The sequence below is a fragment of the Electrona antarctica genome (genome assembly GCF_951216825.1).
Source record: "Electrona antarctica genome assembly, contig: scaffold_151, whole genome shotgun sequence".
NCBI lineage: Eukaryota > Metazoa > Chordata > Actinopteri > Myctophiformes > Myctophidae > Electrona > Electrona antarctica.
This window is the reverse complement of record NW_027637735.1, coordinates 8,094-80,182: the sequence shown is the minus strand read 5'-3', so window position 1 is coordinate 80,182 and position 72,089 is coordinate 8,094. Positions and strand designations below refer to the sequence as shown.

Sequence of the window (72,089 nt, the reverse complement as noted above, 5' to 3'; positions counted from 1 at the left end):
CCAGATGCAGGCAGGAGGAGGGAACTTTGTGAACTCAATACTGCCGCAATCTGGCAGAGTCAGGTTAGAGTCCACAGAAGTGAACCTTTCAAGCCTGTTTTCTCAACTCGCTGTTTCTCTGCAAGACATGAATTACTCTATAAGCCATATCTTCAAAACTGGTGGGTCAGACTGAACAACCAATATGTCAATTTGAAGCTACTCTATGATTCCCTGCTTTCATATGACATGAAAAAACTAAAATTAAAAAAAAATAATCCAATGGCAGTCCCTCAGTCAAATCTGGTCACATATCACTCACCAGGAAGAGCCGATGCTGTGCTTTCATTTTTAGTCTGCCAATGAAAGCAGAGCATTGCAGAGCAAAGTGCAGAGCTGCCAATCTCCTCGTATTCAGCATCTCCATTCTCCTGGTGCTCAGCATCTCCATTCTCCTCGTGCTCAGCGTCTCCATTCTCCTGGTGCTCAGCATCTCCATTCTCCTGGTGCTCAACATCTCCATTCTCGGGCTCTTCCTCATCCTCATTCACTTGGTATTTCTGTGAAGGTCTGTTTACTGCATAAGAACACTCTTAGAGTTAGTAAAGTTATACTGGTGAAGGTCTGTTTACTTTGATTGATTGATTGATTGAAGAATTTATTAACAGTTTGCAGAATTACAGTACATTTCAAGCACAAACTCAATACAAAGGCTGTTAACTGTGAGTGGACGACCCAATTAAGCATTACACTTGTTTCCAATAGGGTCCACCATGTTCAAATCATCAAAACATTTAGAGACGTACAAATAGACACTTCTATAGACAGAACAGGAATTCATCAAAAAGGAGGTAAAAAGGGAAAAGAAATATATACAGTGAGGGGAAAAAAGGGGTGGGGGGTGGGGGGGATTCAGATTTTACGGGGGCCAGTTTCGAATTGCAGCCATCCGTAGGTGCCCTTTGAGAGCGGTTTTGAAGGAGTCAAGGGATTCGCATGTCTTAATGACAGTTGGTAGGGCGTTCCACATTTTGGTGGCATAGGAGCGAAAAGAATTTAGTCCCTTGTTTGTGCCGAATCTGGGTTGTACTGCATAAGAACACTCTTAGAGTTAGTAAAGTTATACTGGTGAAGGTCTGTTTACTGCATAAGAACACTCTTAGAGTTAGTAAAGTTATACTGGTGAAGGTCTGTTTACTGCATAAGAACACTCTTAGAGTTAGTAAAGTTATACTGGTGCAAGAATGTAAAATAAAAATACAAATAAAGCAGGTTATGTTACAGGTTACAAGTGGAACAATCACTGTGAACATTTCACTTGATAGTGAAATAATGTTTCTGTCTTTTCACCGTTGTGTTCAAATTGTGTTCATTAAATATGTAAATTAATTAAATATGTAAATGAAATGTTAATGTTGGTTTCTATTGGAGGACTAACTTAACACTAAGGCCTCACTCAGACCTTTACTGCATTGCTGTATGCTTGTTGGATGAATGTTGTGTAGTGTCATGGCCGCCCCAATGCATTTCCAATGGGAGTCACATGGTTTGACACAACATTTGTGTTGTATGAGGGGGAGGGGCGCAGTCGAAACACAGCCGAAAGCCATACAACAGCTTGTAGTCCAAAATGTGGACTACAAACCATGTGACTTCCATTGGAAATGCATTGGGGCGGCCATGACACTACACAACATTCATCCAACAAGCATACAGCAATGCAGTAAAGGTCTGAGTGAGGCCTTAGGCTGACTATGGGCCGACATGGTGATACTAGAATGTCCAAATACTGCCCTCTTGTGACCAGACAGCAGCACTGATGCATCTACATTAAAATGACTGGTTAAAGAACTTGTGCAAAATGCTGCTTTCTTTCGTTTTAGCTATTTTTGACAAGGGAGGCATTCGAACAAGTGGCTAAATATATATATATATAAGTTACTCACAGTAAACACTGAAGAGTTTTCCCAGAGACTATTATAATATGAAGTTACTCACAGTAAACACTGAAGAGTTTTCCCAGAGACTCTATTATAATATGAAGTACAGTAAACAGTGAACAGTTTTCCCATAGACTCTATTATAATATGAAGTTACTCACAGTAAACAGTGAACAGTTTTCCCAGAGACTCTATTATAATATGAAGTTACTCACAGTAAACAGTGAACAGTTTTCCCAGAGACTCTATTATAATATGAAGTTACTCACAGTAAACACTGAACAGTTTTCCCAGAGACTCTATTATAATGTGAAGTTACTCACAGTAAACACTGAAGAGTTTTCCCAGAGACTCTATTATAATATGAAGTTACTCACAGTAAACACTGAAGAGTTTTCCCAAAGACTCTATTAATTTATAATATGAAGTTACTCACAGTAAACACTGAAGAGTTTTCCCAGAGACTCTATTATAATATGAAGTTACTCACAGTAAACAGTACTGAAGAGTTTTCCCAGAGACTCTATTATAATATGAAGTTACTCACAGTAAACACTGAAGAGTTTTCCCAGGAAGAGGCAGATGACAACCATGGTTAGAACCACAAGCACAGTGGCGGTCCAGGTCCTACTAATGGGAGGAGGACTGGGAGGAGCTGAAATCAGGTGATCAACCACATGGAACTCAGAGTCTGGATTTTAGCCAACATTCAACGATAGATTATAAAGCGCAAGATCTTATCGACTTCCAGCCTTATATAAATATGACACATAGCAGGGAAAACAGCCGATCTACAAGCCTTAAGGCTTCATTCGTGTAATAAATGAATTCAAGGCTTCATGGGGTGTGTAATTTGTAGGAAATAAGTATTTTTTTGGGTGAACTAATCCTAGTTAGATAAAATAGCAATTGAATATCAAGGGAAAATTACAAATGTAGTTTGATATGATTAATATTGTTTGTGTTCTATTTATATGAAAGCAGGTTTGGTATGAGGTATATTTTAACCAGGAGAGTGCATTCTCACCACCGCAACTTGGCATAGAACGACCAAGCTATCATTCACTATTAAATACTAGACACCACCATAGGTACCGTCACAATAGATTTCAGCTGGTGTGACATTCTTGCAGGACTGCACGCTGACACAATCTCTGATGTCCAACTGATTGTCCGTACAATCCAGGGTCGTTTCCAGGTCCTAAAATCGAAATCAAAACTTGTCTAAAAGTGTCCAAAAGACAAGTGAAGCGACTTTGAGTACTTAATAAAAGCATTATATACATAACTCTGAGGAATTCCTCCCCTTCTTAATAAAACAAAGAGTGAACAGTGTTCTACCTCCTCTGTGTGATTCAGGTCTGTCTTAAAGTCCTCCCTGGCGTCTCCACATCCGAGCTGCTTGCACACCAGGTTCTTGAAATGCTTCGTTAGGTTTAGGGGACACACATGATGCTCCGACTGATCTCCATGCTGGACCTGAAGTGTTCCTCCGCACTTCTCTGTGGTGTTTAACTCAATGCCACCTGTAGAACAAGTTACAATAAACACCTGCTTTAGTCACCTGTACAACAAGTTACAATAAACACCTGCTTTAGTCACATGTAGAACAAGTTACAATAAACACCTGCTTTAGTCACATGTAGAACAAGTTACAATAAACACCTGCTTTAGTCACCTGTACAACAAGTTACAATAAACACCTGCTTTAGTCACATGTAGAACAAGTTACAATAAACACCTGCTTTAGTCACCTGTAGAACAAGTTACAATAAACACCTGCTTTAGTCACATGTAGAACAAGTTACAATAAACACCTGCTTTAGTCACCTGTAGAACAAGTTACAATAAACACCTGCTTTAGTCACCTGTAGAACAAGTTACAATAAACACCTGCTTTATTCACCTGTACAACAAGTTACAATTAAACATCGTTTAGAAACGGTTTGAGTGGAGGGTACAGCGAAACAAGGCAGATTATCCACGCCCTGAAATCCACTGATGTGTCAAATGAAAATAAATACAACTAAAACAAAGAGTAATTCCTCGATACAGTTTTTGTAGAAAATGCAAACGTACAGACTCAAAGCGCCTAAAAGAATCATACAGTATCTACTCTACTCAAACAGACGCTTGTTCCTCTGCAGATCTTTATCTAAGCTGTCAGAACAGTGACAGTCATCACACACATTCACCTGTACAGTAGACAGACACCAGGTCACCATCACAGCGGCCCCTGACCGTCTCACAGTGTCCAAGGTTGGACTCAAAGCCGAGGCAACGGACGTGGTAAACATCCGAGCCACTTCCTCCATGCGTGTTGAAGTGGAAGGCGTTGCTACAGCCCAGCTCCTGGCAGACTACCTGTGAGTGTCTGTTGTCCCAGTGGTCGCTGCACACGCCCACGCCGTCCATCTTCACCTCGCCAGAGCAATTCCCCGACAGCGCAGCCACGGGGGATTCTGGGAAAACATGCATCAAATCTCAACAAATCCACCAAAATGTAAATGAAAAAAGCAAACACATGCAGGACTGTGACTGATAAGAGCTAAGTAACCCTCATCCAATAATGTTCAACTCGTTCATATGAAGACAATAGAAAGAGGAGACTGTTATTTTCCTCATTTCAACATTGATCAGTCTTCTTTATATTCAATGGTTGTACAATCCTGTGTGAATTTAGAATGTGAATGTATGATAATAATAATAATAATAATAATAATAATAGCCAGAGAAAACCTTGTCACTGTACATTGTGCACACATTTGTAATCCCCTCAAAATGTTGCACTTGAACATGCCTATAAATGCAGACCATGCTGAGGCCAATCCTCGCTTTAATTTGGAATACTAACCAATCCTAAACCTAAACCCAATCCTAAAATTAACCTTAAACCTAACCATAAACCTAAATGTTGTAATGCAACGTTATAACATTTTGGGGTCTAATGGTAAATGTTTCTGTAAAATTGTACAGTGACAGGTTTTCCTCTGGCGATTGGGTTGTAATAACTGGTATTACCTTTGCATTGGAGATGGAGTCCTTGGCTCCCGGAGGGTCTCTTGTCACGCTTACAGTCCCAGATGGTCTTTGGTTTCATAACACCAGTACAGTTGAAGCTCTTCTCCCACACATCAGAAGAACCTGCTGATGCTGTATGGTTTTTATATCCTCCGAGGTTGAGATCAGCACACAGCTTGTTTCCCTCCGTCTCTGTCCAGCCGTGGTTAGAGAGCATCCTGGAGCTATTCTCACTGTGAACGAACACATCTCCTCCAGAGGCTCTTCCAGGATCTTCTGAACGTTGTAGTCGCATCTTCTGCCAGTCTGAGAAGAGAAGTAGCAGAAGTAGCAGGGACAGAGCAGAGCTCATGAAAAACAAGAAATATTCAAGAAAAGATCATAAAATCACAACAACATGTTTTACATAAATGTACATAAATTGGAATCAGAACAGCATATTTTAGACATACCAGAACACTGGAGGCCACCAAGAGAACAATGTCCTTCTTCCTGCAAAGTAATATTATGGTCTGTCAGTCCTGACACGACTTTACTTTGTGGCAACGGTCCAAAGAATTCAAGAGTCTCTCCAGTCTCTCCACATTGCAGATCCTTACAGATGGTGTTTCTGACATCAGAGTTGTTCAGGTATTCTTTACAGACAGGATAACGTTTGCCTCGATAGTGTATCTTCAGATTCCCAGAACAATGATCTCTGGAATCCTGGAAATCAGCCTTGACACTGGCTGCATGGAGACAGTATTGATTATGAAATTATTTAAAGAAATAATCATAAACAACATAATATGTTTTTATGCAGTGTTAGGGTTAAAGGACCACTTCACCACTAGGTGGGCTGTGGGCCGTTCAGAAACCCGTCTACCAGTGACAAAAAAATATATATATATATATATATATATATATATATATATATATATATATATATATATATTTAGATTTGTATTATCGTGAGAACGATGGCTTCCATTATCGCATTGCAACTTTTCAGGAATAGAAAAAATGGTTTATCATGATCATTAGTGAGGATCAATTATATGAAGGTAGATTGAAAAGTGGTGAAGTGGTCCTTTAAGTACAGTGGTAACGGTCATTATGAAGGTGTGAAGTACAAGTGGATAAAAATAAAAACATAGCTTTAAACAATCTGCTAAATAAAAATCAGACTGAAGTGAGTGGTGCAACAGCACCCCCTGTTGGTACTCTAAACATAGGGACGGACATAGGGACATAGATGGAGGACATTGCTGTTCCTTGGAGTGGTTGCACCACTCAAAAACTCTGTACATATTCTAAATGTAGTGTGGGTATTTCTTCATAGAATACTTTACCCGAGCAAACCACGACGGCCGGTTTGTTGGAGCAGGGCGTGGAATGTCTATAATCGATCAATACAGCTTTATTTTCCAAAATGGAAACAACGCCTCCAGTCAGGTTGGTGCTGTGTTTGGTCGGGTACATCGCCAGGATGGTCACTTTCCCCTCGCTGTCCTGGGTGATGCCGGTGAAGCCACGCCCACAGCCCAGGTCTTTACACAGCATGTCAGAATTGGCATCCGTCCAGGTGTGTGCACACACCCCCCCACAGCCTGCATGGGTGCACACCTGCACTGTCCCCCGACACTGCTCTGTCAGGGTTGCATTTATTGTACCTGTTGAAATGCAACATGTTGGAATGGAATCACAAGTAGCAAGGACATCATGACAGACAGTGTTACCAAACCATGTTCTGTGGATTACTGGATGGCATTGTGGATGTTTTGGCACGATGACAAACAGGAACATCTAATGCAGGGGTAGACGTTAAAGGGATATTTCACTTTAAAAAAAAAACTTTTGGTTGTTTTTTCATCTACGCAGGCTCATGTGAATACCCCAGACGGTTTTTAAGTTGTAACTTCAAACTCTATTTTAACCATTAATCGAAAATACCCAACGTTGTTTCTGTTGACTGATACCGTCCTTCTAGTACGTGAGGGGGCCACGGTTTTTCATTTACTGTTTTCATTTATTTTTTCTTTATTCTTTAGTCTCCTCCGTTGCGCAGCAGAGTCTGCCACATTTTCCAAAACAATTATTAAAAATACATGCCCCCTCATGTATTAGAAAGGTAATATCAGTCACCATGGTCTATCATGGTTAAGATGGAGTTTGACGTTATAATGGGTTTGTTATAGGAAGGGGGCGGGGCAGCTAAAATGAATATCAAATATCAAATTACTGAATCAAGCAACTTAAAAACTGTCCGGGGTGTTCACATAAGCCTGAGTAGATGATAAAATGACCAAAAGTGTTTCTCACATCACTTCAATCAAACCAAAAGTGTTTTTTAAAGTGAAATATCCCTTTAACCCATTTAGACCTGAGGACGATTCTACAAATGTCTTCTAAATCCTGACAGTTTTCTGAAAAACCCATGTTTCTATGTCAGTGGTGCTCAAACATTTTCATGTCAAAGACCCCCAAAATCATGGGCCACCGACCCCTATCTGAAAATATGTAGTTCCAAGGCCCCCCCCCCCCCCCCACAGAAGCAAAGATTTGAGTTTAAAACGTTCACTCTGAAAGAATATATATTCGAAGATTTGCGCCACATTTTCACGATTTTTCAAAAAATAGCAGATCTACAAGCTCATAGTGCGGCACTCGGCGCCACGCTATGAGCTTGTAGATCTGCTATTTTTCAATAGCTAAAGTAAAACATAATGCTTAAAACACCAAAAGGGTTAAGAGAAATGTACCACTTTTTAAGATCACTGGCCCAGAACATTATTTTTGAATGGGCAAATAACAGATTTGACCCCCATAATGATGGGCTCACATACGAACATTAACCAAAACATCAGGGAAATGATGTGACAACTTAATTAGGTGTTGGGGTTAGGGCTTGCTTTCCTTAATCCATTGAGACACAATGGGGCGGGAACCCCTTTTGGTGTTTTAAACATTGTTATAATTTAGCTATTGAAAAATAGCAGATCTACAAGCTCATAGCGCGCCACCGAGTGGCGCGCTATGAACTTGTAGATCTGCTATTTTTGAAAAATCGTTAAAATGTGCCTCAAATCTTTCCGAAAATTGTCATGATTTAGAAAACTTTTTTTTTCGACCGTCCGTCCGTGCCGCGTTGTGAGCTCGTAGATCGGCTATTATTATACTACATTTATTTATGGAAATTATAGATTTTTCGCGGGCAAACGTCTAATCTGACTTTTGGGTCTTGAGAAGAAAGGTTTGTGACCCACACTGGTCTAAATATGGTCTAAAGAGTACTTATGGGCCAGCGGGCCATTTATAATGTCTATCCCTGTCATGTGATCTAAACATGATGAGAGAGATATAAGAGCTCACATCACTTCAATCAGAAACAAACGTTTTTCTTCTTTTTTAGCTTTTTTTTTAAGGTTATTTTCGTTAAACAACAAACCCAGCCGCAGCATTTAAACCACATTACCTGAACACTCCACCAACGCAATGCTCTGATTGGATGGCGCTGTGTTGACCTTTGGGCAGTCAAACAGTGACCTCTCTGTGGAGGAGCAGTTGTAGGACTCACTCCAAGTTTCATTCTCCATTCCTTCTGCAGGTTCTCCAGAAGGAACATGAGGGAACGGGGTGACGGCAGTGGCCTTCCCACAATGCATCTGGCGACACACCACGTCAGCAGTGTGATTCCACGTCTCATTGGCTCCTGAGAGCCAGTAGTCCTTCCCAGCATGCTCCACTGCTACCAGGCCAGAACAGGACGTTCCATTCTTCAGGAACACTACCTTGGGTTCTGAAAAGGGTCAGATGGAAATCAGGATGATGTCACAATATCAGCACATTATGTCTGGGAACTAGGAAATAACTTTTGATTGATTGATTGACTGACTCACTGATTGATCCATTAATTAGGTGTAAGTAATATGCTTTGGTTAAAAAAAGTGTTAAAATGTTAAAACATTTGGAGGAAGTAGTAACAATTGCTATAAAGTGTTTGTTCAGTAACACGTGTAGGGAAACTCTGACATTAATTTCATTTAACCCCTCACTGCTCTCTGAGACGCTGCCCTCAGCGCTCACTGTTCCTGATAGTTAGGATGGTTAAATGTGTTGATATCACTGTTACTATGCTTACATGTATTAATACCTGCACTGTTACTATGGATGGTTAAATGCAGACATCATTTAATTGCAAATATACAGTGATAAACACCAGTAAGGAGTGTGTACTATATTATTATATTATTATATCTACCAGAAGAGTGACTGTAATCAACAACATTCACCTCTACAGTAGACAACCACCACCCGGCCACCATCATCACACTGGCCCTCCTCTGACGTCTCACAGTGTCCCAGTGTGGAGTCAGAGCCGCTGCAACGGACGTGGTGCCCATATGTAAACCCAATGAAAGGTGTGTTGAAGTGGATGGCATCACCACAGCCCACCTCTTGGCAAACTATCTGTGAGTGTTTGAGGTCCCAGTGGTTGCTGCACACCCAGTCGTTATTGATTAACACCACACCATAGCATCTCTCTGATGAGGGGCCGCCCAGTCTAACCACACGGTTTGCTGGGAAAACAGAAATAAAATATACACACATCAACAAAGAAAAAAACAAACAGACAAAACCCCATATCCAACAACAAATATCTGATGCGTCTGAAATAATGTGTTATCTGGAGTCACATTGAGATGTCGATCAAATCAGGGACTACAGATGTAAATTAGCTTATGGCTAACTCTGGCCCATTTACATGGATGTGAAAACATCCATGTAAATGTTGATTAATGAGCATTGTCCCTGTCAAATAAATACATAAAATACTTTAAATATCTTTGAGGCTGATGGGGCCTAAATAACCATCAACCCTCAACTAGTTAAAGGGACACTTCACCCTTTTTGCAAAACAAATATGTTAATGACGTTTAGATGATTTAGAACACTTTATGTGTGTAATATGTGGTTTTAGATATTTTAGATTTCAGCAGTGAGCCCATGCAGTATCTCTGATGTCATGGACACTGGGCTCACTTCCTTCCTGGACTACAGTTCCCATAATGCTTTGACATCAGACACTGCATGGGCTCACTGCTAAAATCTAAAATATCTAAAACCACATATTACACACATAAAGACCCCCATGTCTTCTACATGTCATTAACATATATTGTTTTGCAAAATGTGTGTGTGTGTGTGTGTGTGTGTGTGTGTGTGTGTGTGTGTGTGTGTGTGTGTGTGTGTGTGTGTGTGTGTGTGTGTGTGTGTGTGTGTGTGCGTGCGTGCGTGCGTTCATATCTGAATGTGTAAAAATTAATAGACTAATTCAGGTGTATTTTTGTATTTGACTGTGTAGTAATAACTGGTATTACCTTTGCATTGGAGATGGAGTCCTTGGCTCCCGGGGGGTCTCTTGTCACGCTTACAGTCCCAGATGGTCTTTGGTTTCTTAACACCAGTACAGTTGAAGCTCTTCTCCCACACATCAGAAGAACCTGCTGATGCTGTATGGTTTTTATATCCTCCGAGGTTGAGATCAGCACACAGCTTGTCTCCCTCTGTCTCTGTCCAGCCGTGGTTAGAGAGCATCCTGGAGCTATTCTCACTGTGAACGAACACATCTCCTCCAGAGGCTCTTCCAGGATCTTCTGAACGTTGTAGTCGCATCTTCTGCCAGTCTGAGAAGAGAAGTAGCAGAAGTAGCATGGACAGAGCAGAGCTCATGAAAAACAAGAAACAATACTTTATAATATTGACAAGAATACATTTGAATCAAAAATCTATTTTATTGTCACGTCACAGGTTACAGGTGTAAATCAGAGGGTGATTATTTTTGTGCAAGCTCCATCATTTGTTGTTTTCAGGAAAGTAAGGGGGGGGGCAGAGAGAGAGAGAGAGAGAGAGAGAGAGAGAGAGAGAGAGAGAGAGAGAGAGAGAGGAGGGAGGGAGGGAGAGAGAGAGAGAGAGAGAGAGAGAGAGAGAGAGAGAGAGAGGAGGGAGGGAGGGAGATGAAGTAGAAAACAGAAAGGACACATGAAAGAAACAGGTACAGTAGTTTAGACATAATAAAGCAACAGGTACTGTAGTTTAGACATAATAAAGCAACAGGTTAGACATAAGGTGCACTGTGTTTGGTCCGACGTACTAGCAGTCTGACAGGTATTAGACTGACACCCTATACCCCAAAACCCAAACCCTAAACCTAACCTCACAGGAAGGCACGGGTGAGTTTTAACCTGCCGCGCATGTCTGGAGCCACGGGTCAGTTTTAACCTGCCGTGCATGTCTGGAGCCACGGGTCAGTTTTAACCTGCCGCGCATGTCTGGAGCCACGGGTCAGTTTTAACCTGCCGTGCATGTCTGGAGCCACGGGTCACTTTTAACCTGCCGTGTATGTCTGGAGCCACAGGTCAGTTTTAACCTGCCGCACATGTCGGGAGCCACGGGTGAGTTTTAACCTGCCGTGCATGTCTGGAGCCACAGGTCAGTTTTAACCTGCCGCACATGTCGGGAGCCACGGGTGAGTTTTAACCTGCCGTGCATGTCTGGAGCCACAGGTCAGTTTTAACCTGCCGTGCATGACTGGAGCCACGGGTGAGTTTTAACCTGCCGTGCATGTCTGGAGCCACGGGTGAGTTTTAACCTGCCACGCATGTCGGGAGTGAAGGTGTTGTCGGACTAATGCCTGTCGGACTGTCAGTATGTCTAACCAACATGTCCAACATATCTCTGCTGTCGGGAGGAAACCTCATAACTCCAAAATATTCATTTTCCAGGAAATGAAAAATATACATTTTTCAGGAATTTTTTAAAACAAAGCAATACAGCCTCATCAAAGTTCGTGTGGTGACTTTATATATTGTCAATTACTTCCATGAGAGGGGGAGAGGTGGTGGAGTTAGTTGCTTTAGCAGACATTTTGAGGGTCCAATGGAGTTAAGAGGTTTTGTCCAAATCACTTTTTACTGACTTTCCATTGGTTCAATATTTTCGAAACAACACACAGACGTAAAGGGTGTTCAATAGCACTGATTTATGCCAAAATATCAAAAACCTAAAAAATGGAGTTATGAGGTTTCCTCCCGACAGCAACGATATGCATAAGGAGATCTGCATGAGGCAAACCTTCACAGGTAAAACAGTTCAAGAGATCAAAACCTACAACACTCCACATTCACAAATTGGTTACTTGGTTAAATATTGCATACTTGGTTAAATAAATTGGAATCAGAACAGCATATTTTAGACATACCAGAACACTGGAGGCCACCAAGAGAACAATGTACTTTGTCCTGCAAAGTAATGTTATGGTCTGTCAGTCCCGACACCCACCGTTGCCTTCTTTGTGGCAACGGTCCAAAGAATTCAAGAGTCTCTCCAGTCTCTCCACATTGCAGATCCTTACAGATGGTGTTTCTGACATCAGAGTTGTTCAGGTATTCTTTACAGACAGGATAACGTTTGCCTCGATAGTGTATCTTCAGATTCCCAGAACAATGATCTCTGGAATCCTGGAAATCAGCCTTGACACTGGCTGCATGGAGACAGTATCAAACTGTAAAAATCTGAAACTATTTCCTATGCATGTGCAGGACATTGTTAACATAATGTCACAACTACCATTGAAATTAAGATTATTATAGACAATTCTGTGAATTTAACAAAGAAATGCATCCAAATTAAGTACAAGTGGACAAAAACAACATAGCTTTTAATAAGCTGCAAACAGATACATCTGTACATAATATTCTAAATGTAGTATGGATGTTTGTTATCTTTTACCTGAGCAAACAATACCGGTCGTTTTGCCATTGCAGTAAATGTCTCTGTCATTTTCCACAATGACGCTTCCAGTCAGGTTGGTGCTGTGTTTGGTCGGGTACATCGCCAGGATGGTCACTTTCCCCTCGCTGTCCTGGGCGATGCCGGTGAAGCCACGCCCACAGCCCAGGTCTTTACACAGCATGTCAGAATTGGCATCCGTCCAGGTGTGTGCACACACCCCCCCACAGCCTGCATGGGTGCACACCTGCACTGTCCCCCGACACTGCTCTGTCAGGGTTGCATTTATAGTACCTGTTGAAATACATGTTGGAATGGAATCACAAGTAGCAAGGACATCAAACTATGTTCTGTGGATTCATGGATATGTAATTTGGAACATTTTGGGAGAGAAATAAAACTACAATGATAAACAGGACAAGCAAATGTTATCTAAACATGAAGGAAGAGCTAAGAGCTCACATACAGTTTTTTATTTGCTTTGTTTTCGGTAGTCTGTACTACAGACTCTGTAGTCTCGGTACAAATACTCAGCAGTAGCATTTAAACCACATTACCTGAACACTCCACCAACGCAATGCTCTGATTGGATGACGTTGTGTTGACCTTTGGACAGTCAAACAGTGACCTCTCTGTGGAGGAGCAGTTGTAGGACTCACTCCAAGTTTCATTCTCCATTCCTTCTGCAGGTTCTCCAGAAGGAACATGAGGGAACGGGGTGACGGCAGTGGCCTTCCCACAATGCATCTGGCGACACACCACGTCAGCAGTGTGATTCCACGTCTCATTGGCTCCTGAGAGCCAGTAGTCCTTCCCAGCATGCTCCACTGCTACCAGGCCAGAACAGGACGTTCCATTCTTCAGGAACACTACCTTGGGTTCTGAAAGGGGGGGGTAATAACAAAATTAGTAATGCTCCTTATAAGATGGCACGATGTCCTTGTGTCAAATGAGCATTATATTATTATATTTATCTGCTTGACCTATGCATGTCATTGTATACTAGTGATGCACCGAATATTCGGCCGCAGAAAATATTCGGCAGAAAATGGCTAAAATACATTTTCGGCCTATTCGGTTTCGGCCCAAATAGGCAGAAAATATATCACCGAATAGTGTATGCAATTAATGCATTCAAAAGAGCTGAATAAATGTTTTATGGACCCATAATAGTGATTATTATTTAAGTACATTTTTGCCATAATCATGTCTTTTGCCATAAATCAGGTAGCTTTAAGGTATACGGCCATGACAGCAATGGTAGGAAAAAAGATATATAATATGAATCATATTCGGATATTCGGTATTCGGTTTCGGAAAAGAATTTCCCTTTCGGTGCATCCCTATTGTATCCACATGTGGATGCATAACATCCCAAATTGCCTGTTTTCCTTGGCTTTCGACTGCTTTCATATCCCATTGCAACAACACAACCTTTCATATCCCATTGCAACAACACAACCTTTCATATCCCATGGCAACAACACAACCTTTCATATCCCATGGCAACAACACAACCTTTCATATCCCATTGCAACAACACAACCTTTCATATCCCATTGCAACAACACAACCTTTCATATCCCATTGCAACAACACAACCTTTCATATCCCATTGCAACAACACAACCTTTCATATCCCATTGCAACAACACAACCTTTCATATCCCATTGCAACAACACAACACAGACTGCTTTCATATCCCATTGCAACAACACAACCTTTCATATCCCATTGCAACAACACAACACAGACTGCTTTCATATCCCATGGCAACAACAACACAACACAGAACACACACGTTTTGCACCACAGTGAAAGTAAACACACAGCCAGGTTGCCACATCCACGGAATACCATCAACTGGGTCTATGAAACGCACCGTGTCCACTGCACATATCAAACATGGTCACTAGGGGGAGCCAGGGCACAGTGTACATGCAACATCTACACTGCTCATAGTGCACAGTACAACCCAGTCACACTAAATCTTTCACACATGAAGCTTAAACACAAATAATCACAACAATCACAATAACAATAATAATAATAATAAATATTCATACAAAGAACACTACAGTACAGTACAGTACAGAGGAGAGCAGCACAGTACAGCACACGTGCGGTGCTAGGATGAGCGGGCCAAAGGCCCGCGAAATTCTAGTTGTATACGTGTGATATATGTACATGTGGATAACTGTGAAGTGACTTTGAAGTCAATATGAACATTTCCAGTTCATGTGAGGGGAAATTAATGGGTCTGATTGCCAGGTTGATTGAGTGTTCGATACCACACGCTACTTTACAAATAGAGCGTGTGGTGCAGAGGAGAGGGGGGACAAACAAACATGTAGTGAACAGGTGAGAGAATCTCCCAGGCACCAGTTCAGTATTACTGTAGTGACATCTAGTGGTTATACTGTTTAGCTTGGACCGAAGGAACTATACCTACTGAAATACCACTGTTTAGCTTGGACCGAAGGAACTATACCTACTGAAATACCACTGTTTAGCTTGGACCGAAGGAACTATACCTACTGAAATACCACTGTTTAGCTTGGACCGAAGGAACTATACCTACTGAAATACCATTGAGATGGAGCTGTATACTGAAATACCATTGAGATGGAGCTGTATACTGAAATACCATTGAGATGGAGCTGTATACTGAAATACCATTGAGATGGAGCTGTATACTGAAATATCATTGAGATGGAGCTGTATACTGAAATACCATTGAGATGGAGCTGTAGCCTATACTGAAATACCATTGAGATGGAGCTGTATACTGAAATGCCATTGAGATGGAGCTGTAGCCTATACTGAAATACCATTGAGATGGAGCTGTATACTGAAATACCATTGAGATGGAGCTGTATATTGAAATACCATTGAGATGGAGCTGTATACTGAAATACCATTGAGATGGAGCTGTATACTGAAATACCATTGAGATGGAGCTGTATACTGAAATACCATTGAATTATACCTGAAACTTGATTTGGTTGGGAGGGGCTTGTGAAATAATTGATTCTTAATTTGCGTGTTTGTTTATTTATTTTGTTTGTAGGGAGAGAGATAGGGACAGTAGCCTGTTTAAATCTCAAGTGTATTTAATTTGCCATTTGTCCTAACAATTGTTGTTTGTGTGGCTTGAGTATAATAAGCAACCTGTCGATTATGTTCTCTTTTCCTTTCAAGGCAAAGGCTGATTGTTACATCCTAATATACAATAATGACATAATGCATTAAAATCTTACTTTTACAGGTGACATGAGCAGTGGAAGTGCATGGGACAGAGTCATTGTACTTGGCCATGCAGTGCCACAGTGACTTCTCAGTGCCATTGCAGTTCACGTTGTCCAGAATTCCATGTTGTTGAGTGCTGGTGGTGCTGGTGTCAATCACCTGCAAGAATGCATTTGAGAAGGACATGCCTTTACACAATAATACTAGTGGGCTTAAAGAGTACACAGTTGTCCTGTTAGGTCTGTGTACCACAGATAAAGTATCAGTCATATAGTGTATTAACTGTTAAATAAAGAATGATATCTCACCGTGCCACAGCCCAACTCTCTACAAACCACTTCTCCATCCTTTCTGTCCCAATCTGAGCCACACACAGGCCGCAGAGCCTTAGAACTACCGACATGAACTGTACCAGAGCAATCACTGACACTTCCATTGTCCATGAGAGTTATGTTGATCCTCTCTGTTAAAAGATACGTTAAAAGATCATTTAAAGATCTAATACATATGCTCAGTTTTATCTGTTTCAAATAATCTTTGAAACTAATTATGTAATACGCACCATTTTATATTCCAAAAAAAGACTGCCATCAATAGATCTTATGGCATTTATATGACTAGAGGTCGGGGTCAACAAGCAGGTCATGATAAATGAATATGATCCTACCTGAACATGTCAGTGTGGATGGAAGTGATTGATTCCTGTCACAGTTAAAGTGCTGTGTGACACTGCTTCCACATCTCAGCTGTTTGCACATCATATCAGCACTTATTGTGCTGCTTCCATTACAGCTGATGTCCCACATGTCACCATCCTCCACCTCCAGGTTTCCAGAACAGACGTTATCCCCGTCTACCAGCCGGAAGATGGGATGATCTGTTTAACACAAATACACTTGAACATGTCATCATCCACTGACCTGTGTGTGTGTGTGTGTGTGTGTGTGTGTGCATGCGTGCGTGCGTGCGTGCGTGCGTGCGTTTGTATGACTGCCTACCAAATAAACATTATGTTGAAAGTTGAAATTGAGTGCATTATGCACAATGTGTTGGTGATGACAGTAATATTCATTTAGATAAATTGCAAGGTAAAACTAAATTGCAAGGTAAAACCCCTTGCAAATGAAGGTTTCACCTCTAAATCACCATATATTGCAAACATATTTTGTAAGTTCTAACAAAATGAATTGGAATACTGAAAAAGAGAAAGAAAAAAAAGGAACAGAAGGTTCCAAATGCATATGTTGATGCACCCTAGTGTAAGTGTTACTGACACAGCTGATACGAATATTGCTGAAGACCACATATATAGGTAACCAATCGTACCTGAACATGTGATGAAAGCAGGTTTAGACCACAGAGGTAACCAATCGTACCTGAACATGTGATGAAAGCAGGTTTAGAACAGTTGGCAGGCTGAGGGTCACACTGCCACAGATGATCCTCATTCCCGGCTCCTGTACAATGAATTCTCTTGCCGTTGGATTTAAATCCCTCTGGTGAGGTCATTTTTCCAGGGTCAGGAACATCTTTAGCGGTGCCACATTTGAGATCTTTGCACACGAGGTCAGCTTGTTCCTTTCCTTTATGCCAGAGGAAACCAACAATACTGATTATTAGATTTTAATTTATATTTGGAATCATTTGAAGTGAATTATCAATATGTATTCAACTAAGAACAGAGATCAGACAGGTGGGAGAGTGAATCATTAATGCTGTTCAAACTACAGCTAAATACCTTATATTATGAGAGCATAACAGGAATGTATGATGACAAATGGGAACATTTAAGTTCAAGGACATATTGTACAGTAGAAACAAATCAGTGCATAAAGGCAGTGTCTTACCAAAGTTGTCAGAACAAACATAGTATTTTGAATTGCTTCCATTTGAGGTCGTGTTGAATTGGACAGCTCCGGCACATTTAAAACCATCCAAACTCATTTCAATCTTATCTAAAAACAAAAAATACAAATACAGTTTTAACAGTGAAATTAAACAATTAATGTGTCAGTCAATAACCTCAGCTACATCACATGCATATACAGTATGTCTAAGTGTAAAACCATATGAAATGCAATAAAATAAATAAAGATTAAATGAAATGTAGGAAACCATGCAGTTCTTGTGGGGAAATGGCTCGTTTTCCAACACTGAGTGTGTTTGAGACCAGGAAATAAAACACCCCCGAGTGTGTTTGAGACCAGGAAATAAAACACCCCCGAGTGTGTTTGAGACCAGGAAATAAAACACCCCCGAGTGTGTTTGAGACCAGGAAATAAAACACCCCCGAGTGTGTTTGAGACCAGGAAATAAAACACCCCCGAGTGTGTTTGAGACCAGGAAATAAAACACCCCCGAGTGTGTTTGAGACCAGGCCCCTCAAAGGAAATAAAACATGTTCTCTTACTGATATTTGGCACTGAAAGGCCCATTGATTTGAGAGACAGCTCAGGATAGACACAGACAACAGAGACCTCGTTCAGAGCTATATGACCTAATGACTTCCTCCAACGCCTGCAAAAATATACCAAACATAATGCATGATTATCTTACCTCCACAGGTGACATGAGCAGTGGAAGTGCATGGGACAGAGTCATTGTACTTGGACATGCAGTGCCACAGTGACTTCTCAGTGCCATTGCAGTTCACGTTGTCCAGAATTCCATGTTGTTGAGTGTGTGTGGTCACTGTGGTGCTGGTTTCAAACACCTGCAAGAATGCATTAGACAGACAGACAGACAGACAGACAGACAGACAGACAGACAGACAGACAGACAGACAGACAGACAGACAGACAGACAGACAGACGAAGGAAATCCCGAAGGAAATCAGTATGTTACTTTTATTTTTAACATTGTTTCCCTTTGCAATATAAAGTATAACATTGGTATGTAAATAGAACTAAGGCAAAGACATAATAGTTACTGGAAACACCATTACACAATATAATTCATCTAATTGTGGGCTTAAAGCTTAAAAAGAGCCTGTAAGGCCTGTCTTACACAGATAAGTGATTGGTCAGATATTAACCATAAAGAATGATATCTCACCATGCCACAGCCCAACTCTCTACAAACCACTTCTCCATCCTTTCTGTCCCAATCTGAGCCACACACAGGCCGCAGAGCCTTAGAACTACCGACATGAACTGTACCAGAGCAATCACTGACACTTCCATTGTCCATGAGAGTTATGTTGATCCTCTCTGTTAAAAGATACGTTAAAAGATCATTTAAAGATCTAATACATATGCTCAGTTTTATCTGTTTCAAATTATCGTTGGAAATATTTCTTTAATATGGACCATTTTATATTCCAAAAAAAGACTGCCATCAATAGATCTTATGGCATTTATATGACTAGAGGTCGGGGTCAACAAGCAGGTCATGATAAATGAATATGATCCTACCTGAACATGTCAGTGTGGATGGAAGTGATTGATTCCTGTCACAGTTAAAGTGCTGTGTGACACTGCTTCCACATCTCAGCTGTTTGCACATCATATCAGCACTTATTGTGCTGCTTCCATTACAGCTGATGTTCCACATGTCACCATCCTCCACCTCCAGGTTTCCAGAACAGACGTTATCCCCGTCTACCAGCCGGAAGATGGGATGATCTGTTTAACACAAATACGTGCGTCGCTGGTTAAGACTCATCCGTGGCTCCCGACATGCGTTGCCGGCTAAGACACATGGTAAATGGTAAATGGTGCATTTATATATAGCGCCTTTATCCAAGGAGCTTTACATATATTACATTCACCCATTCACACACACATTCACACACCGATGGCGGCGGAGACCATGCAAGGCACCAACCTGCACATCGGGAGCAATTAGGGGTTCAGAGTCTTGCTCAAGGACACTATCTAATTAGGGGTTCAGAGTCTTGCTCAAGGACACTATCTAATTAGGGGTTCAGAGTCTTGCTCAAGGACACTTCGACACTAACCCTGGGGGAGCCCGGTTTACCATCCGGCCACTCTACCCCTGAGCCACCGCCGCCCCACATGTGTGGCTTCCCTGTGAGGTTAGGTTTCTGGTAGGTTAGGTTAGGGATTGGGGTAGGGTAGGGTGTCGGAATAATGCCTGTCCAGTAAATAAGGTAAAAAGATCCTCTCAGGTTGGACAAAATTGGATAATTTTATTTCTCAACTGATTCTGACAGGACATTAGGTCTACTACCCAGGATAAAAAACATACCCTAATCTGCTCAAAGCTAATACCCTAAATTTGCCTTAATCCAAGATGGCCCTATTGATAACCTATTATAAGGCAATATTTTCTAAATTTCATTATGCTTTAAGTAGCATGTGACGTGTCAAACTAGGGGGTTTTCATGATTCTGAATCCATTCCAGGCATTAGTTTTGCATGAAAAACACTCCTTGGACTAAATTTGGCCATAGCCGACCTCATCACATTTGTGATGACGGCTATGGCCGTTTTTAGCCCAAGGAGTGTTTTTTGTGCAAAACTAATGCTTGGAATGGATTTGGAAAAACCCCTAGTTTGACACGTCACATGCTACTTAAAGTATAATGAAATTTAGAAAATATTGCCTTATAATAGGTTGTCAATGGTGGCATCTTGGATTAAGGCAAATTTAGGGTATTTGCAGTGAGCAGATTAGGGTATATTCTTTATCCTGGCTAGTAGACCTAATGTCCTGTCAGAATCAGGTGAGAAACAAAATAATCCAATTTTGTCCAACCTCTGCCATTTAATTATTGGACTGAGCAAGAACCCCTAATTGCCTTGCATGGTTCCCCCCACCATCAGTGTGTGTGTGTGACGTGTGTGTGTGTGTGTGTGTGTGTGTGTGTGTGTGTGTGTGTGTGTGTGTGTGCGTGCGTGCGTGCGTGCGTGCGTGCGTGCGTGCGTGCGTGCGTGCATGCGTGTATACTGACACAGCTGATAAGAATATTGCTGAAGACCACAGAGGTAACCAATCGTACCTGAACATGTCAATTTAAATTGCTTTGGATAGTGCTACATAACATAAATGCACCATTTACCATTATTTGCATGGATCTGCGTGCGTGTGCGTGTGCATGCGTGCATGTATACTGACACAGCTGATAAGAATATTGCTGAAGACCACAGAGGTAACCAATCGTACCTGAACATGTGATGAAAGCAGGTTTAGACCACAGAGGTAACCAATCGTACCTGAACATGTGATGAAAGCAGGTTTAGAACAGTTGGCAGGCTGAGGGTCACACTGCCACAGATGATCCTCATTCCTGGTTCCTGTACAATGAATTCTCTTGCCGTTGGATTTAAATCCCTCTGGTGAGGTCATTTTTCCAGGGTCAGGAACATCTTTAGCGGTGCCACATTTGAGATCTTTGCACACAAGGTCAGCTTGTTCCTTTCCTTTATGCCAGAGGAAACCAACAATACTGATTATTAGATTTAAATTTATATTTGGAATCATTTGAAGTGAATTATCAATATGTATTCAACTAAGAACAGAGATCAGACAGGTGGGAGAGTGAATCATTAATGCTGTTCAAACTACAGCTAAAGACCTTATATTATGAGAGCATAACAGGAATGTATGATGACAAATGGGAACATTTAAGTTCAAGGACATAATGTACAGTAGAAACAAATCGGTGCATGCAGGCAGTGTCTTACCAAAGTTGTCAGAACAAACATAGTATTTTGAATTGGTTCCATTTGAGGTCGTGTTGAATTGGACAGCTCCGGCACATTTAAAACCATCCAAACTCATTTCAATCGTATCTACAAAAATAAAAATAAAAATATGAAAACAAATTGAAAGATACAAATACAAATGTAAATAGAACCAGTCAGTCAATAATGCATACATATACAGTGTGTTACAGTTCTTGAGGGAAAAGAGGAACGAGGAGTGCTGTTTCTTTCGCACGGGAGACCGGGGTCGGGTCGTAGTCGAGTGTCTTTTAAGAGAAGGAAATAAAACAGTGTCTTTGAGACACACAGTGTGCGTGTGCACGTGTGCGAGCGTGCGTGCGTGCGTGCGTGCGTGCGTGCGTATGCTCTTACCTGAACATGTAGTCCATCTCATAGAGTCCTGGGTTGAGACATTGCCTCCCCAACCGCTGAAGTTCTGACATTTCCACAGCTGATCCTCAGTACCGTCACAGCTCACCTCATTGATCCAGACCTGATCAGTTATATTAGGTTTATCAGGTTTCGTTTGGTGGGACGGTCTGCTCACAGACTGTCCACAGCCGATGCTCCTACACACCACATCTTCATTGTTCTTGTTCCAGTTGTCGTCTCCAACGATGCCCCATTCATTGTTATGAAATATGTGAATGTAGCCTTCACATGGGTTGGTACCACCTTTAAGGATCACCCTGTCACCTGCATGATTACACTTTATGTTAATATAGATACTTAACTCAATGCTCTTCAAAGTGAAACACACACACACACACACACACACACACACACACACACACACACACACACACACACTGACACACAGCATCTCCCTTGTGTAATCCGCATATCTCAAGAACTGTCTTTGACTTGATTGATAGACTTAAAACTTGTTGTGCATATCCAAAGGGACTCTTGAACTATCTACTGTATGAAACTGCAAATCTCAATTATAGACTAGATTAATCTACAAGCACACAACATGTCACGCTACGTGTAAACTAGCTATAAACCTATATTTTCAAATAAGAAACAAACAAACAAACAAAACAGTGCAAATACAAAAGAATATAATGTGTGCAGATGATGTGACATGTTGACCCACTGTAGACCATTATTTGTCATCATCTCACCTATCACTTCCATCCAGCTCTCTGGTGACTGTCCACGGCCAGAGATGTGACACTTGTACAATCCTTCATTAGATTTGTGAACACTGTGGATGGTCATGTTTCCTGTAGGCTCGGTGCTGATGAGGGATCCGTCTTTATAGAAATCAGCTGAATGGACGTCAGAGGATGGAAGAGATGTGCTCCTGTCTTTGGACAGACAGCGGAGTGTGACATCACTTCCCTCCTTCACAGGAAGTACAGGACTCTCCAGGATCACATGTTCATCTAGAGAAAAAGAGAGAAAGAAAAAAAGAGAAACGTTTCGCTAATACACGTTTCGCTAATACACAATCCCCACAATACCTATGGACCTTTGAGTACTAAACAGTTTCCTGTAGCCTAATGATGGCCTCTAGTTTAGGAGTAATCTTACCACTAATTACATTAAACTATCTTACACACATTGTCTAACCCTCAGAACATAGATATAGACACTTTATTTGTCAATGTTGCATGGTAAATGTTTTGCATAGTAAGGTAGATAGGAGGGGCATAGGAGGGGCTAGCGCCCCTCAAAAACTAAATATTGTGCTTGGGTATCATGTTAAGATTCAGCACCATTGAATATATTGGCTATGTGTGTACTATATATGTCTATAGATGTAGTCAATATGTTGGCTATATGTGTACTATATGTCTATAGATGTATAGTCAATATGTTGGCTATATGTCTTATATGTCTATAGATGTAGTCAATATGTTGGCTATGTGTGTACTATATGTATAGATGTAGTTATACATTGTCTATAAATAATACATTGATGTAGTTATTCTATAGATTGTACCTGAGAATGTAATGCTGATGGATCTGCTGACTTCTCCTGACTCAGACTCACACCAATAACGTCCACTGGCCTCAGGAGAGGACTCCGGTGACAACATGATACAGTATGGTCCTCCTACACAGAGTCACAATGAAAAGAAAGAGATTCAGTTAAAATCCATCCCTCCCTCCCTCCCTCCCTCCCTCCCTCCATCCATCCATCCCTCCCTCCCTCCCTCCCTCCATCCATCCATCCATCCATCCATCCCTCCCTCCCTCCCTCCATCCATCCATCCATCCATCCATCCATCCATCCCTCCCTCCCTCCCTCCATCCCTCCCTACGTACCAAAGGTTGTTCCCCAGGTCTCTCCACAGGTTCCACTAGGGGGCTTAGGGTCCAAGGGGTTTTTTCTCTCTCTGGTGAGTCTTCTCACAGTCCACTGCAGCACAGAGCTCCCTGCTTCATCACAGCTCAGTTTGATGAACTCATTCTGAAAGAACTGAGATCTATCAGGACCACCTCTATCAGAACCAAAGCTATAAGGACGGACCCTCAGAGACACTGGGGGGGGGGGAGAGAGAGAGAGAGAGAGAGAGAGAGAGAGAGAGAGAGAGAGAGAGAGAGAGAGATGTTAAATGGAAAACCAACACATTGTGACAGCTGTCATCAAACAGGTGATGAGTGACAGCTGTCATCAAACAGGTGATGAGTGACAGCTGTCATCAAACAGATGTCGTCGGCACAGATCTGACTTGAAGACGTACTCTGTACTTGGTCTGCTCTTTTTTTCCTCCCTCTGTGCTGAAAATAAGCGATCTACAAGCTCAGTAGAAATAAGCGATCTACAAGCTCAGTAGAGCTGCTATTTTCGGCTAATGTTCCCCTCAGAGATGGGATGCTCTGGTTCAAGTTGTTATAATGTTCCCCTCAGAGATGGGATGCTCTGGTTCAAGTTGTTATAATGTTAATCCTAGAACCACCACTTTAACACTGTAAATGTAACCCTAACACCACCACTTTAACACTGTAAACGTAACCCTAACACCAACACTTTAACACTGTAAACTTAACCCTAACACCACCACTTTAACACTGTAAACTTAACCCTAACGTGCAGATGTTTAACAATAACTTATCTCTAGAGAGAGTTAATTATGGCCAGTATGAGGGTCCATTTGGTTACCAACTCTCCATCATTTAGCCGGGGACCACCTGGAACCCCCTGAAGGACAGTATAAGGGTCCATTTGGTTACCATCTCTCCATCATTTAGCCGGGGACCACCTGGAACCCCCTCAAGGACAGTATAAGGGTCCATTTGGTTACAATCTCTCCATCATTTAGCCGGGGACCACCTGGAACCCCCTCAAGGACAGTATAAGGGTCCATTTGGTTACCATCTCTCCATCATTTAGCCGGAGAGCACCTGGAACCCCCTCAAGGACAGTATAAGGGTCCATTTGGTTACCATCTCTCCATCATTTAGGCGGGGACCACCTGGAACCCCCTCAAGGACCACTGGTTGAGAACCACTGCTCTAAATTGATGTGCACGAGGAAATGATCACCAGCAATAAAACTTTGACACAGACACGTCTCCTCATGGCGAACAACTTTCGTGTTCTGACTTTTGACCTCTGACCTTTAGATAATACATGGGCAACTGGCAGCCCGGGGGCCACATGCGGCCCCCGCCTTCACTTAATGTAGCCCTCAGGTTAATATCACAATAGTGATATATTATTGATTTCAGCTGTTACAATTCCAAACATGCAAACATGACCCGTTTTAATTAGTTCAGTCTATATATGTAGCTTAATGAGTAGTATTAAAATGTATGTATTGTCTTAATGTCCAATGTATTTGTATTTAGTGCACAACGTTAACATAACTATAATTAAAGGCATTTGAAATTAAATAAAAAAATTACTTTTCAGGGATTTCAATTCAAAAATAGCAAAAACATTTTCAAGTTGGGGTACCATTAACATTGCAGGCAACATTTACAAAATTATGTTTAAGTAGCATGATGTGACGGGTCAAACTAGGGGGTTTTCATGATTCTGAATCCATTGCAAGCATTTGTTTTACACAAAGAAACACTTCTTGGGCTAAATACGGCCATATTTGGAATAGTACTTTTACTTTGGTACTACATTATCCCTGATCTTCCTTTTCCAGGAAATAGAAGAGAGGAAGACAATAATAAATACATAATAAATAATGTGCGTTCCAATTAATCCAATAATAGTTATTATTTAATCACAAGCTTCTTGTTAATATGTTTCATTGGTTGAATATTTATAAAACCCACAAACACACTTAACCACTTTTCACCGTTCAATATAAAAAAGTCCCAAAATAGCTGATCTACAAGCTTGTGATGTGCCGTGTTATAAAGGTTGTGCAATCTTTTGCTGCTTGTACAATTAACCAGCTCAGTGACCTTGTGGTTCGAGTGTCCGCCCTGAGACTGGGAGGTTGGGGTTCGATACCCGGCCGGGTCATACCAAAGACCCAGTGCCTCCCTGCTTGGCACTCAGCATCAAGGGTTGGATTGGGGGGTCAGTCCCTGCTTGGGACTCAGCATCAAGGGTTGGATTGGGGGGTCAGTCCCTGCTTGGGACTCAGCATCAAGGGTTGGATTGGGGGGTCAGTCCCTGCTTGGGACTCAGCATCAAGGGTTGGATTGGGGGGTCAGTCCCTGCTTGGGACTCAGCATCAAGGGTTGGATTGGGGGGTCAGTCCCTGCTTGGGACTCAGCATCAAGGGTTGGATTGGGGGGTCAGTCCCTGCTTGGGACTCAGCATCAAGGGTTGGATTGGGGGGTCAGTCCCTGCTTGGGACTCAGCATCAAGGGTTGGATTGGGGGTAAATCCCTGCGACATACTAGCGTCATGTCCAGGGGGTGTACTTTTACATCAAGCTGCTTCACGCTACAGAAACAGGAGACAGGCACCTGCGCTGTGGGCCTCATGGCTCGGCAAAGCTACTTACTACTTACCCTGTGACGTACCGGGGGATCAGCGGTTACGGAGTACCTGAAACCAACCTGTGGTTTATCTGTTGAAGTCCATTTATCAGAAACACAGCCCACGTCATGACCACACGCTCCATCTAGTCAGGAAATGTTTATATCACCCCGTTGGCTTTTAGATCATGTGAGATAATAAACTGCTGACTGCACACGTTGCTCCTTTACTCTAAGAACATTATAAACTCAATTAAGTGAACTGTGGCTAACTATAGCTTATTATCTACACAATTACTCTTAGTCATAAAGGGATTTACAAACCCATTCCACTAGATTTCACAGACCCAATTCATTCAACAAATTATAAAATCAGACCCGTCTGAACTGACTGGTGCTGTGTGTGTGTGTGTGTGTGTGTGTGTGTGTGCGTGCGTGCGTGCGTGCGTGCGTGCGTGCGTGCGTGCGTGCGTGCGTGCGTGTGTGCGCGTGCGTGCGTCTGTGTGTGTGTGTGTGTGTGTAATCAGGAGTCAATCAGCAGCTTCTGGCAGGGGTCAATAAGTCATCGATGATGGGGAATCCAAGCTAATAGAAACTGCAGGCTTTATATTCCTGAAAAGTTTTTTCATGGCAAGCATTGATAGGCTACTGTTACTGTACATTCACAACTTCACATCAGGCTCAGCACTGTCATGATTTATGACCTTATCGGCTTGACTCTTTGGCGAAACACAGGTTAAGACACATGCATGGCCGGTTTAACACTCACCCGTGGCTCCCGACATGCGTTGCCGGTTAAGACAGTGACAGGAAAGTGAACATTGCACACACACACACACACACACACACACACACACACACACACACACACACACACACACACACACACACACACACACACACACACACACACACACACACACACACACACACACACACACACACACACAGTTTAAAGGAGGACATTTCATAGACATCAGAGTCACAAAGCACTTCACAGCAATGAAAGCATGATAGGTCTTAGTGTGGTGGCATTGAATGCGGGAGTGGCCAGCATGGAGACACAGTCTGTGTGTGGAGACACAGGCTGTGACAGTGACAGGGATCCCCCAGGAGGAAGTCACTAATGTTGCTCTGGAGCAAGGACTGTCTAAAGAGGACGAGAGGCGAAGACCGTACGGGCGACGCCATGTTGCTCCATGTGCTCCATGGAAGGAAAGAAACATGCGCAGTTGAGACCAGGAAGTTGTGCATGCACAATTTTGGGTATCACACAGAACTATGCTTTTTGTGTCCATATCACTACGCCCAAAACATAGTTCCATGTGATTAGAGGGGTCAAAGTTGAACGAATGTTGCGATAATATTTTTGAAATTGGTCAACAATACAAATGACGCTGGTTTTGTGGATTAATTTACTTTTAAATGCGTGGCCCCAGTTTCCCCCCAGTTTAAAGTTAACCCTAACACCACCACTTTAACACTGTAAACCAGTGGTTTTCAACCCTTTTCACATCAAGGTCCATTATTTATTCTGCATTTCAGCCACGTCACTGACGTCACACACCATGTGATGACATTTAGCCTCTCACACCCAAACATTGTGGACACAGATTTTGGCCACAATTCCAAGCTGTATGTTGGTACCATTAGGAGAGATAACAGGCAAACGTTGAACAATTCTTCCACAATTCCAGCAATTCTTCCACATTCCACTAATTGTATAGACTTCTTGTAAATTAAGTAATGCAGATGTTTAACAATAATGTATCTCTAGAGAGAGTTAATTATCTATAAGGGTTCATTTGGTTACCAACTCTCCATCATTTAGACGGGCACTATACCTGGAACCCCCTCAAGGACAAAGAATGTCTTTGAGGGCACACAAAATGTGTAACTGATACAAATACTGTGTAAAATCTATAAATAAATAAAATGTAGGCCTACTAAGGCTAGTACGGTACGATTCTCAACTCTGAGCTGGTTGAGAATCCCTGCTCGCCAGCTCAAGAAATCCGGCATTCAGACATATGCTTTAGTCATTTAGGGCTGGACTGAGACAAAAATTCGGCCCGGATATTTTCGCGGAATTTGGCCCAGACTGGCCCACCACAACAACCAGTGTGCAGACTGCAGATATTCTACTGACTTTTCGGGGTCGAGGCCCATACAAATACTTGTAATACAAGCCCTTAACACCACCACATTTACAGTACAACATAAATGACACACAACGAACAGACTACTTTAAAGGACAACTTTAGTTTTTTCAACCAAGGTTCAAGTTTTAAGTTGTTATTAGAGAAAGTAAAAGATGAGTGTTCATTTTTTTTCATTTGCTGCTTTCTTTTGTTTTAGCGATTTTAGCTATTTTTGACAGGGGGGCGGGGGCATTCGAACATGGGGCTAAATACGTCTTTATTAACAAAATATTATGGTGATTTCTTTTTTTTATTATTTACTATAGTCCTACTAGACCAGAAGAAATTACATCTGGCCACAAAAGATCACGGGATCTACTGAATGTGAAGGTAGCCTACTGGGGCGAAGCCACACTGTGTGTCATAGGCTCAGTTTGACACATTCAGTAGATCCTGTGATCTTTTGTCAAATATAATTTATTGGGGTCTAGTAGGACTATAGTAAATAAAAAAATAAAAAATCGCTATAAAATCTTGCAAAAAAAATACATATTTAGCCCCATGTTCGAATGCCCCCGCCCCCCTGTCAAAAACAGCTAAAATCCCTAAAACGAAAGAAAGCAGCAAATGAAAAATAATTAACACTCATCTTTTACTTTCTCTAATAACAACCTTAAACGTGAACCTTGGTTGAAAAAAACAAAAGTTGTCCTTTAACATTTGGCCCCAGACCGACCGGCCCACCAGAGGGTCAGCCCACCTACCCCCTAACTAATTTTTTTTTTTAATATCTGCAGTGAAGTAAAAAGTATCAAAGTTGCGTCTGAGATGTACTGTAGTGGAGTAGAAGGTATAGTGAACAATAGAGATAGTGAAGCAGCAAGTGAAAATAGCTCCACATTGTAGTTAAATGTGACCAGATTTGACTGAGAGCCTGCTATCGCGCAAATTCCAGCTTTTCACCAGAGGCGAAAAACGTTTTATTTTTTCCAAAATGAGTTAATATCACAGGCAGACTCTTCACATACTAGAGCATGTCTGAAATAAGTGTCAGAGTTGAAATCGACATGTAAATATGAAATAAATGCTTAAACATGTAGCTAGGTGTAATGTTAGAGATCACAGAAGTGAACCTTTCAAGCCTGTTTTCTCAACTTGCTGTTTTCTGCAAGACATTTACTCTATAAGTCATATCTCCAAAACTGGTGGGTCAAACTGAACAACCAATGTCAATTTGAAGCTATGATTCCCTGCTTAAAAAAAAAAAACGAAAATTCAAAAAAATGGCAGTCCCTCAGTCAAATGTGTTCACAAATGTTAAATAAAGTGTGTCACTCACCCTCTGATGTCACCAGGGCGGCTCCGTAGAGAAGCAACAGGAAGCGGAGGGGCCACATGCTCGCCGTGGGTGCTGACTTCACAATGACACACAAGTCTATGCTCTGCTTATATGATGGGTTGGCTCAACCCACTGATCATCTGATTGGTTCATTCTGATCATCTGATTGGTTCATTTAGATCACTGCTTCTCAGCGTCAGGTCCGGGGACCTGACCTAGAATTAGTATATACCGTTATTGTGAATGAGAGACATGCAGCAAAGGTTGTCATGAAGGTTGTCATGGACTCGAACACGCAATCCACAGCGTGACGGTCCTTTTCCATTGAAATAAAGGAATGAGGGGGACATGTTGCTGCTTGTACAACATACAATTAACCAGCTCAGTGGCCTTGTGGTTCGAGTGTCCGCCCTGAGACTGGGAGGTCGGGGTTCATACCAAAGACCCAGTGCCTCCCTGCTTGGCACTCAGCATCAAGGGTTGGATTGGGGGGTCAGTCCCTGCTTGGCACTCAGCATCAAGGGTTGGATTGGGGGGTCAGTCCCTGCTTGGCACTCAGCATCAAGGGTTGGATTGGGGGGTCAGTCCCTGCTTGACACTCAGCATCAAGGGTTGGATTGGGGGGTCAGTCCCTGCTTGACACTCAGCATCAAGGCTACCGAAACAGGAGACAGGCTCCTGCCCTAAAATCACACTAACAGTGAGGGGCACTCTTATCATCATACATTACATTCTGTGCTCAGCCAATCAAATCATCACAAAAGTCATTAACGGCCAATCACTTTTGGCATTTTCACTTTTCTGCCCGCACTTTTATCTTCGATATGTACTTTGCTCGGCCAATAAAGTCGTCGCTATGGGGTGATCAGCCAATCACAAGCCAATGTTTGTGTTCACACAAACCTGGAAAGCTGGGCATAGGAGGGGCTGGTGACCCTCAAAAGATGCTACAGAAACAGAAGACAGGCTCCTGCCCTATGGGCCTCATGGCTACAGAAACAGGAGACAGGCTCCTGCCCTATGGGCCTCATGGCTACAGAAACAGGAGACAGGCTCCTGCCCTATGGGCCTCATGGCTACAGAAACAGGAGTCAGGTTCCTGCCCTATGGGCCTCATGGCTACCAAAACAGGAGACAGGCTCCTGCCCTATGGGCCTCATGGCTACAGAAACAGGAGACAGGTTCCTGCCCTATGGGCCTCATGGCTACCAAAACAGGAGACAGGCTTCTGCCCTATGGGCCTCATGGCTACAGAAACAGGAGTCAGGTTCCTGCCCTATGGGCCTCATGGCTACCAAAACAGGAGACAGGCTTCTGCCCTATGGGCCTCATGGCTACCAAAACAGGAGTCAGGTTCCTGCCCTATGGGCCTCATGGCTACAGAAACAGGAGTCAGGTTCCTGCCCTATGGGCCTCATGGCTACCAAAACAGGAGTCAGGTTCCTGCCCTATGGGCCTCATGGCTACAGAAACAGGAGACAGGCTCCTGCCCTATGGGCCTCATGGCTACAGAAACAGGAGACAGGCTCCTGCCCTATGGGCCTCATGGCTACCAAAACAGGAGACAGGATCCTGCCCTATGGGCCTCATGGCTACCAAAACAGGAGACAGGATCCTGCCCTATGGGCCTCATGGCTACCAAAGCAGGAGACAGGATCCTGCCCTATGGGCCTCATGGCTACCAAAGCAGGAGACAGGATCCTGCCCTATGGGCCTCATGGCTACCAAAACAGGAGACAGGCTCCTGCCCTATGGGCCTCATGGCTACAGAAACAGGAGACAGGCTCCTGCCCTATGGGCCTCATGGCTACCAAAACAGGAGACAGGCTCCTGCCCTATGGGCCTCATGGCTACCAAAACAGGAGACAGGATCCTGCCCTATGGGCCTCATGGCTACCAAAACAGGAGACAGGCTCCTGCCCTATGGGCCTCATGGCTACCAAAGCAGGAGACAGGCTCCTGCCCTATGGGCCTCATGGCTACCAAAGCAGGAGACAGGTTCCTGCCCTATGGGCCTCATGGCTACAGAAACAGGAGACAGGCTCCTGCCCTATGGGCCTCATGGCTACAGAAACAGGAGACAGGCTCCTGCCCTATGGGCCTCATGGCTACAGAAACAGGAGACAGGCTCCTGCCCTATGGGCCTCATGGCTACCAAAACAGGAGACATGCTACTGCCCTATGGGCCTCATGGCTACCAAAGCAGGAGACAGGATCCTGCCCTATGGGCCTCATGTACCAGCAAGGCTATACTTACTTACAATTAAGTAGGGCATTTATTTACAGAAAAAGAAAAACAGAGATACAAGGTTGGCTGACAGCACGGATATGTACCAACGTTGAAGTAGTGATCAGCGGTTACGGAGCACCTGAAACCAACCTGTGGTTTATCTGTGGAAGTCCATTTATCAAGCTCCATCTAGACAGGAAATGTTTATATTACCCTGGCGGATGCAACCATTGGCTTTTAGATGTGAGATAAGAAACTTCTGACTGCATGCGTTGCTCGTTTACTCAAAGAAAGCTGTATCTAGGCTATTATGTAATGTTCATTAATATGCTCTGCCCTGTCCAAATAAACAAATATAGTAAAGTATAGGCCTAAAGTAAAATTACTTTGCGACTGTCACACAGATTCATTGACATTTAATTATAAATAAAGGAAACGTGGATTAAATATCAAAAAGACAATTACACTTTATTCAACAGCAATATTAGAAATAGGATGCACCAATAGATTAGAAATAGGATGCACCAATAGATTAGAAATACATGCACATTGTGACTTTTCAATATAAGCAATGTCTAAAAGTACAGAACATTAAAGGAGCATTCAGTGATTTGGGTAATTTGGAAAACCACCCAGTCCGCCCCGGTAACAAAATGTGCACATGCACACGCTCTACAGTGGGGGGAAGTGCAACAGGCCAGCAGCATGTGCACCAAGGCCCGCCCCCACTCGATCATGATTGGAGGAAGGCCCCTCTCATCCTGATTGGATGAAGGCTTTGCCACCCGCCACCAAAACTGAAACTAGGGTTTTTTGACCCCAGGGGCTCACTGGGGACAGGGAGGATCTCCTTATATGGTCAGCACACTCTATAGTAGGGAGGATTATAAAAAATAAATAAAAAATAAGTGATATTTGAATGAAGTGAAATCACTGAATATACCTTTAAACATTGGTAGCATGACCTTTGCCTGTTACAGGCCAGACGCTCAATTGCGCTATGTTGGAAGAATGTCAATGCCCCTACGATCGGCTTTTGGCTGAGGAATTTAACAACCAGTTTGGCACATGAGAAACTAACGTATGTAATTAGGAATAAACCTGCTGTATTCTATAAGATATGGGAGAAGTTCTTGGACTTCATTAAGCAAGGTGATATTGAAGAGGCTTTGGATGTATAGTGGTTAATTGGAGTAGTCAGCTGTGGGGTGGGGGTAGGGAACTGTGATGGACATTTGTTTGTTTAACTGTATGTAATGTGTTTCTTTTTATTTTATTGTTTTAATTTGTTCTGTAATTATGGACATTTCCTGATAGTTCTTCGAAGATTTTGGTTTGTATTTGCTGCCATGGGGATGTGGGGGGGAAAATATATGTCAATAATTCCTTTGAAATTACTATGTACTATGAAAATTCAATAAACATATGTTTAAAACAAAACAAAAAAACATTGGTAGCATGCATCGGGGTATGTCGCACATACGCACACGCGCACACGCACGCACGCACGCACACACACGCGTGCACGCTTGCGCGCACACACACACACACACACACACACACACACACTCACGCTCACACTCACACTCACACACACACACACACACACACACACACACACACACGCACACGCACACACACACACACACACACTGGGGGGACACTGGGCACTGGGGAGACACTGTGGAGGCACTGGGGGGACACTGGGAGGCACTGTAGGGACACTGGGGAGGCACTGTGGAGACACTGTGGGGACACTGGGGAGGCGCTGTGGGGACACTGGGGAGGCACTGTGGAGGCACTGGGGGGACACTGAGAGGCACTGTGGGGACACTGGGGAGACACTGGGGAGGCACTGGGGAGTCACTAGGGAGTAGGGAGGCCCTGGGCAGACATTGGGGAGGTACTGGAAATGTTTGAAAACTAACTGTAACTAGAAAAGGTGCCCTTCTGGGCACAGGTCTCCACCAGGAGAATAGGAGTGTGTGTGATGTTTGGCAAAATGTTTAGGAGTGATATAAACATGTTTGTTTGTTTTTTGCAACAATTTTCTTCATTTTGTTGAGGAAATGCAGAGCCAGATCACTCATAGCATCTCTGAGGATAGAATTCTGGATGAGCAGGACATGTGCAGCATTTTGTACAAAACGGGCCACTCCTGAAGACTTTGGAAGGCAATCTTAGCCAATCAGTGTAGAATCTGAGAAATCAAACAGACTCGTCTTGATCACATGACTACAGAGATCATGTATACCGATTTGCATGAGATTTGGATAAAATCTGTGCGACTAATATAAACAATGTGTTTTGCAGAAATCGGCCTCATGGTGGCGCTATAACCGGCAGATGTGGAGGGATTTTTTTTTCCATGGCCTCTAGGGAGTGCGCATACAAAGTTGTACACAGATCGATGCAGTTATAGGTAAAAACAGGAATTGCCCTGTTATAGCGCCACAATGAGGCTGGTTTGGAAAATAAATTGTGTCATGTCGTCCTCAGCCTAGTGGAAATGTGCGTGTATAATTTCACGGAAATTGCACACTGTGTTTGTGATTTGTGGCATTTTGTTCGAAACGGACCAATCATGTGAGCTTTGGAAGCAAATCTTAGCCAATCAGGAAGGAAGATGGGAAATGGTGCAGATCCGTGTTGATCACATGACTATGGAGATAGTGTATACCGAATTGTGTGATGTATGGATAAAATGTGTACGAGTAATCTACAGAAATGTGTTTTGCCTAAATCGGCCTCATGGTGGCGCTATAACAGGCTGTTGAGGAATATTTGGGGCAGAGGTTCGTCGTTGACATCCAGAGAGTGTGTGTGCAAAGTTTGGCATGGATCGGGCCAACGGTGCCGGAGATTAGCTGGTAACAGACGGACGGAAGGAAGGACGGACGGACGCACACACACACACACACACACGGACGGAGTGCAAAACATACTCTCTCCCCATGCCTTCGGCCTGGTGGAGACAATAAAGGCCAAGAAAAGAAAGGATAACTAGAAAATGTGCCCCTCGGGGCACAGGTCTCCACCAGGGCAGGTCAGGTTGTGGCCTCCTGGTGGCGCTATAATATGCCAATGTGAAAAGGGTGCAATTTCTTCATACGCCTTTGATGGCAATTGGATGATTTGAGGCATTTTGCATTTTGTTCCAAAAATGTGTTTTGCAAAAATCAACCTGTTGGTGGCGCTATAACAGGCCAATGTGAAAAGGGTGGGATATATTCCTCAGCCTAGTAAGAAAATGTGTGAAAGATTTCACGGAAATTGCATGCTGCGTTCATGATTTGAGGCTTTTGTTCAAAACGGGGCAATCTTGCAAACTTTGAAAGCCAATTATAGACAGATCCGACTTGAGCACATGACTATAGAGATACTGTGTAACGATTTGTGAGATTTTTGGACAGAATCTGGAGGAGTAATATCAAAAAATGTGTTTTACAAAAGTCGGCCTCCTGGTGGCGCTATAAAAGGCAGATGCGGAAAATGCAGGTCAAAGGTTTGTCCTTGGCCTCTAGGGAGTGTGCATGCAACGTTTCACGCAGATCGGTGCAGTTTTAGGTAAAAAATGTGAAAATCTGCCTCCTGGTGGCGCTATAACAGGCCGTTCTGGAAAATGTGGGGCAGAGGTTCATCGTTGGCATCCAGGGAGTGTGTGTGCAAAGTTTGGCATCGACCGGGTTAACGGTGCCGGAGATTAGCTGTTCACAGACGGACGGAAGGACGGACACACACACGGACGGAGTGCAAAACATACTCTCTCCCCATGCCTTCGGCCTGGTGGAGACAATAATGAATGTGATTCCTTCCTATCCTACTACTACTTAAACCGATCGGCCAGCAGGTGGCGACATCACAGCGTGGTGGTTCAGTGTGTGTGTGTTTGTGTGTTGCATTGGTTTTAACGTCCGGGTCAGAGTTCAACGCGGTGCTAACAACCCCAACAACCCAGAAGGCATCATCCATCCTTCACAGCATCAGGTGCGACGCATTTATTTATTCACACTTTTATACCATTTACTAAATAATACGACCGGTTACCGTTTCGTGTTCGGGCGTTAATTCGGTTCTAAAAAAACAAAGAGGTTTAGCTTTAGTAAAATACGGTGGCGTTTATATACAAATCTAGGTTAGCATTAGCTTAGCCGATGATGCTAAAGAAGCCAGAGTCGGCGTTGTGATGCAGTGAGTCTGTCGTCTTCACTACAACAAACTACCTTTTGCTTTGACCGAGAAGCTTAAAAAACATTTTTCATAGTAAGGTCCATTATTTATTCGACATTTTGAGCCATGGAGCACCATTTGATGAGATTTGTTATCCTCTCTCAGCCCCAAGACTTAGAATATTTTTGTTTTTGTCGTTGGATACGATTTTGTCCACAATTCCATTCTGTGGTACCATTAGGAGAGACCACCAACAGGTAAACGTTGATCAAAATAACAATTCTTCTACGTTCTCTTAATTGTGTAGACGAAAATTAAGTAATGCAGATGCTTAAGAAAAAATAACCCTTTTATTTTGATTGAAATATTTATTAACAGTTTGCAGAATTACAGTACATTTCAAGCACAAACTCAATACAAAGACTGTTAACTGTGAGTGGACGACCCAATTAAGCACTTGTTTACAAGAGGGTCCACCATGTTCAATTCATCAAAACATTTAGAGACGTACAAATAGACACTTGTATATAGTGTAAAATGAAACTAAATTGGGTCTACAGTATAAGGGTTGAAGATCTACAGTATAAGGGTTCATTTGGTAACCATCAGTTAGCTGGGGACAACCTGGAACCTGCTCAAGGACCACTGGTGGTCCCTGGACCACTGGTTGAGAACCACTGCCTCATACAAATACATTACATGATGTGTTTATGCGTGTTTATTGAGGGGTGCTAGCCCCTCCTATATACAGGTTTAATATTTGTGTTTAGGTCAATGTTTGTTTAGGGATGCACCGAAAGAGAAATTCTTGGCCGAAAACCGAATACCCGAAACGCTCCCAAAACAACTGGTCTCTATGACACATCTAGGGGCCGCAATATGCATTCAAAGATGTTCCTATAGAAGCTTTGTCATTGGTTGAAAAAAAACCTGGTCGCAATGACTAACCAATCAGGAAGCTGACGGGCAAATCGACCAATGACAAAGCTTCTAGGAACATCTTTGAATGTAGATTGCGGACCCTAGATGTGTCACTGAGACTACATTTCCTTTGGGAGAGTTCTACCCATTGCTGGCTGTCTGAATACCAAAAGAATCAGACCATTCTGAAGCGAGTGGTGCAACAGCACCCCCTATTGGTACTCTAAACATAGTCACATTTGGTACTCTAAACATAGTCCCATTGGAGTGGTTGCACCACTCAAAGGAAAAGTCATTAAAATGTTTACATATTATTGCTTATAGCAGCTTTAATGGGTGAACTCACATATACTCAAAGGTTATCTCAATGGTTTATGACGTGGAACGCCGAAATGGTCTGAGTATAATACTCTAATTACTTCCAGGGGATATTCTACATGTTGGCTTTCCGCCTGCAGGTGATCGTCCTTATTAAATACAGTCTTTTATTAAATAGCCTACAGTCATTATTTCGAAGATTATTAATAATATACATAATTTACTTATCAGTAACTAATTCATAATTGTAGTAGTAGTAAAAACTATCTCGCACTCATTAACAGAACTAGAAGGTAACTGCATCGCGGAAAAATAAGGAGACTGAAGCCCTCATTGAAATGAGGACGAATACATTAATCAATTGCTTAAGGAAAGACAAAAACACTGTAGTGTACAGAATATTCAGTCCGTCTGTGTAAACATGGAGTGGTGTGTCACTGCTGGCCTGTCACTGTGTGGGGACTTTCTTCATCTCGAAGATAAACTCGGAGGTCGGATTAATGTTGTGCTGTTGTCTGCGCTGCGCCTCCACGTGCCCAAATGGACAGTGCGTGCGCGGCGCGCTAGGCCTGATTGCACACTGGACGCGTTTTTCGGAAAACCGATGGAGAAACGCCGCTAAAAATCCGAAAAACGCGCTCCTCTGTGAGCAGGGACCTTTAAAGTTGAGTTCTTTAAACCACTCCATTTCATTTGATCATGTGATGGTTTTTCATAGTAAAGTTTATATTATTTGTGTGGCGACGTTGACATGAGTTAAAACGTCTTAAATCTCCTCTCTCTGCACGGGCGCACGTGTCTCTCTCACACTCACACATGCATACACACATGCGCACACATGCGCACACACTCTGGTGTGAAACACTTTGCGTGTGAGAGTGAGAGAAAGTGACTGTACTCTGTACAGTTTACATTTCTGTCTAATCAATCAATCAATCAGTGTGTGAGAATCTGCCGCAGTGATACATTTGTGAGAGTCAATAAAAAAATGATGTGTCAATATCTTACTGTCCCATACATACATACATACTCAGTACTCACACGTTGATACACACGGTCGACGAAGTCTTGGACGCTGACTTGAGCCGGATGATCCAATGTCGAGTGGTTGTGATCCAGTGATCCACGGGGGGTCATCCGCTGCCCACGTGGAATACCAAACGACTCGCCCCTTTACCAACTCGCCCCGGGCGTATAGCCGGCGTAAATTATGCTAAAACAGTTACACCTAACCTTATTCCTATAACCTTAACCTCAGTAAAACTATATGTCTAAACCTAACCCTATAAACTTAACCCCAGTAAAACTATGCCTAACCCTAAACTTATTTCTAACCTTATTCTCAGTAAAACAAAATAAAGAATATAAGAACCGTCGGACTGAGCGGTTGGCGGAAAAATCGAGGGACGAGATGGTTTAGGGTGGCCGTTACCCTGTAGGCCTACTGCTTGACGTTGCACCGATTACCGAATACGAGCCAGTTGGAGCTGGTGGGGTTGCAAAATATGGACAAAGTAGAAAGAAAGTTGAGCCATAAGTATTAGTATTTAATTATTAGTAACAGGTGTGTTGTAATGTTTATTTTAAGATTAGATACTATTGGTCATGAGTCATGACTCGACTGGCCCCATGAAGTGAATCAAACTCTGTCTCACTCTCTGCCGCCCCAACCTAGGCCTGCTTAGGGGAATTCCATACACCTGCTAAATCATCCACACCTGTATCTTCATTAAAGTAGTCTCCTATCTCCCCACTCACCCTCTCCAGCAACACGCATGCGCACACACACACACACACACACACACACACACACACACACACACACACGCACACACACACACACACACACACACACACACACACACACACACAGTCATTCCACAGAGACTCCACTTCACCAGGACTTTTCCCCTTTGTCCAAGATTATGTTTTGAGTTAGATGTTTACTGACAGGTGAATTTATGTTGTAATTGTATTAGAAGGAAATGTTTGTGAGCTTATATGTAAATTCCTAGCCTCCATTTAGTCGAGAGCATTTGATGCCATGTTGGTAGTTGTTTGATCCAAGCTGTGTTTTATGTTCATGCTGATTGTATATTCTTCATATTGAATGTTATTCCTGTCTTATTTTGTACTGTGGTTGATGTTATTATTTTCTGTTTAGACCACACACACACACACACACACACACACACACACACACACACACACACACACACACACACACACACACACACACACACACACACACACACACACACACACACACACACACACACACACACACACACACACACACACACAAAGTCAAAATTTCATCATGCTTTATGTAGCGTAAAGCATGACATGACATGTCAATCTAGGGGGTTTTCATGATGCTGAATGCATTCCAAGCATTAGTTTTGCACAAAAAACACTCCTTTGGCTAAAATGGCCATAGCCGTCATCACAAATGTGATGAGATAGCACATTTGGGCTATGCCTATATGGCTATGGCCGTTTTAGCCCAATGAGTGTTTTTTTTGTATTACTTTTTTGCCTTCTATAGGTTGTTATTGGTATGGTCACATATTATGCCAATTATGAAAATTGCTCAACATATACAAGTTAGTATTCGGCAGTTTCTACGTGCTGGGGACCCATACTCAACACTTCTAACATAAACCGTTGGTGTACTCAACATGTCCGGGTTCACAATGGGGCTCTATGGGCTGCAGCCAGCTGGCTACTAGACTATTATTGATGCTCTATTAAAATATCACTTACACTACCCTACATTATTACAACATACATTTAATACATACAAAACCTCCTGAGCTTCTGCTGCTTACGGATATTTTCAAATTTAAAGTGTCTCAAAACAAAACGGCACTGATGGTGAATGTTATTTTGAAATGACCCCTACAGGTACTGTTACAATAGGTGTCCTTTTGTAGGAACCTTGGTTATAATAATAATAATACAACTTTATTTGTATAGCACCTTTCATGACATGAAATGCAGCTCAAAATGCTTTACAGAGCAATGGAGAGAGAAAAAAAAACATTTCTATGTTACAATATTGATACTTTTTCCTTTTTCATGGATATTACGAAATTATCCATTCCAATTTCCAGGTACAAGAAGAGAAAATGAAAGTGGCTTTGTGTTATGAGTAACAAAGCAAAACTAGAGGCCAGCTGTCGTAAATACATTTAAGACGGCTGGCCACGCCTTAAACACTGAAGTTACAAAGCAAGTACAGATAGAAAACCATTATCTTTTCACATGCCAAACTGTTAAAACACATGCTTGAATTTGTTCAATCATTTGGTTAATTTATAGAATTGCTGCGTTCAATCTTCTTTAATGCAATTGAATCCTCACATTTGTCATCCACACAGGGGGTGTCTTGTGGATTATCAATATAGGTCCTTTGAGTCTGTCTTGAGGACTGACGGGATGCGGTCATGACGTGAAACAGTTTACATGGAGAACTGTTTATCAACTTAAGGAGATTCCTCCTGAACCTCCCTCCTACACAGAAATACAGGAGGGGGTTGAGACAGCCGTGAGAGTAAGCAATGACCTCTGTGATTTGTAAAGTCAATCTGATTGCCTTGCTGCTGTTACATTCTGTATAAACATCAAGCAACTCCAAAGCTTTGAAGAACGAAGCAATATTATAGGGCGTCCAGCAGCAGAAAAACGCAGCTACAAGAACAAGAGCCAAGCGGATTGCGGTTTGTCTTAGCCGATTCGAGCAGTCTTGTCCATTGATACCAGTCGAAACGGGTGTAGTTTGTCTCATGGGTGTTTGGCTCCGTCGGACTCGGAGCACACAAATTGTCCTGGTGTAGCAAAAACCCATGATGGCTATCGGAATCAGCAAGCCTAGAATGTTCATTTTGAAAAGGCCGAAGACAGCCCAGAAGTGCCTTGGTACCTTTTCATAGGTGTATAAGGGAGCACAGAATGAGCGAGTTTTGCTCGAATATGGTAACGTCTGTACCTCAAGAAAAATCAGTTCTGGAAAAGAGGCGAGAAATCCAGCAAACCATGTAACAGCAGCTACAATCTTTCCAACAGAACGTGTTCGTGTTTCTAGTGAAGAAAATACATGCACTATAGCCAGATACCAGTCGACACTCATCACGGTGATGAAAAAGATCCCGCAGTAAAAGCCAATAAGGTAAACACCGAGTACCACTTTGCACATAGCTTCCCCAAACAGCCACTGGTCCCGTGCTTGGTGGGCTAGGAAGGGAAGGGAGCACACAAGGAGAAGGTCAGCAAACGCTAGGTTGAGGAGGCACACATCAGTCATTGTACGGATCCGCTCCCCAAATATTTTGACCCAGAGGACAAACAGATTCCCTAGAATTCCCAGGACAAAGAAGAGAGAATAGAGCACTGGAAGAAAGTAGGATCCATGATTTCCATATTCACACGGTTCATAGTTGTCCTCCAAGCCATCAGAGTAGTCGATGGTAGAGGATTCTTCGGGTGCCGGTGCCATACAGTAGGTGATCTAAAGAGTAATTGCAGGAAAAGAGAAGGGATTAGGTGCATTTCATAATTAAGTATATTAAGTATACTGTAACCTATAGGCTTGCATCACACCAGCTGTCAAACCAAAGTTATTACAAGTTTTGTAGCTAAGCAATATTTCAAAAGATATAAAGAAAAACAAAGTGAAAAAGACTAGCTCCATCTCCATTCAACCTACAGTAGGTTTCACATAAACAAATACACAGATAGTTATTTAGCAGACAGAGAGAGAGAGAGAAAGAGAGAATTGAGAGACGCACGCACGCACGCACGCACGCACGCACGCACGCACGCACGCACGCACGCACGCACGCACGCACACACACACACACACAGTGGGGTCAGGAGACCACCAGGCTTCCGCGAGGGGGTTCCAATTCCAAATGGACCCTTACAGGTCTACACATCCTAGAATGACGGGGTCCTTTAAGTCCTTAAAAACAAGAAGACAGCTTTACCTGTTAAAAACAGCAAAAATCCATAATACTTCTCAAGTTCCCGTCAACTTGTACGGTCCAGATACAGTGATACACAAACGGAAATTAGCCCATTCAATTAGGAGTGTCTGGCATGAAGGTTTTTTTCCGACAGAGCAGTTATAGTTATGGCACACACACCCTAAAACCTACGGACGGGAAAAACCATATCAGTTATAAGAAGAATGAAGACCATGACAGTTATAAGAAGAATGAAGACCATGACAGTTATAAGAAGTATTCGCCTCTGGCTATGTGTGTGTCATGTGACTCTGGGTCACATGACCCTCCCTGAGGTGACAGAGCTAGCCTATAACTCACACTCTCAACAGTAGGCCTATAGGCTCCATGAGTGAAAATTAGAAACCCACACCCTTTTTCACTAGCTGTTGTAGCCTACTTGCAACCCTCCCTCCCTGTCCAGAAGAATTAAACTATCTACGTCGTAGATTCTACGTCATAAGGTCAATGGTTCAGCACCACTGACGGTGGACAGCGACAGGCCAGCCGCAGTGCGCTCTGAACCATGAGTGAACCATGAGTGGCGGTTTTGACAAACTTTTAAAGTGAAAGCGAAAGTGCAGTGTGTGTGTGTGTGTGTGTGTGTGTGTGTGTGTGTGTGTGTGTGTGTGTGTGTGTGTGTGTGTGTGTGTGTGTGTGTGTGTGTGTGTGTGTGTGTGTGTGTGAGTGTGTGAGTGAGTGAGTGAGAGAACAAAAACAAACTAGATAAAGTGCCCCTCGGGGCTCTTTATTTTACTTTCACTTTACTTTCACTTTTACTTTAACTTTAACTTTAACTTTACTTTCACTTTACTTTACTTTCTCCTGGTGGTGCTATAATAGGCCAATGTGAAAAGGGTGCCATTTCTTCTCACGCCTTGGATGGCAATTGGATAATTTTGTTCCAAAATGTGTTTTGCTAAAACCACCTGTTGGTGGCGCTATAACAGGTCACACTGGGTAAAAACACTGAAATGTTTCAGGGGGGTTGCAGGGGGGTTGCTTGCCCAGGTAAGAGGTGTGAATACATGTAAATTCTCTCTCAGGATGGTACATTTACCTGATAATACCTGCTGCATACTTCTGTATGTTATCGGAAATATACCTGAGGTATTCCCTCCCACAAACAAGGTTTTTCACGCAGTGCCAATGTGAAAAGGGTGGCTATGTTCCTCAGCCTAGTAGGAAAGTATGTGAAAGATTTACTACTATATTAAATTGCACACTGTGTTCCTGATTTGAGGCATTTTGTTCCAAAAATGTGTTTAGCAAAAATCCACCTGTTGGTGGCGCTCTAACAGGCCAATGTGAAAAGGGTGGGATATATTCCTCAGCCTAGTAGGAAGGTCCGTGAAAGATTTCACGTAAATTGCACGCTGCGTTCATGATTTGAGGCTTTTTGTTCAAAACGGGCCAATCCTGCCAACTTTGAAAGCCAATTTTAGCCAATTAGGATGGAATATGAAATATCGGACAGATCCAGCTTGAACACATGACTATAGAGATAGTGTGTAACGATTTGCGGGATTTCTGGACAGAATCTGGAGGAGTAATATAATAAAAGTTGGCCTCCTGGTGGTGCTATAACAGGCCATTGTGGAAGATTTGGCGCAGAGGTTCATCGTCGGCATCCAGGGAGTGTGTGCAAAATTTGACATCGACCGGGTTAACGGTGCCGGAGATTAGCTGGTAACAAGACGAACACACGGGCGGACACACGGACGGAGTGCAAAACATACTCTTAGTCTTTCCCCATGCCTTCTTCGGCCTGGTGGAGACAAAAAACAATAGTGGAATTAAAGTCTCACCTGACACAGCGCTGCCGCTGCGAGTTCGTGGTGTTGTCCTGGGATGGAAGCCCGGTTCCGAATTGTCCCGAAAATCAGTAATAGGTTATCCTATTACTATCCTATCTAGCTTATCCTACCATGAAGTCTATAGCAGATCTGAGAATTAAGTAATTTAACCAAATCACTATTATCTAATATCTATAGAATTCAGTTGAGTTGAGTTGAGTTGAGTTGAGTTGTGTTCAGTTAAGTTGATACATTAGTTGGAATCGGATTAGTTTTCTCAGGCAGCTGTTTACAATGAATTCCTCAGTCACTGTGGCTAGGAGACAGGGTTGCGCTAGCTATATAGAGACAGACAGACAAGCAGGAGTCAGTAAACACACCCCACATGCTCTCACAGCCACTCAAAACACTCCGCATTACCTGCCTAATGTTCTTCCACTTCCAGGCAAGGCTATATGGCTATATATTTTTCCCCCCTGCTGACCCGACTTAAAACCACATACTGTTCTGTACTACTACGGTCGACAAGCCTATACGGGCAGGCGAGGGAGAGATAGATGAACTGAGAGCCTGAGGCAAAGTGGAGCCAGATGCCCCATATGGAATGCATTGAAGAGTGCAGTCAACACACTACAGGGCGTGACGTATACAAGGACATCCTCCGAGAGTCTATGGACCATTGCCCACATTTCCTGTAAATTACATTAAATGACATTTCCTGGAGCCATTTCTGTTGAAATTGATTCCAAACAAACCAGATGAAACTTGAAAGCATCACCTCTCTCTCGCACCCCTCAAGTAGTAGCCTGACTAGTTTGTTTTAGGAAGTTTGGAGACTTGTTTTAAGGGCCTTTGAGGTGCTGTGGTACTAAGAGGTGCATATAAGTCGAAGAAACTTTGTACGGGGGCTCCTGTAAGGGTCTTCAAGGTGTTTTTGTTGACCAGTGACGAGATTCTTTATAGGAAATAGGAATGTTGTTCATTTTCAGGATGGAACCTATGTATGGGTAATTTCATCTTTTTGTGTGATAATATTGTCACCCACTCTAACCAAGAAGCCATGCCTTGCTGAGATTACTATTTGATCCAAAGAGAATGGATTTAGTTTTCCCAGGTGTAAAGATAGTTTGTTTAAAATTGCTGTTATATTGTTATATTTGATAGCTGAGGGCCTTTTCAACCTGCAGCTTTTTCCTGTCCGAGAGTCCAGAGGTCCAGAGGTTGATGCGTATGTCCCGTAGCAGTATATGACGTGATGAAGATATGTACCATTGCCAGGGTATAACTGGTATAACTGACTCTCAATGGTGACGTAATAAAGATATGTTTCAGTGTCGGGTGGATTAACGGAAATTACGTCACCATCGAAAGCCAATTATACCCTGGCATTGGTACATATCTTCATCACGTCATATGCTGCTACGGGACAAACGCATCGTAGCACCTGACGAAAAACATTACTTGCAGCACGCTCTGCTTACGCAAGTAATTACTTATACTTATAGTGTTATGGGGGACTACATTTAAAACCAGTATAGGCTAGTCTAAACCTCAATCTCTCTCTCTCTCTCTCTCTCTCTCTCATGGTCGTTATGTCACTGATAGACTGTGAGTTATTTCTGACATAACTGACCAGACAATTTTGAAATGAAAGCCACACACACACACACACACACACACACACACACACACACACACACACACACACACACCATCATCATCATCGGCGGTCACTCGTATCCGAGTATGACTGTCCTCCTTCTTGGTCCTTGTGGGTCGTCAGATGGCGATGGAGGCCGATCCTGGACCCGATTATTCTGGTGCAGTGTGGACAGGGGAATGTAGTGGTGGGTTTGGGTTGGACCGGTTTACTGGATGCTCTCTCCTTTCTGAGTCTGCGCTTGTCCTGTGCAGCATGGCGGAGGTCATTATCATATTTTGCAGCACCCTCACGGACAAGGTTTCTCCAGGTCGTCCTGTCTGTTGCCTTGTCTTCCCAAGCTTTGAGGTCAATGTGGCACTTCTTTAGGATTGTTTTAATATTGTCTTTATACCTCTTCTTTTGACCTCCCGGGGCCCGTTTCCCTTTAACAAGCTGGGAGTACAGGACTTGTTTTGGGAGGCGAGAGTCAGGCATGCGGACAACATGGCCAGTCCATCTGAGCTGGTTTTGGGCAATGGTGGCAGTGATGGTGAAAACGTTTGCCTCCTCCAGGACGCTGGTGTTAGTGCGTCGGTCCTCCCAGCTAATCCTGAGGATTTTCCGGAGACACCTCTGATGGTACGTCTCAAGTGCCTTTATGTGCCTGCTGTATGTGGTCCAGGCCTCTGACCCATACAGAAGGGTGGGGAGCACCACAGCCTTGTATACCAAGATTTTGGTCTTTGGTTGGAGGTCACGGTTCTCAAAGACTCTCTTCCTTAGCCTTGAGAAAGAGCCACTGGCACAACTGAGGCGATGGTGTATTTCATCATCGATGACAGCATTTGAGGATAGGAGGCTGCCGAGGTATGGGAAGTGGTCCACATTTTCCAGTGTGACGTTGTCGATGGAGATGTTGGGGGGTAGGACAGGTGTACTACTGTTTGGTGGTGGTTGGTGGAGGATTTGGGTCTTTTTTATGTTAATGGCCAGACCAAGCTGTTTGTATGCTTTCGCAAATGCGGATAAGATGGACTGTAGGTCCTCTTCCGAAAGGGCTACAAGGGCGTTGTCGTCCGCATACTGCAGCTCCATGATCGATACGGTGGTGGTTTGACCTTTAGCCCTGAAGCGGTTGATGTTGAGGAGTTGACCGTCAGTCCTGTACATGATGTCGACTCCCTGGGGCAGATGCATGCTTGTGAGATGGAGGATAGCAGCAATAAAGATGGAGAATAGTGTTGGAGCGATGACACATCCCTGTTTGACTCCTGTGTCGACCCAGAAGGGTTCAGTTTCGTCTCCACTGCCGCTAAGTACTGTGGCTGACATATTGTCATGCAGCAGTCTCAGTACCCGGACATACTTTTCTGGACAGCCAATCTTTGCCAGAACCAGCCAGAGGGCATGGCGGTTCACTGAGTCAAAGGCTTTAGTGAGGTCTATGAAGGCCATGTATAGTGCTTGATTTTGTTCCCGGCATTTTTCCTGCAGTTGACGAATAGTGAAAACCATGTCAGTAGTGCCTCTGTTTGGGCGAAATCCACTCTGAGACTCAGGAAGGATGTTTTCTGACAGGGGAGTGAGTCTGTTGGCCAGCACGCGAGCTAGAGCCTTCCCTATGGTGGACAGGAGAGAAATGCCACGGTAGTTTCCGCAGTCTGCCTTGTCTCCCTTCTTAAATATGGAGACAATTAAGGCATCCCTAAGCTGTGCAGGGATTTCCTCTTCTTCCCAGATTTTATGAAGCAGGGCATGGATGTGCGTAAGAAGGTCGGGTCCTCCTTTCTTTAGGACTTCTGCTGGGATGCCGTCGGGCCCAGCAGCCTTGTTGTTTTTCATGTTCTTAATTGCATCCATCACCTCATCCAGGCTGGGTGGTTCTCCCATGCTTTCAACAATGGGCTTTTGGGGGAGTTGCTCAAGAGCCTCCATCTCAGGAATAGTATCCCTGTTTAAGAGGTCCTTATAGTGCTCTTTCCACCTGTTTGCTATTGCCTCATTGTCCTTCAGAAGCAAGAGCCCATCTTTAGAGCGAAGGGGGGTTAGGCAGCGGTGTCTGGGACCATATACTGCTCTTGTGGCATCAAAGAAACCTCTTGTATCCCCAGAGTCGGCAAGCTGCTGGATTTCCAGAGCCTTCTTTGTCCACCACTGGTTCTTCAGTTTCCTAACTTGCGTTTGGACGGCTGCCTTCGCTTTGGCATGGGCTTCTCTCTTCACCTTGCAGTGGATGTTATTTTGCCAGGTGATGAAAGTTTGCCGCTTGAAGTCAATGAGTTTCTGAATCTCTGTGTCATTCTCATCATACCAGTCTTGATGTCTCCGCTTTTTGTGACCAAGGATGTTTTTGCAGGAGTTCATGATGGCAGTGGACAGTATGCCCCAGTGTGTTTCAGTATCCTCCGGGTACTGTTTGGGCAAAGCTGTGCTAAGAGCATCCTGCAGCTGTTGTTGGTAGGTGGTGTCACCCAACAGGTCGATGTTAAGCTTTGGCCGGCTCTGTCCTTTCTGCACCCTTCTTTTCCGCATTAAGCGAATAGACATGATGGAGCGAATGAGGCGATGGTCAGTCCAGCAGTCGTCTGCACTGGTCATTGCTCTGGTGTTAAGGACATCGCGGTGGTCTTTGGAGCGGACAATGACGTAATCAATGAGATGCCATAGCTTGGAGCGAGGATGCATCCATGATGTTTTGAACTTGGTTTTCTGACGGAAAAGTGTGTTGGTGATGACCAGGTTGTGCTCTGAGCACTTGGTTAGCAGTAGTATGCCATTGGAGTTTGTGTTTCCAACTCCTTCTCTCCCCAACGTGCCCCTCCATAGGTGGTGGTTTCGTCCCACTCTGGCATTGAAATCTCCCAGAAGGATTAGCTTGTCCTCCTTGGGAACTTCAGATAGAATTTTGTCCAGGTCAGCATAGAAGGCCTCCTTTACTTCATCCTGTGCATCAAGCGTTGGTGCGTAGGCACTAATAACGGTGGCCATCTGACTACTGGCAAGCATCAGACGTATGGTCATTAGGCGCTCGTTGATGCCCACAGGGAGTTCATGGAGGTGGTTAATGAGGCAGTTCTTAATAGCAAAACCCACACCATGGATTCGTGGCTCATTTGCAGGCTTTCCTTTCCAAAAGAAAGTATATCCGCCCTTTTCCTCCTTCAGCTGCCCTTCATCAGCCAGTCGGGTCTCGGAGAGTGCTGCAATGTCAATCTGGAACTTCCTTAGCTCTCTGGAGACGATAGCAGTTCTTCTTTCAGGTCGATCACTGGCTTGGTTGTCCGTGAGGGTCCGCACATTCCAGGCTCCAATACGTAATTTTTTACGTATTGGAGTATTGGACTCTCCAATACGTAATTTTTTTAGTTTTTGTTTCTGACCGCGTGTTGGTGATCCCTCTGGATGCGGTATTCCAGACAGGATTTTGTGAGGCAGGCTATGTTTAGGGTACCTTTTCTAACCCCTTCCCCTACTGGGGTGAGCAGAGTGGACCCTGAATAGGGCTGCTCAGTCGTGGGTGTCACTGCCGAGAAGCTCTATCTGCCTCAGTCCAAGAGCTTAGCGACTGAACTAAACACCCACCGCCTGTGTGCCAGGTTGTGGCTAGGAACTGCCAGACTTCACTGTCCTGCCCCCGTTACCTCTTCCTGGACGCCACAGGTCTTCTTTAATGATCCAGTATGTAGAATGAATGGGTTCCTTTCAGGAGGACGCCTGCGCGTGACGTCTTTTTACGTGGGGAGACTGATGCGCCTGCAGCCACCACACGGTCCTTGGCAGAGAGGGGCATGGCATGGAGTCCATGACGACTGGAGACCACCCTCTGTTGCAGCCTTCATCCGCCTTCAGTGCCGTTGTGACTTACTGTGTCATCCTCCGCCACTTCCGCCGTTGGGGTCTTTGGATCGCACTTTGTCTGGAACCTCCCCCTCGACCTTACCGCCATGGGTGACCCTACCAGGAGCTAAACTAAGCTCCCGACGGCATCGCTCTCAGGTTCATTGGAACACGCAAGGTTCTCCACCACGGCAAGGTGGCGATCCATGGAGAACAAACACACACACACACACACACACACACACACACACACACACACACACACACACACACACACACACACACACATTTTAGTTCTTTATTTGAATCCACAAATTACAATTACTTTTACAAGGAAACAAATATGACGGGGTCGACAGTTCATGTTCACTCAAGGATACACATGGCACCTCCTCCTCCACACAGACTGCCTTTAAAGGAGCATTCAGTGATTTGGGTGATTTGGAAAAAAACCCGGTCCACCCGGTAACAAGATGTGCACATGCACACGCTCTACAGTGGGGGAAGTACAACAGACCAACAGCACATGCACCAAGGCCCGCCCCACTCGATCATGATTGGAGGAAGGCCCCTCTCATCCTGATTGGATGAGAGGGTTTTTTGACCCCAGGGGTTAACTGGGAGGAACTCCTTATATGGTCAGCACACTTTATAGTAGGGAGGATTATCCAAAAAATAAGAAAACACACACACACACACACACACACACACACACACACACACACACACACACACACACACACACACACACACACACACACACACACACACACACACACACACACTGCTCTTGAAGTAGCCTACAGCTTCACCATATTACACAGTATAATCCAGTGTCCAAGCTAAAATATAGCCTACTTGATTCAAATCTGACGTCCCTCCGCATCTGAAAAGTAAAATTATGGTAGCCTACTAAAAAGTATGCTGAAAATTCTTACAAAAAGTGCACGGTTCAAGCCAGTAAAGGACAGAAATTTCCTTATTAGGCCCAAGAGGCCCAGAGTAGGTCCAGAGGTCCGGAGCGGATACGGAAACTGCGTGCATGCATGTGTTATACTATGATCTACAAGCTCATAGCGTGGCAACGAGTGCCGCGCTATGAGCTTGTAGGTCTGCTATTTTTGAAAAATCCCGAAAATGTGGCGCAGATGTTTGAATATATATTCTTTCAGAGCGAACAGTTTTTAACTCAAAGCTTTGCTTCTTGGGGGGGTCCCTGGAACAAGATATTTGCAGATGGGGGTCGGCGGCCAATTACATATATTTTTGGGGGTCCTTGACATAAAAATGGTTGAGAACGACTGACATAGAAACATGGGTTTTTCCTCAAGACATTACAACTACCAAAGGAAGGAGGGGGATTGGCCCTTCCATGTTTGAGAGATTATTATAGAGCAGCTCAAATCCGACCATTGATTGGATGGTGTAAGCCAAGTTACAAATCAAGATGGAAAGATATAGAGGGTTCAATGGGAAGGGGTCTACCTATTAACATGTTGGTGGGAGACCCATCCTTGGTCAAACACTTGTCGGATCCTCAGAATGTGATGATAACAGGTTCATTGAAGGTGTGGTGTGAAATAATTAGGAGATATAAACTGAAGGACAAAATTGGAATTCTCAAATGGTTTGCATATGATTCAGACTTCAGACCTAGTACACATGACATGAGGTTTAGAGGTTGGATTGGGAATGGCCTCTCTGCATATTGTACTCTTTTAAAACAGGGTAATGTGATGAGCTTCCAGGACCTGAAAGACAAATTTAATTTACAGAATCAGGACCTTTTTAGGTACCTATAATCAGAGACTTTATAAATAGAAGGCTATTAAGAAGAGAAGATGCAACAGGAGTAGAGATCATTAAGATTTTCCAAAATGCGTATGCAGGCTCTACTTATCAAAAGATAGTTTCAAATGTATATGTAGTGCTTCAAAACATGAAAGGAGATAATACTCTGAATATTAAAGCAAGATGGGAAGCAGAGGGCAACCTTACTATATCAGCAGAAGAATGGGAAAGAATATGTAAACATCAGTGGAAAATGAGTAGTTCCCCCACATGGAGAGAATTCAGCTGGAAAAATGTGAGTCGTTTCTTTTGCACTCCAGCCCAGAAAAGACATTACACGTATCAGTCGGACTGTTGGAGACTCTGTGGGGAAACATTGGCAAATCATTTTCATGTGTTCTGGAGTTGCCCTTCTGTGGTTCCATTTTGGAGAAGTGTCCACAGTGTCCTGGAAGCAGTTTTTGGTGTTGACATTCCTTTTGATTTTAAAACCATGTATCTTGCAGATCTGGAGGGACTTCAATTTGTAAAGCAGGATCAGTATCTATTGAGGGTATTGCTGGTGGCATCCAAAAAAGCCTTAACAAAAAAGTGGCTTACAAATGTAATACCAACTATAAATGAATGGATTGATTTAATCTATAGTATATTTATTATGGAGAGAATTACATTCAGCTTCAGAGGTCAAGTTGAAGTCTTCACAGATAACTGGTTTAGATGGATTGCTCATGTTTCTACCATAAGACCTGATTTTGTATAGTTTCAGTTAAACCTGTTTAACCTGTATATGCACCTGTATTATACTTATGTATTATGAATGTTCATCGATAGAGAAGAGAGGCAGACATCTCCCCTTGTGTGTATTGTACGTATATTGTCTTGTTTTGTTTTCGGTTGTATGTCTTGTCAATTGTCAGTCGTTCATGTATGTTTGATTAAAATTCAATAAAACGTAAATTGAAAAAAAAAGAAACATGGGTTTTTCAGAAAACTTTCAAGATTTAGAAGACATTTGTAATTAGAAGACATTTGTAACGAGCTCAGGTCGAAATGGGTTTTTCCCCCTTTTTACCTCCTTTATGATGATTTCCTATTTTTGGCTATATAGAAGTGTATATTTGTACGTCTCTAAATGTTGTGATGAATTGAAAACGGTGGTCCCTCTTGTAAACAAGTGTAATATGCGTTATGGTGAACTCACAGTTAACAGTTTTTGTATTGAGTTGTGCTTGAAATGTACTGTAATTCTGCAAACTGTTAATAAATACTTAAATCAATCAATTGTGTTGAATTGAAAATGGTGGGCCCAATTGTAAACAAGTGTAATGTTTTTTTATGGTGTTGTCCACTCACAGTTAACAGTTTTTGTATTGAGTTGTACTTGAAATGTACTGTAATTCTGCAAACTGTTAATCAATCAATCAAACAAACAATCAATCAATTACTACACTACACTACAATACATATATACAGTATATATTAAGTGTATATGTGTATGTCTCTAAATGTTATGATGAATTGAACAAGGCGGATCCTCTTGTAAACAAGTCTAGTGCTTTATTGGTGTCGTCCACTTCACAGTAAACATGTTTTGTATTGAGTTGTGCTTGAAATGTACTGTAATTCTGCAAATCAAAATCGTGGGAGTAAATGTAACTCCAGAAGGTGGCAGTAATGCAACACCGCAAAGCTTTCCCTCGCGACACGTTCCAAAAGAAGAAGAGGCATCCCCTCCTCCCCTTAGCAACAGAAGCAAGATGGCAGCGTCCACTAACGCGGAGCAGTCTCTGGAGGCATCGACGCCGTTGAAGATACCCAAGACAGAGGTCCCGTCGCCCGAGTCGGAGGATCTGAGCGACAGCAACCAGTATCACTCCAACTCGTCCACGCCCAACCGCTTCTCGCCGCTGAACGTCAGCACGGGGAGCGGCGGCGGCGGTGGTCGCAGCTGCCTGGCCTCATCCTCGAATAGCTTCACCGCCTGCCGAGGAATGTCGTGGACCCCGTCCGAGACGAACGCCCTCATCGCGGTGTGGGGCAACGAGAGGCTGACGGAGGCGCGGATGCAGCAGCTGGAGGTGGCGGGCACCGTGTTCTCCGGCAAGGCCCCCGGGCCTGCCATGTACGAGCGGGTCTCCAGAGCCCTGGCGGAGCTGGGCTACGAGAGGACCCCGTCCCAGTGCCGGGAGAGGATGAAGGTAAACGCGGGGGGGGGGGGGGGGGGGGGGGGGGGGCAGGATGAGGATCGTATCTAGGTGTGATGCTGATGCACAACATCATCATAGGCTGCTGTCCTCGCTTGCAGACATCTCACTCACTCACCCTCCCATTCAGCTTGTTGACTGGTTGCACAGCAGCACTGTACAGTTACTGATGATACAGTTTTCAAAGACGATTGCAGATGGTATAATGGCATAAATGGAGCATCACCCATCCCCAAATGATGTCTGCAGTCAGTCAGATTAATTAAATTCTCGGTTCCATGATCACAATTCACTCATACCTTTTTGCTTGTCTCATTTGTCTGGGCATAACACATTTTTTTAAAAAGATTATTTTGTCTATCAAGGTTCAAGGTTTCTTTATTTTGTCTCCCGAGGGAGAAATTTGTCTTGGACCCCAAGGACCCGCCCTGCAGCATACAGATGCAATACAAATATACAATACAATACAATACAATACAATACAATACAATACAATACAATACAATACACAATACAAGACAACAAAGGCACACAGTGACCCGTGCAACATTAAAATACCACACACCATCGTACCTAGTGCAAACGAGGGGAAGAACATCACCTCAAAACCTTCTACCCCTACCCTGTCTGCCCTCTGCAAGGACTCTGTTAAGGAGTGTGATTGACAGAGGGACAAAGGAATGCTTGTACAGTATTATACTTGCACGCATGGACCTCGTACCTCCTACCTGATGGCATTAGCCGATACTCGGGGTATAGTGCATGGGAGGGGTCAGACACAATTTTCTTAACCTGTCCAATGGTGGCCTGCTCAAAGATGACCAGGGGGGTGATCGGAGGTGTAGACATACCCATGATCTTCCCTGCCATTTTGGCTAACCTAAGGATCTCACATTTGTATGTATGTATCTCTGTCGCATAATGCATTTAATGTGGTCAGTCAATAAGGGGTGAAGGTGTTTAGATTTAGCTGATCATAAAAGAGAGTAGACTTTTGAAACCAAGCATGTGGATTTCAGGATCCGCTCCAATGTGCCTGCCAAGAAGCATATACCTGGAATAGCATATCCTTTTTGCAATTAGTTTCTAAGCACATGAAAGCAGTGTGAGAGAAGGAACGCATTCATCATCTTCTTAAAATGGTCCATTCATTCATACATTGGGAGGTGAAGCGGTGACCACTTACCACCTTCACATACCACTGGAGATACACTATTTGTCTGTTTGTTGTAGAACATTTTACAAATGTGTACCGTTACTTGCTAATGTACTAACTTGGTGGTAGGTAATGAGTAATCAATCGCCATACGGGCGAATGTTGCTCAGGAGGTAGAGCAGGTCGTCCAATGATCCATGGGTCGGCGGTTCGAATCCCGGCTCCTCCTGTCTACATGTCGAAGCAGTGTCGGGCAAGACACTGAACCCCAAATTGCTCCCGATGTGCTGGTTGGTACCTTGCATGGCTTCCGCCGCAATCGGTGTATGAATGGGTGAATGTGCGTAATGCACAATCTATGTAAAGCGCCTTGGATAAAGGCACTATATAAATGCACCATTTACCATTTGCCAACATATGACATATAAGAGATATATATATATATATATATGTATAATGACCCGTAATGAGGACATACAGTAAAGTATGCAACAATGATCTAATCCAATTCAAATATATTATGTTCCACTAAAATGACATTACTTTACCCATTCTGGGCGGGAACCCCTTTTGGTGGTTTAAAGCATTACTAGACCTGTACGTGCCCGTCGCTGCACCCCATCACCGGCCTACTTGGGAACGATGCAACTTGGGAACCTAATGATATACGTTGTCATAGCACATTATGTTATACTTTAGCTATTGAAAAATAGCACATCTACAAGCTCATAGCACGGCACCGAGTGCCACGCTACGAGCTTGTAGGTCTGCTATTTTTGAAAAATCGTGAAAATGTGGCGCAAATTTGGAATATATATATATATATATATATATATATATATATATATATTCTTTTAGAGCGAACGTTTTTAACTCAAATCTTTGCTTCTGAGGGGGTCCCTGGAACAACATATTTTGAGATGGGGGTAGGAGGCCGAATACATATGATTCTAGGCGACATGAAATGGTAGGCCTATGAGAACCACTGTTAGAGAAACATGGGTTTTTTTCCAGAAAACTGTCAGGATTTAGAAGACATTTTGTAGAATCGAGCTCAGGTCTAAATGGATTGAAGCTACGGGGTACTACTAGCCTGGTTGATGACATAATAACCCATTAAGCATTATGTTATACTTTAGCTATTGAAAAATAGCAGATCTACAAGCTCATAGCGCGCCACCGAGTGGCGCGCTACGAGCTTGTAGGTCTGCTATTTTTTTTTAAATCGTAAAAATGTGGCAACAATCTTTGAATATAATATTCTTTCAGAGCGAACGTTTTTTTTTATTTCGACGTCAGGCCTAAATGGGATAATATCCTCTCATGTCACCTATAGACACTGCGGCGGTGTTACAGCCGCGTGAAGGAGCACGGCATCGGGAAACGGAAGAGCAGCTACTCCTTAGAGCAGCTGGAGAAGGTGTTCGGCCAGGGAGGCTGGGACTCCCAGAGCTGTGCTCCGGTGCTCATCAACAGCAGCGGCCTGTACCAGGAGATGGAGTCCGACAGCAGCACCCTGGAAGACTTCTCGCAGGAGGACTGGTGTAACCAGGTTCTGGCCTCCGCCTTCCAGGAGGGAGACATGGAGGCTGGTGAGTGTGTGTGTGTGCACGTGTTTGTGTGCGTGTGCGCGTGCGTGTGCATATAGTGAGGGGTAATTGTTCACTATGTTCCCAGCGCAAGTATACTAATAGAATTTCAGAAATCAATATTTTGAAGGCCAACTTCCTGGTCCTCACAAGAGATGTGGTGGTTGTTTTTAGGTTTAAAAAGGATTTCTAGTGTTAGGATTCTGCATTTTTAGACGTTAGGTTTAAGGGTGTCCCTGGTGTCGCTTACTGAAAATGGAGGTTTAAGGGTGTCCCTGGTGTCGCTTACTGAAAATGGAGGTTTAAGGGTGTCCCTGGTGTCGCTTACTGAAAATGGTACATCCAATGTGACCCATTGTGAGCTCGAAGATAGGCTATTGACGTGGGTTAGAGTTAAAAATGTCAAGCAAATTGTTAAAATGGGATTTAGTTGAAAGCAATAAGGTACACCTGCACACTGTATCTCACCCGCACACTGTATCAATAAGGTACACCCGCACACTGTATCTCACCCGCACACTGTATCAATAAGGTACACCCGCACACTGTATCTCACCCGCACACTGTATCAATAAGGTACACCCGTACACTGTATCTCACCCGCACACTGTATCAATAAGGTACACCCGCACACTGTATCTGCTCGGCACAAGAGTATTGTCTTATTTAATGAAGCAACGTTTCGGTCACTAGGGACCTTCCTCAGGCAAAATGGGATTGGGATAAAATGGGATTTAGAAAATTGGTGTGCGTGCGACCGTGTGTGCGTGTGCGTGCGTGCGTGCGCAATCGTGAGAGTCATATCGGAGGAGTGAGAGTGGGCAGACAGGATTGAGTGCCACAGTAAAAAGACAGTTGCGTTTTGTGTAAATTTTGTTTGTGCTCCTTTTTATTTCCAGAAGAAGTCCAGGAGCCTAGAGTTCTGCAGAGCCAACCAGAGCTTTCAGAAGAAACACAGTAAGTCCGTTTGGACACTGGGACCGAGGCTAGTTACTGGGACCGAGGCTAGTTTGGACATAAACCAAGTTGATTATAATTTTCCTCAATGCATTCTTTAAAGTTCCATTATCCAGGAGATGTAAATCATGGCATGGCTAAGGGCTTTCTATTTTAGAATGAAAAACAAATTCAGTATTTAATATAAGCTTATTTTAGTTTAATGTACTTAGCCATGTTTGAGCCATTCATTATTTGTTATGTTTGTTTTAAACTTGAAACGTATAACTTGATGACCGATTACAGTTTCTCACGGTTGGTTGTTGTGATTAATGATATTGTCTGCATTTTGTGTAGAAAACGGGACATGATGCAGAATGTAATGCGTATCCTTGAGTCGGTGGAGCTCAAGTGGGAACACTTCCAGACCTGGACGGAGTTCTCGAGGCTGCACCTCTCCAACAAGCTGGCTATCTTTGGCGTGGGCTACAACACACGCTGGTGTGAGAATGTGCGCTACCACTACGCCGAGATCAGTTCCCAGGTGCCTCTGGGCAAGCGGCTCCGCGAGTACTTCAACCCGGAGAAGCCAGAGGGCCGCATCATCATGACCAAAGTGCAGAAAATGAACTGGAAAAATGTTTACTACAAGTTCCTGGATATCACGATCAGTGAGGCTCGCTGCTTGGAGCTGCACATGGAAGTGGACTGGATCCCCGTCGCCCAGTCCAGAGTGGCCGTCTGCAACAAGGGCACCTCCTCCCAGTACCTCCTACCTGGGGACATCCCCAAGACCTACGGACTCTACGCCATCGGCCACGAGGTGGTGACTCCTTTGAAAGACACAGCTCGGATGTCGCCGCATCATGGCGACCACAGCTTACAGCGGTGTGACTCCGAGTCGGATGGCATGGCGGCGTGCCTGGATGGCGGTGGAGAAGGAGAGGGGATGATGGTGGAGAGGACTGGGGCTAAAGTTACTTACTGCTATCTAGGCATAGCCGAGGACAGGACCGTACAGCAGTGTCTGTTCCAGCACTTTCAGGCCTCGGGCAAGCACTTCGTCCACGAGTCGTCCGCTGTCACCCGTTTCCTGCAGGACAACTGTCGCCCCGGCGCTGTGGGGCAGGAAGGAGAAGGGGCCGAAGGCCTGTGTCAGCGTTCGGCTATTTACGTAAAGTTCATTGAGGTGGAGCTGGACTTCCTCTCGGCAGGCTCCCTGGTGGAGTGTCTAGAAATCGCCATCGGTTACTCTTTAAAGTATAACAACAAAGAGACGTTGTAACTTTGTGTCCAATGTTTTTAAGATTGCCTCGACTGAAGGATGTGGCTAAAGCTGTCCAGTCTGTTATAAGCGTGGATGTATGTGCAAAAATCTGTCGAATCAATTTCTCTTTGCCTTGTCAGCCATGTTAACCCAATTTTGATATTTTGCACACATCATTTTATTCTTGTGTGCAATAGTTATTCACAGTGCGGTTAATGCATTGTGTGCAAATGCAGGGACACTTGGCTTCAGTATTGCAAAAGTATGTTTTGTCCAAGAAATATGTGCTAATTATTCCTGCTACTATGTGCACTACAAGAGAGACACTGTTGGTCTAGCATCAGCGAATATTGCCTCATCAGGGAGTATGGGAACGATAAGGTGACTTGTGCAGTATACATCTGTGTACCTCAGTGGGGTGTGCAGCCGAGCTAGTGTGTACGTCCACTGAAACTGCCTTTTCTTTGACTGTTGAGGTCTGTATTCATAAAGCATTTAAGACTATCGGCTAGTTTTATGCCTCTGCATTTTGCAGTTGCACGTGTATGTTCTGTGTGGCAGAACAAGGAGGCCATTTGGGGTCTGTTGTAGGGCTGGTCGATGTGACTTGAAAATCTAATCAATATCGCCATCATTTCAAATGAACTGCACCTCGGTAACATGATCCTGTGTTTACAGACCACTCAAAAAAGAGATTAATTGGCCGTTAGACGTGCATTTTTCAATCCACGACCTTGTGGATTGTATTCAGAAAGCCTAAACCTAGTTTATAATTTAAAGTACAAATTAGCCCTAAATTGTACCGTCAGGTTATGACTAAAAACATCACTATTCATTCATTAGTTAGAGGTGAACTCTATAGCAGTATTCTGATACTTTATGAATACATTCTCTGAGATTATGTGCAATGTGCCAGGAAAGGACTGTGTGGTTGAAGAATTATTGGATTTTGGACCGTTGAATGAATCCATTAATGTTCACACGTGTATATGGATATAAAATCTACAGTATATATATATATATATATATATATATATACACAGTACATATATAATATATATTAAAAAATTATTGATGTTGAGCATTCCAGCTTTTGTGATCTTGCAACATTCATTCGTTTCAGTATATTAATATATTTTTTATTTTATTGGTTAACACCATTTCTTGTTATTGTTTTGCGGTCACAGTCTTGTATGTTTACATATTTTGAAAAAAAAATAAATGGGACCCTGGCTGTCATTTGCCACTCATTGAGAAAGCTTTGACTTTTTTGAAGTGAAATATGTGCTGATAATCTGTTACAATGTGTCCTGATTGCCGAATTCACTATCTTTGCCGAATGTTCGTCCCAGAATAGGGAGGGACCCTAGGGGCTCCATTTTCGTCACCGCTAAACCCCTTATCGCTAAACTTATTTGCCCTTCTTCTTTTTTTTACTATTTTGAAAAGCATTTTTGAATAGTTCAACTAGCCAATCTACATTGACACGTTGTGAGCGTGTAGACTGGCCATTTTAACTATTCAAAAATGTTTTGCAAAATAGTAAGTTCAGGGATAAGGGGTTTAGCGGTGACGAAAATGGAGCCCTAGGTGTAAGCATCTGGCTATCCTAGACAAAGTGAAGCAGACTATAAAAATATTGTTAATTGTTAAATTAAACTACCGAATTGCTTTTGATGGAAATCATTGAAATCTTGCTCCAGGGGAACTACATTGCATGCAATGCACCCCTGAACTAATATGCCATATACTGTATAATAGGGCCTATATAAATGTTTTTATATTTTTTTGGCTCGTGCAATGTCCTCAATACTGAATGTATTTTTTTCTTAATAGCTACGACAACTGCTTTTCTTTATGTATTCAATCATAATCATAACTTGGAACAAGTGTTCCAGTTTAAGTCATTTATTGAGGAAATATGTCATGTACCAGTTTGGCCAGGAGATGGCAATAGATAGCAATTCATAAAATCCAGATGAGCTGTTGAAAAGAAGAGGTCTCAGTTTAAGGGGAAAATCTTAAATCTTTGTCACATTTGTCACAAATTATTGTAAAAGACAGTGTAGAAGAGGTGGAGATACTATGCATCTATGCATAAAGGATTTGTAAGATTAATTAAGTTCACAGTGACATATAATGCAAATTAGCCAATGACATAAAGTACTCCTGTTAACTTTGGGACTTGTGACAACAAAAGAGTATGGAAAGTGTGTTTGAATATTATCCAATATCCATGATGCTTATCTACATGTTTCTGTACAGGCTAAGGACTTTCTAAAAAAAACATTGAAGAATAAATTGTTGTGTTCCACTGGCGATTGTAAATTCATGCATTGAATCCTTGCATTGATGATTGTATGTAATAGTTCCACACTGTCTTATACTTGGCCCAATTCTTTTTATTTTACCATGCATAAGCTATGTTTGCTACACAGTGAAATTCTCAGTGTTCATTCATGCATTTGTAACTTAAGAGTGTACAAATGTAACCAAATTGACCTTTGTACACTGTGTAATTTTCCACTATATCAAGTGTGTGATAGTCCAACTTGTACAAGGACACACCAGAGGACACAGATTTGCAGGTCAAACTCATATACTTTGGTTTAGAGTACTTCTGTCTTGCCTCTCGAGACCATTGACCCTTCACGGCAAGAAGCAATTAGTTGCGCTTGGAGACGAGGCCACCAGTCAATGGTTAGCTCATTTCTCACCACATTATCAGTATGAAATTACAATAAGTGAACCGTTTTGCATTGCTGTGAGAAAAAAATCATATTCACTCAGTCAAACATTGGAGGAGTGAATTATACTTCCATTATGAATCATACTTCTATATGAGAACTTGTATTGAATTGTTAATATATTCACACATTATATCACCTGATATTAATATGATACCACCAGCATGTCAAGACAGTGTGGGGCAGGTACAGGTATAGCATATTAAAATTAAAGGACCATACTGGCCGGCATCAATACAAAGTAATTTATTCGCAGCTTGAGTTCAAGATGAGAGCTTTTTATTGCTACATCCTACAGTATGAGTATACTGTATACACAACCTTTATTGGATTTGGATCCTCAGTATTGTAGCAGCAAAAATAGCAAAAAAACGAATTATGGATAAGGAGTTTCACCAGGAGGACGTTATCACATATCGCCCCCGATTCCACTCCCTGCTGAACAGACACCATGTTGGTTTCCCACCCCCAGACACCATGATGGTTTCCCACCCCCAGACACCATGATGGTTTCCCACCCCCGGACACCATGATGGTTTCCCACCCCCAGACACCATGTTGGTTTCCCACCCCCAGACACCATGATGGTTTCCCACCCCCCCAGACACCATGATGGTTTCCCACCCCCAGACACCATGTTGGTTTCCCACCCCCAGACACCATGATGGTTTCCCACCCCCCCAGACACCATGACGGTTTCCCACCCCCGGACACCATGATGGTTTCCCACCCCCAGACACCATGATGGTTTCCCACCCCCAGACACCATGATGGTTTCCCACCCCCCCAGACACCATGATGGTTTCCCACCCCCAGACACCATGATGGTTTCCCACCCCCAGACACCATGATGGTTTCCCACCCCCAGACACCATGATGGTTTCCCACCCCCCCAGACACCATGATGGTTTCCCACCCCCCCAGACACCATGATGGTTTCCCACCCCCAGACACCATGATGGTTTCCCACCCCCCCAGACACCATGATGGTTTCCCACCCCCCCAGACACCATGATGGTTTCCCACCCCCAGACACCATGATGGTTTCCCACCCCCAGACACCATGATGGTTTCCCACCCCCCCAGACACCATGATGGTTTCCCACCCCCAGACACCATGATGGTTTCCCACCCCCTGACACCATGATGGTTTCCCACCCCCCCAGACACCATGATGGTTTCCCACCCCCAGACACCATGATGGTTTCCCACCCCCAGACACCATGATGGTTTCCCACCCCCAGACACCATGATGGTTTCCCACCCCCAGACACCATGATGGTTTCCCACCCCCAGACACCATGATGGTTTCCCACCCCCGGACACCATGATGGTTTCCCACCCCCGGACACCATGATGGTTTCCCACCCCCGGACACCATGATGGTTTCCCACCCCTCAGACACCATGACGGTTTCCCACCCCCCCGGACACCATGATGGTTTCCCACCCCCAGACACCATGATGGTTTCCCACCCCCAGACACCATGATGGTTTCCAACCCCCAGACACCATGATGGTTTCCCACCCCCAGACACCATGATGGTTTCTCACCCCCAGACACCATGATGGTTTCCCACCCCCAGACACCATGATGGTTTCCCACCCCCCCAGACACCATGATGGTTTCCCACCCCCAGACACCATGATGGTTTCCCACCCCTCAGACACCATGACGGTTTCCCACCCCCCCGGACACCATGATGGTTTCCCACCCCCCCGGACACCATGATGGTTTCCCACCCCCCCGGACACCATGATGGTTTCCCACCCCCGGGGCGTAACCCAGCACTCTTTATCTATAGTGGAGATGCAACGTATACAACATGGATTTCTAAACAAATTTGTTTAACGCAAAAATACTGTGTTCAAGTTCAGGAGACTTGCATTATTTCACCATAGTAAATGCTGCATTTGTGGTCTGGAGAGGGCAGTTGTTTTACAGACGGGTAAAAGGGCAGGGGCTGAAGCCCCATTTGATGTCTATGTGTGCACGTCCCTGTGCCCCAGACAAGAACACAGCAGCTCTGCCACGTGAACTTGGTGCAACTCACTACGTATGGAATCAGGGCTGGATTAGCACCTCTGAAGGAATGAGGGCCCCTGGACACTGAAGCTCGAAGGGTCCCGCTGCTTCTTCTTCTTCTTTTTTGCCGGTTTTATGCGGTTATTTTGTATATAATTATAATTTTATGGAATGTACTGAACACTAATAACAACGTTTTAAAATAGTATAGGTGTAGCTGTGGATGTAATAAAGATTGAGAAACTGTATGGCATATATATTATCGCCTAAAATGTATCAATCTTTTATTTTGAAAAACATTTTTGAATAGTTCAACTAGCCAATCTACATTGACATGTTGTGAGCTTGTAGACTGGCCATTGTAACTATTACAAAATAGTAAAAAAAAGGCAAAGAGGTTTAGGGATAAGGGGTTTAGCGGTGACGAAAACAGGATGATAGAGGGCGCCCCTCACGTCACACTTCATTTCATTTGATTTTATGTTTTTGCATAGTACTGTATATTTGTCATTTTAATGTTCTGATTCATTGGCAATATAGGACCCCAATGGAAACAAGCCTTAGTGCTTTCTTGTTTTGTTTTTATCCTCTTACCCAGACATTGTATTGAACTGGGCTTTCCATCCTGTGCCTATCCTACAAACTGTTAATATAGTTTTATTGAACTGTGCTTTCCATCCTGTGCCTATCCTACAAACTGTTAATATAGTTTTATTGAACTGTGCTTTCCATCCTGTGCCTATCCTACAAACTGTTAATATAGTTTTCAATCAATCAATCAATCAATGACAGAGGTGTGTGTTTCCCCTCCCCCGCCTGTCAACGCTGCTGCTGTGCACCAGCTGCTGCGTGGAGTCACCTGGAGCTCACACTGCTGGACCACAACTCGCTTATTCATTAAGATATACCAATAGGCCTGCCTGTAAGAAATACAACTCCATGATGAATATATAGAGACTACGATGTATTAGATAGATAATAGGTTTATACTGTTTTATATACTGATGGAGGAAGGATGCTGGGGGCAGCCCAGTGTACAGTAGGTGGGTACCTTCAGTGGCCTGATCGATAACAAGCCATAGTAGCATCAGTCCGGACGGACATCTCTGCAGTTATATGTACAGTCCTGATTATACATTATACATGCTAATAAAAAGCATTCCAACTTTTATAAGTGCTCCATTCGGGCTAGATACGGTAAGGCGCTTTGATCAGGGCCTTCTAAAAGCCACTGGTACAGTGTATGGCTAGTATGCGGTTGCATTTTGTAATTCCTCATAGCGTTTATTGTGAAATGATGACAAGTAGTGCTACTACCCGATGTGATAGTGTTACCTAAGGCATCAGCTGAAATGGGATAAAATAATACATTGATCAAAAAGTGTCATCTGGGTTTAAATAGCTCTGTAGACAAGGTATTTAAGGCTTATCTAAGGCAGCACTTATACTGCAATACTATATAACTGTAAGAGGGATGTTACATCTCTCTCTTTTTATCAGTTAAATGTTTCCATGAGGATACACGCTTGGAATAGTCTTATCATATATAGGCTACAGACGACAGTAATCATTGGTTGGATGTATAGAAAGTGTAGGACAGATGGTGCCACCTGGTGCTATCTATGGGCAGAAGTGAAAGTCCTGGACGTGCTCTTTCAGTACAGAGGCAGTTAACGTGCCAATTTGGGGTTGAATGTTTTTGGGTTGTTTGTTTGTTTGGTTGTTTTATTTTTATTTTTTATGAGTACACTTGAAATCACTTTTGGCTCTGCGTTGTTAATGTAGCCCTCAGCCAAGACCCAGCCCCCCCAGCCAAGACCCAGCCCCCCCAGCCAAGACCCAGCCCCCCCAGCCAAGACCCAGCCCACAACAGCCCTGCCAATCGGGCTCAGCCCTATTGGCACGACAGGTTGCGTGTTGGTCTGGCGAGTTGGAGGCCCGGGTTCAATCCCCGCTTCCGTGCAATGCTACAATCTGGCGTAGTCGGCAGGGCGTGGAGCGTGATATCCCCACGTGAAGGACATGAGGGACATCCGTGCAATGCTACATTAAGATAGATCCATTTGTGATTCAAAGTCGGGGTCGATCGGATGCGACATTCATAATTTCAAATTCCTGGGGTGTCTTACTTGTCTTACTTAGTGTGCATGCAAAGGTGATGCTGATCGACCAGGCAGCTTCCAAAATGATCGATACACAGACGGACACAGACAAACACACGCCTATGGACAGGGGCGAAAACATAATCTCCGCCCCCTGCTCTGGCAGCCTAAGGGAGATAATCAGGCTACTGTTTCATTATGGAATGTCAGTGAATAAGATATGGCTGCACACTAGCAAGTTACATTTTAGTATTTAATAAAAACGTACTACTGTACATCCCCAACATACCCTTTAATACATTCTGACGAGTACCCCTTTTGGCATTTAAGCATTATGTTATACTTTAGTATACTTTAGCTTTTGAAAAATAGCAGATCTACAAGCTCATAGCGTGGCACCGAGTGCCGTGTTACGAGCTTGTAGATCTGCTATTTTGGAAAAAAATTGGAAAATGTGGCGCAAATCTTTGAATATATATTCTTTCACATGCAGTGAACGTTTTTTTTTAACTCAAATCTTGGTTTCTGGGGATCCCTAGGAACAACATATTTTCAGATGTGGGTCCGTGTCCGCGGCCAAATACATATCATTTCGGTATGACACATATGGTTTTCAGAAAACTGTAGAATCGGCCTCAGGTCTAAATGGGTTAACCCATTTTGGGCGGGAACCCCTTTTGGTGTTAGCATTATGTTATGCTTTAGCTATTGAAAAATAGCAGATCTACAAGCTCATAGCGCGCCACCGAGTGGCGCGCTACGAGCTTGTAGGTCTGCTATTTTTGAAAAATCGAAGAACGACTGACATAGAAACATAGCTTTTTCAGAAAACTGTCAGGATGTAGAAGACATTTTTAGAATCTGATCTCAGGCCAAAATGGGTTTTTAAGTGATGAATGAACAATGAGAATTTCCCTGTGTACTGTTTGGCAAGTGCCTCACAGACAGTTACACTGTTATGTCCAGCCATAACCAAGCCAAGAGCCTCACAGACAGTTACACTGTTATGTCCAGCCATAACCAAGCCAAGTGCCTCACAGACAGTTACACTGTTATGTCCAGCCATAACCAAGCCAAGAGCCTCACAGACAGTTACACTGTTATGTCCAGCCATAACCAAGCCAAGAGCCTCACAGTTACACTGTTATGTCCAGCCATGACCAAGCCAAGTGCCTCACAGTTACACTGTTATGTCCAGCCATAACCAAGCCAAGAGCCTCACAGTTACACTGTTATGTCCAGCCATAACCAAGCCAAGAGCCCGTTGGCATATCAGCCCTCATACATATACTCCACCAGTGTTGAATTTCAGGATGAAATATTAATGTGAAACTGTCCAATTAACTGCCAGCTCATTGCTTCCTGAATCCTGTGTGTTTTACACCTTCTCGGCTCCCACTGTGAGTCTTGTGTAGTCCTTGGAAGTTGGAACAAGTGGAACGGTGACTGCCCTGGTTATAAAGTGTTTATTAATATCATAGATTTTTCAGTGGGATCTGCAACATATTTAATTGCACAAAGGTATATAACCCTAACCCTTGAAATTATTTTTCCAGGATCCATTTATCCCACAATGCTTTGCTCGGCATATCTACCCTGGGGCTAAATAAGACAGAAACAACAGAAGTGCCCCGAATGCAATAAATTAGAGCCCGCAGCCAGATGCAATTTGCAGTAACACAGCAAAATCTGACCCATAACTATATGACCCTGTTTCCTTGGATTTAATCACACTAAATAACCCTTGTTCACCTCACATAATTGTCAATTTAACATTCCCCCTGTGTTAGCTTCACCTCTGCTCCTCTGTTGCTGAGGCAACCATGGGCAACCTCAACCTATAAGAAAATGAAAAGGAAATAGGTGTGTGTTCACCTCTGCTCTGGTCTGGTTCAGTTCATTCATATTGGCGGCAGGGGGCAAGCAGCCAAGCACCTCCCTGGAGCTCATATGACAATCTGTCTGAGGAGCCTATTTTCTGGTTCAACCCAGAGAGACCATGGAGGGAAAGAAAGGCTGTTTAAATATAATAGGCAGCGGCTACTTGATTTGTTGAGGGAGCTTGAGCTGGTGGTGTGTGTTTGAAATGAATTATTGGGCTAAAGCTTGCATGGTTTACATTAAATAGATAACGTGGACCAGTTGGACGTTTTGGAACCTTAAAATGCATCATTTTTAGCCTTAAGATTCAGCTATTCACTTGCAGCAGCCAGCAGGTGCACACGATCGAGGTTGCGTATGGCAAATTGGCAATAAAGCAAACAGGTGTTGCTGAGAGAGGCGCTGCTTTCGCTCTCTTTCACCGACTCATCGCTCTCTCTCTCTCTCTCTCTCTCTCTCACACACACACACACACACACACACACACACAGTCTCTGAAAGAGGGACGTGGTGGGATGACAAGTTAGTGCTGCTACTACTGCTGTTGTCGCTTCGGTTATGAATGATGACGACTTTCCTCGCAGGCAGGTCTAAAAAGAAACACACTCACTCACTCGGGGAGGAGGAGGAGGAGGGCAATATTAGAGTGAGGTGAGGAGGTGTTGTTCACATGCTCGCGTCTCGCGGTCGCGTCGCGGTGTATAGTAGTCTACTCTTCACTCTCTTTGCCTTTACGCGAAAAAAAGCCAGAGCTCACCACCTGCTGACGACGTTTACCACGAATCGCGATGCCTTCTACTAAAGACTAAAGAGGGAACAATATCATAGGCGACCACATTTCCTCACAATTGGAAGTGTCCCGTTACGTTAATAGTACCTCCACGGTGGTGCCATCTCTGAACTCTGCTGTCTGTCTGTGTGGACATTGAAGGAAACCACTTGAAGGACTTCAAAGAGCCGTGCCGGAGGCGAGGCGACCGGACCGTGCGCACTGACAGTGTAGTGGACGGTATATAACGGAGGACTGCACTGCAAGTGGACGCGGCTACCGTGACACACACTGAACTATGAAGGTCCATCATACTACTTCGAGGAAACTTATTTTGCTGTCGTTTACCTTCCTTTGGGGGTTGTCAGGTCAGTAAACAATTAAGCATTTCTGTCCTTTCTTTTCTTTTATAGCCTATTTGTTGTCTTTGTTGTTGTAATATTGTTGTTTTTCTTTGGTTCTGTGTGTTGTTTGTTCTATGAATCCTCCTCACACAAACTAACTGCACATGACTTAAGCGCCATGGCAATGTGCATGGAGAGTGTGCACTGCAGCTCAAAGGGTGAAATGAATTATTTGTGTATATGATTGGTTTATATGCCAGACAGTGGACGTCAGACTCGGAGGAGCACCTGTTCGTTTTTTTCCCCCACAGGATCTGAAACAATGAAGTGTTAAACATGATTATGTCTTATAATCCCTAGTTCAGCACTGTTGTGTTGTGCTATCTAGCAATTTATTGGCGACGCACTGGATGCAGCCATAGTTAGAAATAAGCCTTAAGGACACAATTTATTGTTAGGCTATTTTATATTGTTTTGTAGGCCATTTGTAGCCTCTAGCCTCTAGCCTCTTAACTTGTTAATGCTGAATTAATTCACACCAGATTGGTCATCATGACAGCAATTTAAAGGGATTAGTCTTTAGACCTGTAGTCTGTAGTTATTTTTCTCACAACCATCTTTTGGAATGTATGATATTGGTCAATTAATTGATGAGAGAGGAAGTCAGTTTGATTTCTCAGACAATACATTAGATGACGTGGTGAAGTATTCTGAATACTGACATGGTTATTATATGACTCTCCTCTAGCAGTGAGGAGATTTTGCTGCAGGTGGGCAGCCAGTCATACATTTTAGATTTCCCTGGGGTAGGTATACAGGCCTATAGCTCTTAATAATAAGCCAAGGAATAATCTCACTGTCGAGTGAAAATAATAATGAAATCAAGTGGGAACTTCTTGTGTTACCTTTATTTGCCCTGTAAGCCCTGTGGGAGTCTATGTCTTTCAGCTCTGTTGTCAAAACAATTGAATGCTGCTGACACAGGTAATGTTAGCCTTGTTCACTTCACTCTAAAGGGTGTGGACACAGTATTGCTTGAAAAAGCTACTCCACTACTTTACCAAGGACTCTCATTCATATGAATCGTTAAGATTCCTTCCATGCCTCTATATGGTCATCAGGGGGGGGGTCTATTTATCCCATTTTGACCTGAGATCAGATTAAAAAAATGTCTTCTACATCCTGACAGTTTTCTGAAAAAGCTATGTTTCTATGTCAGTCGTTCTTCGATTTTTCAAAAATAGCAGATATACAAGCTCGTAGCGTGCCACTCGGTGGCGCGCTATGAGCTTGTAGATCTGCTATTTTTCAATAGCTAAAGCATAACATAATGCTAACACCATAGGGGTTCCCGCCCAGAATGGGTTATAATATATATAACAATTCAATTATTACAATGCCCTATAGAACAGTAGCTGGCCTCGACCCCAGCAGCTTTTTGAGTTGACTCACCATCAGGTGTGTCCTGAAATCTGAATGGTCAAAGAAAACGAGGAAATGGCTGTGAATAGCAGTGGGGGCCCAACAGGAAAAGCCGGGCATTGCTTGAGTGTCCATGTAGCGCAGAGCAGGAAGTGAGCAACGTACTGTCTTCCTATGAACGGGACAATACCACATTTCTGTGTTGCTATATGGCAGGGGTCCTCAATAGGCGGACCGTGGTCCACGACCGGACCGCGGACCACCTCTCTGTGGACCCTGGGCACAGAGAGGTGGTTTAAACTTGACAAAATAAAAGTGTTCTTTGTGCCTCAACACAATACCTCTCATTTGCTGTGAATTTTTGGAGGGAATATTTGTGAAACATTTTATTTCCATACTCTGCACCCCAGTATTGGTTGGTTGGGAGGGGATCCGATTTGTATACGCTTGCCTTGGTGTGACTGTACTAAAAAATATAGAGCTCCGCTCTCCGCTGGCCGCTGCGTGGCCCGCGCTGCGTGGCATGGGACCGGACCTTAGTCTTTTTCAAAAATTATTAGTGGACCTTCAGCATTTCTAGTTGAGGACCCCTGCTATATGGTTTCTTAATCAAAAGTTTGAGTAAAGGAAAAAACTAGGCTGTTAATGTCGAAAGAACCATGTTTTGTTTGATTTGATGTAAGAAGACCAATACTAACGCGTGCATTGATTGTAGTAGGCCTATTGCAAGGTGTTTTGTGTGTCCACCACTTTACATCAAAGATCAAACTACACTTTTTGATCTGTTCAAACTGTGTGTGTGTGTGTGTGTGTGTGTGTGTGTGTGTGTGTGTGTGTGTGTGTGTGTGTGTGTGTGTGTGTGTGTGTGTGTGTGTGTGTGTGGTGCATTTATTGCTATGATGAATCTCATGCATAAAGTCAGCTCATGACCTGCAATCACAATATTATTTCCTACCTGATTTAGTGGCCAAAGTCTTGGTATGTCTGGCTTGGCTTCTCATTGAAATTGATATATCATTTTCAGGAATGATTGAATATAGCAATTATTTGCTGATTTGAGCCAGAACTCCTATCGTTCGGGTATGACTGTGTTGACACCAATTTGACTTACATGCAAAGTTTAAACTCACAAACTCAACACTACATAATTACACATGCATGTGAAATAAGCCACTGGCTTTCTTGCATTTTATCCTTTTGATAATTGTGTGACAATGTCATTGTAGTTGTATACTATGTTTAAAACCCATTTTGGGCGGGAACCCCTTTTGGTGTTAGCTTTATGTTATGCTTTAGCTATTGAAAAATAGCAGATCTACAAGCTCGTAGCGCGCCACTCGGTGGCGCGCTATGAGCTTGTAGATCTGCTATTTTTGAAAAACCGAAGAACGACTGACATAGAAACATAGCTTTTTCAGAAAACTGTCAGGATGTAGAAGACATTCATGGAATCTGATCTCAGGTCAAAATGGGTTAAAGAGTTCAAAGTTAAAGTGAGTATGTAATTTAAAATCCGACATGGCACTTTCCAATATGTTGTGTGTCGAGAGATCACTCTCAAAGGCTCTGCAAAATCATTTTACCATATGCTGGTTTATGCAAAATAACAACAGAACGATAGGATTCAGGATGAAAATCTGCAAAGTTGCCCATCATCATCATCATCATCATCATCATCATCATCATTATCATCATCATCATCATATGAAAATGTGCTAAACTAATAGAGGAAAATGGGTGTAGCAGAGGAGCAGAACAAACATAGAAAAAAGGATTATGAAAGGAAAAGGCACCAATGTAACAATTGTAGGGGCGTAGTATTTTTGCAACTAAAAACATTCCCAAGTGGAAAAAGAACAAGTTGATTTCAAAGTCAAACGATTTGTCACACACGTTACAGCGGTGAAATTTGTTCTCCGCATTTGA

The 72,089-nt window shown here is 43.3% G+C and overlaps 5 protein-coding genes across 5 annotated transcripts in view; 1 reads left to right on the top strand and 4 right to left on the bottom strand.

Annotated features, from left to right (window-relative positions):
- The window catches only part of LOC306918689 (scavenger receptor cysteine-rich type 1 protein M130-like), a 9,314-nt gene extending 2,796 nt beyond the window's left edge, over positions 1–6,518 (bottom strand). The window contains exons 1-8 of the mRNA XM_079531568.1: positions 6,272–6,518; positions 5,393–5,668; positions 4,941–5,246; positions 4,115–4,381; positions 3,261–3,445; positions 3,015–3,120; positions 2,467–2,574; positions 302–556 (exon numbers count right to left, since the gene is read on the bottom strand). Coding sequence (XP_079387694.1) covers positions 302–556; positions 2,467–2,574; positions 3,015–3,120; positions 3,261–3,445; positions 4,115–4,381; positions 4,941–5,246; positions 5,393–5,668; positions 6,272–6,482 — 1,714 coding nt within the window. The 5' untranslated portion in view covers positions 6,483–6,518. The remainder of the gene's footprint in view (positions 1–301; positions 557–2,466; positions 2,575–3,014; positions 3,121–3,260; positions 3,446–4,114; positions 4,382–4,940; positions 5,247–5,392; positions 5,669–6,271) is intronic.
- Positions 6,519–8,380: 1,862 nt separating this feature from the next.
- Positions 8,381–10,595, bottom strand: LOC306918693 (scavenger receptor cysteine-rich type 1 protein M130-like; the record flags this gene model as incomplete). The annotated part of the gene is made up of 3 exons (XM_079531572.1): positions 8,381–8,718; positions 9,212–9,499; positions 10,301–10,595. The coding sequence occupies 3 exons, from the start codon at positions 10,593–10,595 to the stop codon at positions 8,381–8,383; spliced, it is 921 nt and encodes a 306-aa protein (XP_079387698.1).
- A 2,658-nt stretch (positions 10,596–13,253) lies between these two features.
- Positions 13,254–30,068, bottom strand: LOC306918692 (scavenger receptor cysteine-rich type 1 protein M130-like; the record flags this gene model as incomplete). Its single annotated transcript, XM_079531571.1, has 14 exons — positions 13,254–13,591; positions 15,972–16,119; positions 16,269–16,321; positions 16,751–16,837; positions 17,337–17,543; positions 17,808–17,915; positions 18,517–18,673; positions 19,015–19,169; positions 19,374–19,583; positions 21,138–21,344; positions 21,609–21,716; positions 22,002–22,325; positions 22,757–23,020; positions 30,011–30,068. 14 exons carry the CDS (start codon positions 30,066–30,068, stop codon positions 13,254–13,256), a joined length of 2,424 nt encoding a protein of 807 aa, XP_079387697.1.
- Positions 30,069–41,132: 11,064 nt separating this feature from the next.
- On the bottom strand, positions 41,133–44,561 carry LOC306918691 (C-C chemokine receptor type 4-like; the record flags this gene model as incomplete). Its single annotated transcript, XM_079531570.1, has 3 exons — positions 44,464–44,561; positions 41,422–42,159; positions 41,133–41,165 (listed from the first exon to the last, which is right to left on the bottom strand). Exons 2-3 carry the CDS (start codon positions 42,145–42,147, stop codon positions 41,133–41,135), a joined length of 759 nt encoding a protein of 252 aa, XP_079387696.1. The 5' UTR covers positions 42,148–42,159; positions 44,464–44,561.
- Positions 44,562–53,433: 8,872 nt separating this feature from the next.
- On the top strand, positions 53,434–60,112 carry msantd2 (Myb/SANT DNA binding domain containing 2). The gene is made up of 4 exons (XM_079531576.1): positions 53,434–53,919; positions 56,418–56,673; positions 57,570–57,627; positions 57,964–60,112. The coding sequence occupies exons 1-4, from the start codon at positions 53,479–53,481 to the stop codon at positions 58,889–58,891; spliced, it is 1,683 nt and encodes a 560-aa protein (XP_079387702.1). The 5' UTR covers positions 53,434–53,478; the 3' UTR covers positions 58,892–60,112.
- The last annotated feature ends 11,977 nt before the right edge of the window (positions 60,113–72,089 follow it).

Excerpts from the sequence above, each read along its gene's own strand:
- msantd2 (XM_079531576.1), top strand. The coding sequence starts at position 53,479 with ATGGCAGCGTCCACTAACGCGGAGCAGTCTCTGGAGGCATCGACGCCG. Across the intron at positions 56,674-57,569 it reads GGAGGGAGACATGGAGGCTG|AAGAAGTCCAGGAGCCTAGA; the intron begins GTGAGTGTGTGT and ends TTTTATTTCCAG. Across the intron at positions 57,628-57,963 it reads GAGCTTTCAGAAGAAACACA|AAAACGGGACATGATGCAGA; the intron begins GTAAGTCCGTTT and ends CATTTTGTGTAG.